Raw genomic sequence first — 70,047 nt, 5'->3', positions numbered from 1 at the left:
ATTTTAAAGCAAGATCTCAAAGTGACCTTAAACCAAGTGATCCCTCAAAAAGGGAAAAGGACCCACAATTGTCCAGAGACTACTGTGGGCCATGTGTGCCATGCTAGGAGCTTCGTGTTCACCTTATCGATGCTTCTCACAGCAACTCCAAAAACAAACATAATCCCAATTTTACTGGGGAGAAACTGAGGCCTAGGTGGTGGCTCAAGGTCACACTGGCACAGTATGTGAGCAAATCTGGATTTGAACCCAAGACTCTCTGGCTCTAAAGTGTATGCTCTTTCCATGGCTGTGGCTGTTCCCTGAGCACCTTAGCCAGGAGTGGCCTCCACCTGGCCCCACAGCAAACCTGGGGGAAACTCTACCACCTCCACAGGGAGACCAGCCTTCAACTTCATCCAGGCTTTCCCATACCAAGAGAGGATCCCCGAGGACCGTGAGAGGGGCTGGGGTGGGAAGGAGAAAGAAGCCAAGAGTCAGTACATGTGGGGTTTGGAGTAGGCAACAGGATATGCCAGATCCCGGGGCTGGGGAAGGACCCTGCAGCTTGACCCACACACACTTTGTAGGACACACACACACACACACACACACGCACAATGGCTGCTGGACACACTCAGTGCACAGATCCAACTGTGGGGGTCATTGCAAAGATGCCCAGGCACACACACATGCATGTTTCATGTGGTGCACACTTGATATATAGAACTGTTACCAACAGACATGAAGGAATCAGTGGAGGAGTCATTACATGCAGATTCACAATGGTGTGCAGGTCATTACTGACACACACACACACCCACACACACAGTCAGAACCACCAAAAAGAGGATTATGAGGGTGTTGTAGGAACAAATCAGCTCAGGGGCCTGACCAAACCCACTCAAGCCTCAACCCAGAAAACCTAGGCCTCTTCCTCTGCTCCCCACAGGCACTCACACTGGACAGCCCACCAGTGTCCCTCTGCCCTCTGGGCTTAAGACCCGGACTACTGATGTACACACAGAGGAACAGGCATGCATACACACACGCCTTTGAGAAAACACCTATATGAACACGAACTCACGACAGATATGTTCCCCAAACAATATACAAAAGCCACACAGGCCTTTCCAACAAGCACGTACACACAACAGTCACTCGGGCGCACAACCATCCCACAAACATATATCCATGCAAGACTCTCACACAAGCACGTCCAGTGCCAGTCACGCAAATACACAACCACCCATGCACTCACACAGACCCGTGGATCCATGTACACAACGTAGGAAGGAGGAATACAAATGCACACACAAATCAAATGCACACGCAAATCAAATGCACACATGAGTTAAATGCCCTCACGATGGGGTATGTGTGCACAGACCATAAGCATGACACACCTCCCCCCCACAGCACACACCACTGCCCCTCAACCCTCCATCTTGGCACAAACAAGGCCTGGGCTTGCTCCATCAGCTCCATCTCCTCCTTGCCTGAGACAGGCCCTGCCCAACCTGCCCCAGCCTGCTTGAGTGGGGCCCCGCCTGCTCCCAGCACCAGCTGCCAGCCCAGCTCAGCACAGGGCAAGCTGCCCACTGCTCGGGCACGTCGCTGCCCCACCGCCTCCTCCTTAGGCCTGCCATCTCAGCATCTGGGCCTCAGCCTAGGCCGCACCTAGCCCATTTCTGCAGGTGAGTGGATAGGCAGGGTGCTTGATCCCCACAGCTGGAGGTCAGGAAAGGGGCCAGGCAATCAAGACCCCACGGGGAACGGGCAGCCTGGCTCAGAGCCTCTCACCTCCAACCCTGTGCCTTCTTTTTCATTTTTATTTTATTTATTATTTATCTATTCTGAGACAGGGTCTCACTCTGTTGACCAGGCTGAAGTGCAGTTGTGCGATAGCCGCCTGCAGCCCTGAACTCCTGGGCTGCAGCAATCCTCCTGCCTTAGCCTCTCAAGTAAGCTAGGACTATAGGCACGTGCCATCATGCCCGGCTAATTTTTTAATTTTTAATTTTTCATAGAGACGGGGTCTCACTGTGTTGCCCAGGCTGATCTCAAACTCCTGGCCTCAAGCAATTCTCCCATCTCTCAAAGTATTGGGATTATAGGCATGAGCCATCGCACCCAGCTCTTCTCCTTTTCAGATGGACCCCTCCTCACCAATATTGGGTCCCCATAGGTAACTTCCTGGTTGCAGTCAGCAAACACACCTAGAACTACAGTTCCACTGTAAACAAGGTATTCTGTCCACACTGCCCCTAACCAACAAACATGTCTACACACACGCACACACACACACAGGCTTTCAAGCACACACACCACCACTGGAACAGATACCTAACCAGCACTCCCTGTCACAGGCCCACAGCACACAGCCCTGCATGTGCAACTCAATCATATATACTCCCAGCACAGCACACGGTGTCCCAAACCCCCATCTCACACAGTTTCATGCACAGTCCCCGTAAAATATGCACAGCTGGACACAGCGTCTCTATGCATGTCTCATCACGCAGACTTGCACAGTGTCATGAGGCTCTTATCATTGTCCAAACACAGTCATGCCAGCTCTGTATTGGGATAGCTGGTTCTGGGGGACAGGTCTTTGCACACTGCCCACCCATTGGCTTTGCAGTTCCAGGACATTGGAGTAGCCTTTGTTTTATCCCTGCTCTGCCCCTACCCAAGAGCCATGATAAGCCTGGCTGGGGCAAGGAGCTGCAAAATGTCACTGCCAAAGCCATGCCTTCTCACAGACCAGCCCCTCAGGCATGGGGAGAAAAGCAGAAATAAGCCAACGGCTGGTTTGAGCTCAAAACCGTAGGAGCCCTATGGCACCTGAGGTGGACCTGGGAAGAGAACACATAAACCCTTGAGCCTGCTGGCCCAGGAGGGAGCTGTTCAAGGGCCGGGCAGATCCAGGAGGGAGCTGTGCAAGGGTCCGGCAGACCCAGGTGCTGGAGTAGTAGGGGCAATGACAGTGGCAGGAAAGGCATCAGAGATAGGTCCTGAGGTCACAAAGTAGTAACACCCCTAGAGGAACTCAGGGCAGGCCAGGCCCTTGGAGGGCACCAGACTCTCCTCCCTGTGCCCTTCCCCCTCCGCCTTTCAGCTTAGGAGTCAGGCAGCAGGTGTTCAAAACCTTCCCACTAGCCTGGGCGACGTGGTCAGAACTTGTCTGTACAAAAAAATAAAATAAATAAAAATTAGCCAGGCATGGTGGCACACATCTGTGGTCCCAGCTACTCAGGAGGCTGAAGTGGGAGGATCACTTGAGCTTGGGAAGTTGAAGCTGCAGCTGCAGTGAGCCTTGGTCACACCACTGCACTCCAGCCTGGACAACAGAACGAGACCCTGTCTGGAAAAAAAAATGCAGCTCTCACTGGGACTCCTGGGGGCTAACTCTGCTCTGCTTCCTGATATGAGTGCTGACAGCGTGATCTGTTCAGTGTGTGAAACTTCATCACACTGTAGACTTCTGACCAGTACTTCTCTCTATGTATGTTTTTGTTTTAAATTTGTTTTAAAGTTGTTTTTGTTTTAAATAAATCTCCCCGTGTGTATGAAGCTCCACATCTTTCTGGGTTGGCGTGCACATGTCTGTCTGTGCCTGTCTGTACCTGTCTGCGCCTATGCACATACAACCTCCCATAGGAATTATTCCTGCCGGGCGAGGTGGCTCAAGCCTGTAATCCCAGCACTTTGGGAGGCTGAGGCGGGCAGATCACGAGGTCAGGAGATCGAGACCATCCTGGCCAACACGGTGAAACCCCGTCTCCACTAAAAATACAAAAAATTAGCCGGGCGTGTGGGCGGGCGCCTGTAGTCCCAGCTACTCGGGAGGCTGAGGCAGGAGAATGGCGTGAACCCGGGAGGCAGAGCTTGCAGTGAGCCCAGATCGGGCCACTGCACTCCAGCCTGGGGGACAGAGCGAGACTCCGTCTCAAAAAAAAAAAAAAAAAAGGAATTATTCCTTGTCTCTGGTGCCTGAGGCCCTCCATATGTGCACCTGACAGTACACACGCGCACACGCGTGCACACACACATAGCCCCCTGCCTGCCTGTCTTCCCTCCATGATGGCAAGGCTGCCGCTGCAGAGGGTGGGGAGGGAATGTAGTAAGGCCTTTCTTTCATTTAACAGCAGATATTTGGCCGGGCGCGGTGGCTCACGCTTGTAATCCCAGCACTTTGGGAGGCCGAGGCGGGCGGATCACAAGGTCACGAGATCGAGACCACGGTGAAACCCCGTCTCTACTAAAAAATACAAAAAATTAGCCGGGCGTGGTGGCGGGCGCCTGTAGTCCCAGCTACTCGGAGAGGCTGAGGCAGGAGAATGGCGTGAACCCGGGAGGCGGAGCTTGCAGTGAGCCGAGATTGCGCCACTGCACTCCAGCCTGGGTGAAAGAGCAAGACTCTGTCTAAAAAAAAAAAAAAAAAAAAAAAAAAAAAAAAAAAAAAAAAAAAAAAAAAAACAGCAGATATTTACAACCATCTGCTCTGTGCCATGCACGGGGATACAGATGCATTCCAGGCAGACTGGGCCCTGGCCAAGCTCACTGTCTGCTGGGGAGGCTGTGGTGTGGTGAGAAGAGCCCTGTGGGGTAGCACGGGGTAGGGGGAGCCCAGCCTCGGAGGGGCAGGGAGGGCTTCCAGAGGAGGAAATCCTAACTAAATTGGGAAGATGAAAGGCTCACAGGTGGATGGGTCAGCCATAGGAGGTGCATTCCAGGCAGGGGGACAGCATGCACAGGGGCTAAGGGTGTGAGGGGGTGCGACTTCCTCAGGGAACCCCCAGGGGATTCAGCTGCCTGAGTGGAGGGCCACGGCAGAGGCGACTTCAGCGGGGTCAGGCGGGCCTGGAGTGCCAAGCTCAGGGGCTTGGGTGTCTCCAAGGAAGGGTTTGGGCCAGGCTGGGACATGATTGGTATCAACGGGAAGGAGTGCTGTGGAGGAAGGCGCACTGGACTGAGAGTGAAGACACGGAAGTTCTCACCCTGGCTCTGCCCGGTGCTGCCCAACTCCCCTCTCTGAGCCTCCAAAGCGACAGCGTGCTGCACCTCGGAGCCGCTGGCTCACAGGCCGCTGCGTTCTCCTGGGGCCGCTCTGCTGCCGACTTGCCTGTCCTCCTGGGTCCTGCCCACGCCCTTCTGCCCCCAGCCCCGTGCAGGCGTGGACCTCCCGCGAGGGCCTCAGCAGTCTCCAGGACGGAGGGTGGAACCCGCCACCTGCTGGAAAGGCCGGAGCCGGCGCAGAGCTAGCGTGGGGCAATGTGGCGCCCTCTGCGGGGAGCCCCTGCTGCCTCGCGCCGGCACTCAAACCTCCAGTGCACAGTGCAGCGGAGGGCACACCAGCAGCAGCACGCCTGTCTCACCCTGCTCTTCAGTGCCCTCCGCCCTCAGCTCCCCCTACCCACCCGCCACCATGGCTCCTGGGTTGCCAAGGGCACAGGGCATAGGAGGACGTGGACTGATCCACCCCAAGCTCCGCTCACCAAGTCATGCCCTAGCGTACATTTCCCATGAGGATGGGAGCTTCCTCTGATTTGCACAAAGCCACCCTGTGGGTTAGTGGTGGCCTGCAACCCAACAACCTCCCAAGTCAGCCTCCTGGGATAGGGAGGATGTAGTGAGAGGGTGGGAGGGTGTGCAGGGTCGGCTTCCAGAAGCCGGAAGAGCAGTTTCTTTCCCTGCTCCTCTGCTGCCTCCTAGTGGATGTCTGATGTCTCTCCGGTTTGCACAAATCCATCCCGCTTCGGTCAACCCTAGCCGTCTTGGTGCCTATTCTTCAGAAGTTCAGGACAGCAGGCTGCAGGGAAAGAGGATAATCTACGGCTGCCCACGCTTCTCTGTGTCCCTTGGGTCCCCAGCACAGCACTGTCCCCCAGTGCCAATACTGGATTCTCAAAGTCTAAAAATGAAGGCAGAAGGTAGTGTTGGAGATTTTGCCCCTTTAATCAGCTCCACCTCAATCCGCTCTGTGCTGGCTCAGGTTCTTATGCTGCAGGAATCAAGGCGAGCCTTGCCTCTCTGGCCTCGGTCTCTCTGCTATGTTTCCTGTGGCTTGTTTGATTTTGTCCAGGACAGGTTGTTTTGTTTTGTTTTGTTTTGTGTGTTTTGGGTTTGTTTGTTTTTGTTTGTTTTGTTTTGCTTTGTTTTTTGGCTTTTTGTCTATTTTGAGCCAAGGTCTAGCTCTGTCACCCAGAATGGAGTGCACTGGCACGATCTCTGCTCAATGCAACCTCCGGCATACCCTCCCAACCCCTGCCCCCAGTCAAGTGATCCCAAGTAGCTGGGACCACAGGTATGCACCACCTCCCCCCGGGTGTGTGTGTGTGTGTGTGTGTGTCTCAGGGTCCCACTCTGTCACCCAGGCTGGAGTGCTATGGCGTGATCTCGGCTCACTGCAACCTCCGCCTCCCCGTTTCAAGCAATTCTTCTGCCTCAGCCTCCTATCTGGGATTACAGGTGTGTACCACCACACCCAGCTAATTTTTTGTGTTTCTGGTAAAGACAGGGTTTCACCATGTCAGCCGAGCTGATCTCAAACTCCTGACCTCAAGTGATCTGCCCGCCTCGGCCTCCCAAAGTGCTAGGATTACAGGCATGAGCCACTGCACCTGGCCCCAGCAATTTTTTTTTTCCTTTGGTAGAGATGGGGTCTAGCCATGTTGCCCAGGCTGGTCTCAAATGCCTGAGCTCAAGCAATCTGCCTGCCTCTGCCTCCCAAAGTGCTGGGATTACAGGCATGAGCCACTGCACCCCCGGCCATTTTTTCTTTTGTTTTTTGTTTGTTTGTTTGTTTGTTGTTTTTGAGACAGAGTCTCTCTCTGTCACCCAGGCTAGAGTGCAGTGGCATGATCTCAGCTCACTGCAACCCTCCGTCTCCTGGGTTCAAGCTGGGTAGCTGGGATTACAGGTGTGCACCACCACACCCAGCTAATTTTTTGTATTTTTGGTAGAGATGGGGTTTTCACCACGTTGGCCAAGCTGATCTCAAATTCCTGACCTCAGGTGATCCGCCTGCCTCAGCCTCCCAAAGTGCTGGGATTACAGACATGAGCCACTGTGCCAGCCCTCTGCTCCTATCTTGTTTGGATTTTGTGAGATTCCATCTTGAGCCTGGGGAACTGTACATGTATGTGCTTCCTGCACTGAGTAAAAGAGAACCATTCAAAGGAGGGGAAATTGAAGAGGAAAACTAGTAGACAGTATTGGGATTACAAACGTGAGCCACCCCATCCCTGGCCGTTTTTTCTAAACGTTTGAATTAGTTGCCAACATTTAAAAATCAGAGGCTGATGCAGGAGGATCACTTGAGCCCAGAAGGTCGAGGCTGCAGTGAGCTATGATGGCACCACTGCACTCCAGCCTAGCAACAGAGCAAGACTCTGTCTCTAAAAAAAAAAAAGAAATAAAACAAAATAAAAATAAAGAGATTTCATGTAAAAATCCAAATTTCTAATTTATTTTGCAAAGTTGAAAATTCTGGCCACTCTGGAACCACATTCCCCGGTGGCTACATTGGCAGAGGGTGAGTAAAGAGGCTGCCTCAGACCTGATCCCAACATTTGAGGAACGAGGAAAAGGTGCAAAAGGAGAGCCATAGTTCCCAGCTCTTCTCACCTCAGCTCCTTCCTGCAGGCCAGGGGCCTGGCACACAAGCCTGTGGATGCCCCAGCTGCTCTTCCAAGTGCTATCTGTACCAGGCCAATAGAAATATTTAAGTAACCATCCTGGCTAACACAGTGAAACCCCATCTCTACTAAAAACACAGAAAATTAGCTGGCTGGCAGTGGTGGCTCACGCCTATGATCCCAGCACTTCGGGAGGCCAAGGCGGGCGGATCACGAGGTCAGGAGTTGGAGACCAGCCTGGCCAACATGGTGAAACCCCGTCTCTACTAAGACTACAAAAATTAGCTGCGCGTGGTGGTGGGCACCTTTAATCCCAGCTACTCCGGAGGCTGAGGCAGGAGAATCGTTTGAACCCAAGAGGCAGAAGTTGCAGTGAGCTGAGCTCATGTCATTGCACTCCAGCCTAGGCGGGGCGAGACTCTGTCTCAAAAAAAATTAGCCAGGTGTGGTGGCATGCGCCTATAGTCCTAGCTACTCGGGAGACTGAGGCAGGAGAACCTCTTGAACCCACAAGGCGGAGGTTGCAGTGAGCCGAGATTGTGCCACTGCACTCCAGCCTGGAAGACAGGGCGAGACTCCGTCTCAAAAAATATATATATATATATATGTAAATTAAATATAAATGGAAGCCACTTATGGAACTTTCTAGTACACACATTGTAAAAAGTAGGTGAAATTAATTTTAATAATATATTCGATTTAACCCAATATACTCCAAATATTTCAATATGTAATTAATATAAAAAATTATTAATATGATATTTTACATTCTTTTTCCCTTATATTAAGCCTTCAAGATTGAGTGTACAATTTATATTCTCAAAACATCTCAATTCAGATTAGCTGCATTTCAAGTCACGTAGCCATATGTGACTAGTGGTGACCTTACTGGACGGTGCAGATCTAGACACCCCTAATTCTCACCCCAGCTGTCCCAGGACTAATAGTATGCAGGAAGTGGGGCATGGGGAAGAAGTCCAAGCAGCTCCTGGAAGAATGCTTAGGCCATTTGGACAGGACTTCAGGACACAGCCCCTTTCTGGGCATGTGCACTCCCTGGGCCCCTTGGATTTCTCACCCGTGTGGAAGAGCGAAGCCAGAGGAGAAACAGAAAATTAAACCACACTTGTGCCCACATTTCAATCTATGTGAGAGAATAAGAGCCCCATGTGCTTCAAAAAAAGTAAGGCAGGCTGGGCGCGGTGGCTCACGCCTATAATCCCAGCACTTTGGGAGGCCAAGGCGGGTGGATTCCCTGAGGTCAGGAGTTCGAGACCAGCCTGACAAATATGGTGAAACCCCGTCTCTACTAAAATGACAAAAATTAGCCAGGTATGGTGGCATGCGCCTGTAGTCCCAGCTACTTCGGAGGCTAAGGCAGGAGAATCACTTGAACCTCAGAGGCGGAGCTTGCAGTGAGCCAAGATCAGACCACCGCACTCTAGCCTGGGTGACAGAGTGACAGTCTGTCAAAAAAAAAAAAAAAAAGTAAGGCAAAGCATAATTCTTTGTGAACACAAGGAATATGCCGAAGTTTCTAATGAGCAAACAAACAGCATTATGTGTCTATCTACATTTTCTTTTTTTTTCTTTTTTTTTTTTTGAGATGGAGTCTCACTCTGTCACCCAGGCTGGAGTGCAGTGGTGTGATCTCAGCTCACTGCAACCTCCACCTCCTGGGTTCAAGCGATTCTCCTGCCTCAGCCTCCCTAGTAGCTGGGATTACAGGTGTGTGCCACCATGCCTGGCTAATTTTTTGTATTTTTAGTAGAGATGGGGTTTTACCATGTTGGCCAGGCTGGTCTCGAACTCCTGACTTCTTGATCCTCCTGCCTTGGCCTCCCAAAGTGGTGGGATTACAGGCGTGAGCCACCATGCCCAGCCTAATGTCTGTCTGCATTTTCTTATAGACCTGCTTTGCTCTTTTACCTTAGCTGCCTGCCCCCATTGGCATTTAAGATTTTTATTGCCTTGGCCAAAAAATAAATAAATAAATAAATAATAATAAACCAAGGTCTTATATTCTGTCAACTTTTAACAATGAGAGTCAGAAATATGCCTAAGTATTGAGGTTATTTGAGCATAAAGTTTGAGGATAGGCCAGGGCATGGTGGCTCATACCTGTAATCCCATACATCGGGAGGCCGAGATGGGCAGATCACTTGAGCTCAAGAGTTCGAGACCAACCTGGGCAACATGGTGAAACCCTGTCTCTACCAAAACTACAAAAAATTAACTTGTTGGCCGGGCGCAGTGGCTCACGCTTGTAATCCCAGCACTTTGGGAGGCCGAGGCAGGCAGATCACGAGGTCAGGAGATCGAGACCACGGTGAAACCCCGTCTCTACTAAAAATACAAAAAATTAGCCGGGCGTGGTGGCGGGCGCCTGTAGTCCCAGCTACTCGGAGAGGCTGAGGCAGGAGAATGGCGTGAACCCGGGAGGCGGAGCTTGCAGTGAGCCGAGATCGTGCCACTACTGCACTCCAGCCTGAGGGACAGAGCGAAACTCCGTCTCAAAAAAAAAAAAAAAAAATTAACTTGTTGTGGTGGCATGCACCTGTAATGCCAGCTACTTGGGAGGCTGAGATGGGAGGATTGCTTGAGCCCAGGAGGCAGAGGCTGCAGTGAGCTGAGACTGAGCCACTGCACTCCAGCCTGGATGACAAAGTGAGACCCTGTTTCTAAAACAAAAAAAAACAAAAGTTAGAGGCTAGCCACCCAGATGGGCTCCCAGAAAAGACAGACTTCAAAGGAATGGAGTCAGTGTTCCCAGGGTTTTACTTCTATAGGCGGAAACAGGGAAGTCTAACAGAGTTCCACATTTTCCATACAAAGCCAGTACATAGGTCACAGCGATTTGATTGATCACAGCTTGCTACATTCCAAAGAAGATTGAGTTAACATTCCGTGAGGAGGGGTAATGATCTCAGGGAGTCTTATCTCAGACACTATTTGGTTATTTCTAATCATTTACAGGAAAAGGAGGAAGTCACAGCTGCATGTGTGTGGCACGGGCCACATAGTGATCCTCCACTCAAGGCTCAAAATAATTTAAAGTTCCAACACCTTTAAGTTTGAATTATTTAATTTCACAAGTCTTACTGTTTTAGTAAATACCCAAAAGTAGACAGAGCTGGAAGGAAAGGTAGTGTCGGGGGACCACCTGGAAGCCCGGAGAGGGTGGCACTGCAGGGTGTTTGGCTGGACACTCCCCACGATGTCCTCCAGAGGGCGCCAGGAGCCTGGATAAAGAGGCCCGCAGGAGCAAAGGTGGTGTGTCCCTCTCTCCACCACAAGGCAGGCCCATCCAGCATGGTCCCACTTGGGTCCTCTCCTCCAAGCCTGCAAGTTTCTCCTAAGTTAGAAGAGTCTGGGCAGGAAAAATCATCTGGAGAAAGCTCAGGTTTAGAGCCCTTTGTTCTGATCCACGCGGCCACCAAATAGCTAGGCAACCCTGAGAGTCTGCCCCTCTGGGGCCTATAAAATGGGGTTTTGATCAGCCTCACAGGGCACGTGTGTGGATCAAACAAGGCAGAGCCTTCCGGAGCGCTTTGGAAACTGAAACCCAATACAGACATGAGGAGGAAAACCTGAACGGAGCTCTTTCCTGGCTGGAACCATAGAGGTGTCCTGGAAAAACCTGAGCTTTTTTCCATATTATTTTGCCTGCCTGAGCAAGAAGTTTGCCCAAACGATGCTTCAAAAGGCAAGGAGAGCCAAGCTCAGAGGCTCACACCTGTAATCCCAGCACTTTGGGAAGCTGAGGCGAGCCAATCACCTGAGGTCAGGAGTTCGAGACCAGCCTGGCCAACATGAAGAAACCTCGTCTCTACTAAAAATACAAAAATTAGCCGGGCGTGGTAGCAGGCACCTGTGATCCCAGCTACTCGGGAGGCTGAGGCATGAGAATCGCCTGAACTCGGGAGGCGGAAGTTGCAGTAAGCCAAGAGCACACATTGCACTCCAGCCTGGGAAACAAGAGCGAAACTCTGTCTCGAAAAATTAAAAAAAAAAAAAAAAAGGAGAGGAGGAAGCTTATCTATGGAAAAGTGAGGCAGTATCACAAGGAATGTAAGCAGATAGATAGAACTGTGAGATTCAAATGGCTCAGATGGCAAGCAAAGCTGGTAACCTCTATGTACCTGCAGAACCCAACCAAGCTGGCGATCATCAGAATCAGAGGTATCAATGTGTGAGCCCACAGGACCAAAAGGTATTGCAACTTCACCTTTGTCAAATCTTCAGTGGAAGCTCTGTGAAGCTCAACATGCTGAGGATTTGTAGAACCATATATTGCATGGGGGTACCCAAATCTGAAGTCAGTAAATGAACTAATCTATAAGTGTGGTTATGACAAAATTAATAAGAAGTGAGCTGCCTTGATGGAGAACACTTTGATTGCTTGATCTCTTGGTAAATACGGCATCATCTGCATGAAGGATCTGATTCATGGGATCTATACTGTTGGAAAACTCTTCAAAAAAGCAATTAACTTCCTGTGGCCCTTCAAATTATCCTCTCCATGAGGTGGAATGAAGAAAAAGACCACCCATTCTGTAGAAAATGAATGTTGGCAACAGGGAAGACTACATCAATAGGCTTATTAGAAGGATGAACTAAGGGTCTACCATAATTTTTTTTTTTTTGAGGTAGAGTCTCGCTCTTTTGCCCAGGCTACAGTGTAATGGCATGATCTCGGCTCACTGCAACCTCTGCCTCCCAGGTTCAAGCAATTCTCCTACCTCAGCCTCCTGAGTAGCTGAGATTACAGGCACCTGCCACTACACCTGACTAATTTTTTGTATTTTTAGTAGAGACGAGGTTTCACCCTGTTTGGCCAGGCTGGTCTCAAACTCCTGACCTTGTAATCCACCCCCCTCGGCCTCCCAAAGTGCTAGAATTACAGGCATGAGCCACTGAGCCCAGCTACCTTGATTATTTTTCTAATCTGGTCAATGAATAAACAGTTCCTGCTTTCAAAATGCAAAAAAGAAAAAGAAAACCTGATAGAGGTTATGGAAAGTGAATGTGCTGCCCTGGGGTGGGTGAGGGACACAAAAGGGGACAGAGAGATAGTTCATCTCGAAGGGAATCCTAAGGGAAAGAGCATGCATCTTTATTTATAGTTTGCAAAACATCTTCATGTGCATCACCTTAATAAACATTACTGCATTTAATCCTCATGAACACACTGCAATCTGATTGTCCCCATTTCACTGACAGCAAACTGAAGTTCAGAGCAGGGAGGCAACATCCCCAGGGTCATAGATCCTGTGTGAGTGGCAGAGCCAGGGTGCCCACCCAGGTCTTCTGCCCCCTCACCCAGGGCTTATCCCACTGGGCTGACTTTAATCATGTGTTCCTTGCAGAGGATGCCAGGGCCCATCTTCCTGAAACTGCTTCCATCAATTCCCTTCCTTGCTCCCCACGCCCCAAGAAAAACAAAAAAAGAAAAACAGGCCAGGCGAGGTGGCTCACACCTATAGTCCCAGCACTTTGGGAGGCTGAGGCGGGTGGAGTACCTGAGGTCAGGAGTTCAAGACCAGCCTGGCCAACATGGTGAAACCCCATCTCTACTAAAAATACAAAAATTAGCCAGGTGTTGTGGCGCACACCTGTAATCCTAGATACTGGGGAGGCTGAGGCACAAGAATTGCTTGAACCTGGGATGCAGAGGTTGCAGTGAGCTCAAATCGTGCCACTGCACTCTAGCCTGGGCAACAGAATGAGACTCCATCTCAAAAGAAAATAAAAAAAAAAAGGAGAGGAGGGGAGAGGAGAGGAGAGGAGAGCGGAGGGGAGGGGAGGGGAGGGGAGGGGAGAAGAAAAAGAAAATAAAAGGGCCGGGCACGGTGGCTCATGCCTATAATCCCAGCACTTTGGGAGGCCAAAGTGGGCAGCTCATGAGGTCAGGAGATCGAGACCATCCTGGCTAATGCAGTAAAACCCCATCTCTACGAAAAACACAAAAAATTAGCTGGGCGTAGTGGTGAGTGCCTGTGGTCCCAGCTACTCGGGAGGCTGAGGCAGGAGAACAGAGTGAACCCGGGAGGCGGAGCTTGCAGTGAGCCGAGATCGTGCCACTGCACTCCAGCCTGGGCGACAGAGCGAGACTCCATCTCAAAAAAAAAAAAAAGAAAAAAAAAAAGAAACCAAGCTTAAAAAAAAAAAGTCTACTAAAATTTAAATGTGCACACATTTTGCTTCAGCAATTCCACTTGTAGAAATTATTAAGATATCCTCACCATTGTCATAGCAAATACTCACCAATAGAGGACTGGTTAAGTAAATTGTGGCACATCCCAAAGTGGAATATTATGCAGCTGTGAAAAAGAGTGGAGAAGCAACTTTTATACTGATATGGAAGGAACAGGTATTGAGTGAATGTTAAAGCAAGGCATGTGACAACACATATAGTACAATACCCTTCATGAAGGATAAATAGAAATGTATGCATGTATGTCCCTATGTAACTGTATAGAATAAATTCTACTTGGAATGAATCACAGGAAACTGGTAGCATTAGTTGCCCTCTGGAAGAGAAACTGGGTGACTGGTGTGGGTCCTCTTGCACTTTTGAATTTTGTATAAAGGCCGGATGCGGTGGCTCACACCTGTAATCCCAGCACTTTGGGAGGCGGAGGCGGGCGGATCACGAGGTCAGGAGATCGAGACCATCCTGGCTAACATGGTGAAACCACGTCTCTACTAAAAAATACAAAAAAATTAGCCAGACTTGGTGGCGGGCACCTGCAGTCCCAGCTAGTCGGTAGGCTGAGGCAGGAGAATGGCGTGAACCCATGAGGTGGAGCTGGCAGTGAGCCGAGATCGTGCCACTGCACTCCAGCCTGGGTGACAGAGCGAAGACTCCGTCTCAAAAAAAAAAAAAGAATTATATATAAAATGTATTTGTTACCTATTCAAAAAAAATTGTTGGCCGGGTGCAGTGGCTCACACCTGTAATCCCAGCACTTTGAGAGGCTGAGGCAGATGGATCACTTGAGGTCAGGAGTTCAAGACCAGCCTGGCCAACATGGTAAAACCCTGTCTCTACTAAAAATACAAAAATTAGCCAGGTATGGTGGTGCACACCTGTAATCCCAGCTACTTGGAAGGCTGAGGCAGGAGAATCGCTTGAACCCCGGAGGTGGAGGTTGCAGTGAGCTGAGATCGAGCCACTGCACTCCAACCTGAGTGACAGAGCAAAACTCTGTCTCAAAAAAAAATTGTTTTCACTTATACGCGTTAAAAATCTGGTATTACTGGCCAGGCGCAGTGGCTCATGCCTGTAATCCCAGCGCCTTGGGAGGTCGACACGGGTGGATTCCTTGAGGCCAGGAGTTCAAGACCAGCCTGGCCAACATAGTGAAACCTCATCCCTACTAAAAATACAAAAATTAGCTGGGCGTGGTGGTGGGCGCCTATAATCCCAGCTACTCAGGAGGCTGAGGCAGGAGAATCATTTGAACCCAGGAGGCGAAGGTTGTAGTGAGCTGAGATTGTGTCACTGCACTCCATCCTGGGTGACAGAATGAGACTCTGTCTCTAAAAAAAGGCTGGGCGCAGTGGCTCACGCCTGTAATTCCAACATTTTGGGAGGCCAAGGTGGGCAGATCACCTGAGGTCAGGAGTTCGAGACCACCCTACCCAACATGGTGAAACCCTGTCTCTACTAAAAATACAAAAAAGTAGCTGGACGTGGTGGTGGGCACGTGTAATCCCAGCTACTTCGGAGTTTGAGGGAGGAGAATCTCTTGAACCTGGGAGGCAGAGGTTGCAGTGAGCCGAGATCATGCCACTGCACTCCAGCCTGGGTAACAAGAGAGAAACTCCGTCACTCAAAAAAAAAAAAAAAAAAAAAAAGCTAGGCTCAGTGGCTCACGCCTGTAATTCCAGCACTTTGTGAGGTCAGGAGATGGAGACTATCCGGGCTAACACAGTGAAACCCCATCTCTACTAAAAATACAAAATATTAGCCGGGCATGGTGACGGGCGCCTGTAGTCCCAGCTACTCAAGAGGCTGAGGCAGGAGAATCCCTGGAACCCGGGAGGCAGAGGTTGCAGTGAGCCGAGATTCCACCACTGCACTCCAGCCTGGGTGACAGAGCAAGACTCTGTCGAAAGAAAGAAAGAAAGAGAGAGAGGGAGAGGAAGGAAGGAAGGAAGGAAGGAAGGAAGGAAGGAAGGAAGGAAGGAAGGAAGGAAGGAAGGAAGGAAGGACGGACGGAAGGAAAGAGAGAGAAAAAGAAAAAAGAAAACAAAATCTAGTATTGTCAAGAGTCAGGACACCACTTACACAAGCTTAGACTGATTCTACCTCCATGAATGGGGTTTTAAGCCCTGCCTCACAGGATCGTTGGAGAGTTGAAATGAGATGACACACAAGCAGGTGAAGTGGGTATTTAAGAAATGTCAGCTCCTGTCCTTCCTGAGTTTCCTCATCTAAATGACCGTTGGATTTCCAGCTCTTCTGTCTGTGTAGTTTCTGAAAGATAAATGGGAGGGATGGTGTCCCCTTAATGCTGGGTGACCTTGATCCCATGGTAGATGCACCAGAACCTGGAAGGAGCAAGCAGGGCGGGAAAGGGAATTCTCCCTGGAGCCATCCTGCCTTTCCCTGAGCAAACACCCAGGGCGTGGAAACTCCCAGGAGACTATCTGGTGGGGCCCCTGGCTGTCCCCAGCATGCCTGCTTCTGGGAACAGGGCCAGATAAGACAGGTGACTGGCTTCAGGGAGGATTGGGTGGGGCACAATTGAAAATATTGACTTAGGGCACCCATGGTAAGAGATCCTTCTCACTGGGTGCTATGACTGCGCTGGGCTCTAACACCACTCACCTGATTCTTGCTGAGGGCCAGGCTACATGTGAGCAGAAGACAGAAGGTTGGTATTGTTTCATGAAATTTTTGTTTCAGTTATATATGTGTGTGTGTATATATATATATATATATATATATTTGCAGGTGGTGATAAAATGAATTTCTTACTGTGGGCCACTGCCAAAATAGAGCCCCTGCTCTGGATAATGGTGCTGTTAATGTGTACTACCAAAGAGTGAAATCCTCTAAGGTGACAATGTGCAAATCCCTGGGCCTGGCCCTGGGGCTGGATGGGAGGGGTTGGCGGTGGAGGGTTCCTGGGCTCAGTCTGGAAGCCCAGCTCCATCGATGTGGGTAGCTAGGGAGGCGCTGTGTGGTAGCTAGGGAGGTGCAGAGATGGGGCCCTCAGAGGGGAGCCCAGGAGCTGGGAAGCTGAGGACCCAGAGACAGGAGCCCTGGAGAGAGACCCCACAGCAGAGCCTGACAGGAGCTTCCTGCACCAGCCTGTCCCCACTCACAGTACCCTCTGCCTGTCTCTGTCTAATCTCCATTGGTGTTTCGGAAAGTCTGGAAATGCCCCCATCTCAGTCGTGCTAAGGGCTTGTGCACTTAGCCCAATGCTGAATGGACAGGGTGGCTGCCTGGAACTCTGTGCTGGTGGCAGTGGAGCAGGACTGTGGGGATGCACTGCCCCACCCAGCTGTGTCCTAACCCCTCCCGCCCTGAACCTTGGAGGTTGTCTCAAGAGTCAGGCAAACCCCTTCACACACTGTGCACACCCATGCACACACAGTACACCCTCCACATGCAAACACAGAATGCACACACACCCTTTATATCACACACACAGCTTGTAAAAAGGATAGGAAGGGGGTGGTGGCTGTGACTGACTGGAGTGGGGAAGGGCCAAGTCCTGTACAATCTTAGCTTCTAGAAATTGTGGGTATGACACACCCAATGGCTGAGAATAGACTCTGAACCTCTGAAGGGATGGAAAAACCAGGATGCCTTAGTCCCTGACTGCAAAGATTGAAGGTGATAAAAAGACATGTCTGGCCACAAGGAAAAGCCATGTGCCTGGCCAAGGAGGAGTACAAGCCTGAGAGCTGGACAGCTCTGGGTGCCAATGCCAAATCTGCTAGTTTCTAGATGAGCCAACTACTTGGCTTCTCTGAGCCTGGCTTTCCTTATATGCAGATAGTCCTGATGCCAAGGGGTATGGGAAGCACACTAAGCTCTCTGCTGATAATGCCCTTAAAAACTTGCTCTGCCTGCCTCTTGGGCCTTGCTGCACAGATCAAATGAACCTTGGTATTTGAAAGCACACTGTAAACCAGAAAGCACTGTGCACAGGTCAATGACTATTATACAGGTGTAGACATCTATGGCAACAAGCAAGGTTTCAACCAGGTTTCAACAAAGGAGCTGAGGGGGTCAGACTTTCCCGCTGTGCACCCCCTGTTTCCTGGACCCCTCTCAGCTTCTCAGTCCCAGGAAGAGGCCTCCTGACCACCTCCCTCCCACCCGGGTGGACATCAGATGCACACACAGCAAGGACAGTTGGCAGAGCTAGCTGAGGTTTTATTTTGGACCAAAAAAATAAGCAATTGAATTGTTTTGTAGCTGGAGGCATGGGCAAGGGAGGTCCCCAGGTAGTAAACTCCCCAGGTGGGCTGAGGGCTAGCACTGAGCCTCAGGTGGGTCTCCTGCTCCCAGTGCTACCCTGCATAGCAGCCTCCCTCCCAGGCTCTGGGGCAGCGCAGGAGGGGTAGGCTGGGAGGGGCTGCCGCAGCTGTTCACTTGGGCAGGACATCAGAGGACTCGGACACCAGCTTCCCATCACGTGTCTCGATCTTCTTCACAACCACGGCCCTGGAGGAGCTGGTGCGGCTGAAGGAGCTGGAGCCCGCACCAGAGCCAAAGCTGGAGCCCAGGCCGTAGCTGAGGCCGGGGCTTGTGAGGCCCCCATAGGCCGAGCTCAGACCACCTGGTGAGGGACAGAGGTAGCCACATGAGTACAGAAGCCCACCCCACGGCAGGCCCCATGCCCCTCCTCCCTGCTCACTCCCAACACAGCCCCAGGGATGGGAGGTTAGCCCAGCTCTGCCTGATCAGTGATTGCATGGTCCACTACTCCAGAACTGTAAGGGAAAACCAGGAGCAGGGTGGGAAACAGTTGCCATATATATAGCTGTGTGACCTTGGACATTTAACTGGACCTCAGCTTCCTCAACTGAAGACGTTTACAGGTGTCATATAAAAAATAAATTACAGCCAGGCCCAGTGTCTCATGCCTGTAATCCCAGCACCGATCACAAGGTCAGGAGTTCGAGACCAGCCTGCCCAACATAGTGAAACCCCATCTCTACTAAAAATACAAAAATTAGCTGGGCATGGTGGTATGCACCTGTAGTCCCAGCTACTTGAGAGGCCTGAGGAAGGAGAATCTCTTGAGCCCAGGAGGTGGAGGTTACAGTGAGCTGAGATCACGCCACTGCACTCCAGCTTGGGTGACAGAACGAGACTTCGTCTCAAAAAAATTAAATTAAATTAATAAATAAAATAAATCACATAAAGCCTGTAGTATACTTAGCACAGTGCCTGGCACACAGCTATGGTTTATTTGGGTGCTTTCTAATAGTAACTCTATTACTGAGGTCCTGAGTATGTGCCTCCCCACCCTAGGATTCTCCCAAGAACATGAGTGCTCAGGCTGAGGTCATTGTGAGCGACTGAGCACAGCCCCCTCCCTGGAGCTGAGGCCTCCCTGGGCCCTGCCTCCCGCCCTCATCCCAGGGCCCTGGACACCCACCTGCATAGCCGCTGGTGGTCTTCGTATGAATACTCATGTTCTGCATCCCAGACTCCAGCCTGTACCCAGACAAATGGGGTGTCAGGACCAATTCCTAGCCCTTCTTGGCCCAGAACAACAGGACCCCAAGTCCCAAAGGGCTTCAGGGGGCTCCCACCGTCCCCACCCCAGGTCCCAGGGATAGGGAAGTGGGTCCGGTCAGAGGTCCCCACACCCACCGGCTCTCCTCGCCCTCCAGCAGCTTCCTGTAGGTGGCGATCTCGATGTCCAGGGCCAGCTTGACGTTCATCAGCTCCTGGTACTCACGCAGCTGCCGCGCCATGTCCTGCTTGGCCCGCTGCAGGGCGGCCTCCAGCTCGGACAACTTGGCATTGGCATCCTTAATGGCCAGCTCTCCACGCTGCTCGGCATCTGCAATGGCGGCCTCCAGGGAAGCCCTCTGTGGGGTAGGGGACAGGTAAGTAGGTCAGGCTGGGTATGCCTTCTCTTCTCCCCTGCTCCCACCCCCCCTTAGGGTCCTCCCTACCACCACTTAGGCTGACTCCCCCCAGCTCAAATTAAATGAGACTAAGGGCCGGGCACGGTGGCTCATGCCTGTAATCCCAGCACGTTGGGAGGCCGAGACGGGCAGATCATGAGGTCAGGATATCGAGACCATCCTGGCTAACACGGTGAAACCCCGTCTCTAGTAAAAATACAAAAAAAATTAGCCGGCCTGGTGGCGGGCGCCTGTAGTCCCTGCTACTCCGAAGGCTGAGGCAGGAGAATAGCGTGAACCCAGGAGGCGGAGCTTGCAGTGAGCTGAGATCGTGCCACTGCACTCCAGCCTGGGCAACAGAGCGAGACTCCATCTCAAAAATAAATAAATAAATGAGACTAAGGAAGCAGATCAGGGAGACATGAGCAGCTTCCAGGTGCTTCCCCTCCACACCCTTCTCACCTGCGACACTGTAAGGTCCCCCCACCCTAACTGGACTAGATTCCTGGGTTCCAGACTTTCCTTAAAGCAGCAGAGCTCAACCTTACCCTGATGCATATGACTGATTAAAGCAGGCTTGGGAGCATGTATCACGAGCCCCAACATACCTGCCCCAGCCCCCTTTCACCTCTGTCCTGGCCCAAGGGACCTTCCCTGCATCCCTTAGCTTGTCAGAAACAGACTAGGAAGCTGAACTGTGGCTACCCCTCCAACTCCTGAACCCTGGTCTAGGATTCCTTCCCCGACTCCCAGAACCCTCACTTTTCCTACATTATCTCCTCTCACCAGGATGTGTCCAAGGATCCCCTCCCACCCCCAGCCCGGCCCATACCTGGCCTTTGAGGCCCTCAATCTCAGCCTGGAGCCGGCTGATGTTCCGGTTCATCTCGGAGATCTCAGTCTTTGTGCGCCGCAGGTCATCCCCGTGCTTCCCAGCCAGGCTCTGCAGCTCCTCATACTTGATCTGGTACATGCTCTCAGCCTCAGCCCGGCTGCGGTTGGCAATATCCTCGTACTGTGCCTTGACCTCAGCAATGATGCTGTCCATGTCCAGGGAGCGGCTGTTGTCCATGGACAGCACCACAGATGTGTCCGAGATCTGGGACTGCAGCTCCCGGATCTCCTGTGGGGGAAGAGGGCAAGTGGTGAGGCCCTGTCTCAGCACACAGGGAGCCCCCTTTTCCACAACAGCCTTTCTTAGGGGATAAGAGAGGGGCAGCAAAGGAGAGGAGCAGGTGGGAGTCAGGGTTAGGGAGAGGGCAAAGTTCCTGAAAAAAGAACTAGGTGCACCAATACTAGGTGCACAGAGGGATCCAATGCAGCTCAAAGATTAGGAACAAGGGCTTTGGGGACAGAGTTGCTGCTGAATCACCACACCCTATGATGACCTTGGATACATTATTTCACTTCTCTGAGCCCACTTTCTCCTCTGTGAAATGGGGTAATGACTCATCCCTCATGCGGGGGACAGAACGTATAGACCCAATACTAGCTGAGCAAATATTGGTGGCTGTAATTAGTCAGCAGTGGGCCTTTGTCTTATTAGTGTGCTGGGGGCTGGGAGGAGCCTCTGGTTGAGTCTCAGGGTGGAGGCGCTGACAAGGCTGGGGGACCCTCACTCTCCTGCGACCAAGAACATACCTCTTCATACAGCTGCCTGAGGAAGTTGATCTCGTCAGTCAGCCCTTCCAGGCGAGACTCCAGCTCTACCTTGTTCATGTAAGCTTCATCCACATCCTGGGGGATGAGGAGAGGGGAGCCTGAGCTGGGTTTCCACACCCAACCCCAACCAAGGGGCTCCCAAGGTCCACCCAATGGCCTGGTCACAGGACTTTCTAGTGCCCACTTTGTGGTTTGATCTTCCAGCCCAGCCTCTGCCCATCACATGTGCATTCTCAGCCCACACACCTTCACCTCTGCTTCCTGCAACACACCCTCTTCCACCTCCTTCTCTAGGGAGCCTTCTAGAGCCAGATGTCCAGTTCTACTGCTCTGTTTTCTGAACCATGTCCCAACATCGATGTCAAGAGTTCTGTCCAAATGCACCTACCACTCCATCCTTGTCTACCTTTCTGTGCACCCAAATGTTGACATAAATGAGTTTGTCCCACTACTTAGGAATATTTAGGGACACAACCCAGAAAGCCTCTTGGTCTGAGTCTCTGAGCCCCAGCCTCCAGTGTCCAGATAGGAGAAGGGAGACTCCCTCACCTTCTTGATGAGGACAAATTCATTCTCCATCTCTGTACGCTTATTGATCTCATCCTCATACCTGTGAGGAAAAGACTTAGAATTAGAGGACGAAGGCAAAAGGGAGGTTGCCCTTGGTCTTTTGGGAGACGGGGGCGTTGTGAAAATCAGGAAAATTCAGTTCACGGAGATGCAGGATATGAGAAGGCTGGTCCTTCTGCCTTCCCCAGCTACCCTACCCACTCTCACCCCTCCCTCAGCCCGTGGGAAGCAGGAAATCTCTCTCCAAATCCATGAATACACATTGGATTGGACACCTTGAGAGTGTTAGCAGCAGGGCCTGACATGAGACCTCAAACAGAACTTTCTAGAGTTTGCTAGAGGTCAAGGGTCAAGACTAAAGAGGGGCCAGAATGTTAAGTACAAAAGTGAGGCCCGTAGGCTGCCTATCTCTCCCGTCTCAGGTTTACCACATAAACATTGACACATAATTTGTTCTCCAAATCCAGACAGTTGAGATTGAAAGAGGGCGGGTACTAACAACAATTGTGCTAGGACCCTGGGCATAGACACAGACTGTTCCGAGCAAACCTCATCGTGTGGTCACCCTAATTAGATAGGACTGCACTGCCCACAACAGAGGGCCATGGGGACTTAGTCCCAAGGTCCCAAGGGGTGGAGGAGAGCACGGTGACTTCAGTTGGGTGGAGGGTGGGAGTTGCTCACTTGTTCTTGAAGTCCTCCACCAGCCCCTGCATGTTGCCAAGCTCCGCCTCCAGCTTCAGCTTCTCCTGGCCCAGAGTCTCCAGCTGCCGCCTAAGGTTGTTGATGTAGCTCTCAAACATGTTGTCCATGTTGCTCCGAGCCGTCTTCTGCTGCTGCAGGAGGCTCCACTTGGTCTCCAGCATCTTGTTCTGCTGCTCCAGGAACCGTACCTATACGAAGGAGGACAGAGCAAAAAGGTCTACATCAGGCCAGGGTTCAAAGTCTGGAGGGAAGCAAGCAGTCTTTTCTCTTAATTCACTTTCCAAGCAGTAAGGTCTCCAGACCCCAGGCACCCGGTTAGCTGTTCTGGAATGATCACCTATGACCAGCGGGAGAAAGTATGGCATGATGGTGAGGTGGGGAGCAATGCCCCTCTAGCATTGGGTGGGGGAAGGAGACAGATAAGGGAGTTATGTTAAAGCTGCATTTGCAAACCAATAGGCCTAATTTCATTTACATAGATTGTATATTACAGATCAATAAAAATAGCCAAGCTTTCTTTGGGAGTCTTGCTCTGTCGCCCAGGCTGGAGTGCAGTGGCGAGATCTCAGCTCACTGCAAGCTCCACCTCCCGGGTTCACGCCATTCTCCTGCCCCTGCCTCAGCCTCCCGAGTAGCTGGGGCTACAGGCACCTGCCACCACACCCGACTGAATTTTTTGTATTTTTAGTAGAGACAGGGTTTCACTGTCTTAGGCAGGATGGTCTTGAACTCTTGACCTTGTGATTGGCCCGCCTTGGCCTCCCAAAGTGCTGGGATTATAGGCGTAAGCCACCGCGCCCGCCAAAAATAGCCAACTTTTCTAAAGATGTTAAGATTGAAAAAGAGGCCGGACATGGAGGCTCACGCTTGTAATCCCAGCACTTTGGGTGGCCAAGGCAGGCGGATTTCTTGAAGTTAAGAGTTCGAGACCAGCCCGGCCAACATATTGAAACCCTGTCCCTACTAATAATACAAAAATTAACCGGGCGTGGTGGCATGCACCTGTAGTCCCAGCTACTCCAGAGGCTGAGGCAGGAGAATCGCCTGAACCCAGGAAGCGGAGGTTGCAGTGAGCTGAGATCACGCCACTGCACTCCAGCCTGGGCGACAGTGAGACTCTGTCTTAAACAAACAAAAAAACCTGTAACTCCTTCTAAACTGGAGGGTCTTCTTGGAAGACAGAAATCTTTTAAGGGTACAGGCTAGTTCCCTCCACCACTCTCTGCAAATCGCTTTCTTCCCCAGGTCATTCTGTCTCAAAATTATTTAAAAAAAAAAAAAAAAAAAAAGTGATTATAACATCTTATCCTAACGGAATGTGGGCCAAGCACTGCTGAACTCTTTACATATGTAAGTTTGAATAGGCAAAAACTCTTGGATTTAGGGGCTCTCATATTCACTTTATAGATGAGGAAATAAGACTTGGCAAGGGAGTCCATAACCAGGAACCGGCTGAGCAGTGCCAACCAAGAATTCAGATTCCAAAGCCTTTGCTTAGCTGCTCTCTATAAGGACCCTAGGGCTAGCAAAACGCAGTCAACAAGTCAAGTCCAGGCGCTTGGAGCGCCAAGGGCCCCCGACCATAGGGTTCCTGGGGCTCCGGTTCCTCCCGGCTCATTCTGCCCCAGGATTTCCCTCCTCCCGTTCCCACAATGCCTCCCAGGAGCCAGTCAGCGTGAAGGGCCCAATCCTTGGGGCCGCCAGGGGCCCGGGGCCCCTCAGGCAGCGGAGTCCCAGGGTTGCAAAACCCGGCCTGGCTCCTGCTGTGTGAACGTGGAGCCAGGCCGCTGGGGCGGAGCAGGGACAGGACGTGAGAAAGGGACACGGGCTGAATGGGCGAGGGGCGTTGGTGGGCGACCGCGTTATCTGAAGCCATAAACTTAACAGGACGTAAACCCCGGGCGGGGCGTCCCACGCCCACAGACTTTGAATCCTGGATGGGCTTTCCGAGGCCAGGCCCTGGCGCCTCCTCCACCCCACCCCACCCCACCCCACCCCCGACGCCGAGCTCCGCCAGGTGGAGGAGCGCGTCCCGAGACGGCTGCCCGCAGCCCCTCACCCCGCCCTCGGCCCCGCCCACGCTGCCGGCGCAGGGGCCGGGGTATGACTCATTCTGTGACCCCCCGCACTCGGGCCTCCGGGCGCCAAGGGCCTCAATCAATATTTGCCCGTTTGAACCGAGACACCCACTTCCTTCTCCTAGAATGCTAGAATCACACCAAACCCCTATGTAAAAAAAAGAAAAGAAAAAAAAAATCACAAGGCACCACTGGGGAGCCCTTGGGGTAGTGCCGGGAAAGAGGCGAACCTGGAGGAGGGTAGTCCCCGAACAGCTGGGACTGCCGCAGGGTGATAGCTTAAAAGACGGTCAGAACTCGGGCTGCGGTGAGAACAATAACCGCTATTATTTTTTATAATTTGGGGACAGAATGACCTGGGGAAGAACGGGATTTGTAGAGCGGGGTGGTGGGAACTAGGCTGTACCCTTAAGTTGTCTCTCTCTTCCAAGCCCCTCCAGTTTAAAAGGGAAGGAGGAAGCCCCAGGATTCATCCCGGCCGTCCAGACCCTCTCCCCACCCTCACCCAGCCCAAACCAAGGTGCACGGGAGGGGTGAGTCGGAGGTTGGAAGGGAGAGTGTCGCCAGGGCGGGTGAGGCCCAGCAGGACGCCAGGTGGGGGCTGGAGATGTGCATAGGGACCGGGACTACCAGGAGAAAGGGGCTGCGGGCACAGTCAGCCACGCAGGGGGGACCCTCACCTTGTCTATGAAGGAGGCAAACTTGTTGTTGAGGGTCTTGATCTGCTCCTTCTCCTGGGTGCGCACGGCCTGGATGTTGGGGTCCACCTCCAGGACAAGGGGGCTCAGCAGGCTCTGGTTGACCGTGACTGCGGTGATGCCTCCCATGCCGCTGGCCCCACCATAGCCGCCGCCCAGGCCACCCCGAAAGCTGCTGCTGCCCACTCGGGAGAAGCTCGAGGAGCTGATGCGGGCACCGGGCCCACTCGTGTAGGAGCGGCTGCTGAAGGCCCGGGGGCCAGAGGTGGACACCTTGTAGGACTTCTGGGTCACCCTGATGGACATGGTGGAGGCAGGAGTGGAGGCAGGCGGGCCAAACCAGGCGGAGATCCTAGAAGGAGCGGAGAAGCTGCTTCTTGGTGAGGAGAGCTCTCAGGAATGGCCTTTTATAAAAGAGAGCCCAGCCCCGGGGGATGGGGGGGAAAGGCCTCATACCTGAGTGGCTAGGCCCAGAGGGGGCTGGGCCTAACCCGTCACCTGCCACCTCCGGGCAGGACTCAGGTGGGGGCAGCAGAGAGCTGCCGCCACCCAAGGGCCCGTTCCAACCCTGGAGCCCACTCCAGCACCACCCCCAGAAACCCAGGAAAAGGCAATTCAGTGAATATGAAACTGGAAGAAATCCTGTCTTGGCACAAGCGCCTGTAACAAGCAGACTTGCCTGGGCTGCCCAGCCACTACAACCCTGACTCCCGGGTCTTGTCTCCCTCCCTCCTGGGGGAAATAAACTGGAGGACTGGGAAGCATGGGAAAAAGGGGTCTCCTAGCATTTGGGTCTCCTCTGAGCTGCTGACACCCCAAAGAAACTCTCCTGTGTTCTCCCTGATTGAAGCGATTATGAGGGCCTGCCTGGGCTGGATGACAGAACAGCTGGAGTCCAAAGCCTTGAATCTGAAATCAACCATTTGCCTCATCTCTCCAGGTTATTGTTCCACCCCTAGCACCTGGTGCAGTGCCAAGAGGGTCTGGGTAGATATTTGTGGAATGAATGAATGAATGAATGAATGAACATCACACACACACACACACACACAAACAGAGTGGCTGTCGTCCCTCTACGTCTGAAGGTGCAAGATAAAAAGAGATCCAAGGCCAGGCACGGTGGCTCATGCCCGTAATCCCAGCACTTTGGGAGGCTGAGGTGGGGGGATCAGGAGGTCAGGAGTTCAAGACAAGCCTGACCAACATGGTGAAACCCCATCTCTACTAAAAATACAAAAATTAGCTGAGCATGGTGTAATCCCAGCTACTCAGGAGGCTGAGGCAGGAGAATCACTTGAACCCGGGAGGCAGAGGTTGCAGTGAGCTGAGATCGTGCCACTGCACTCCAGCCTGGGCGACACAGCGAGATTCCATCTCAAAGAAAAAAAGAGAGAGCTCCAACACAGCACTTTTCCTGAACATAACTCAGGGGCTTCCTCTCCTTCCAAGATCCTAGGATCCCCTGGGCCAGGTGAACACTGTAGGCCTCACTGAAGGGCCTAGAGAATGACGAACAGGGCTAGAAGGCAGAGAACGCAGGGGTGGGGGTGCGAGAGGAGGTGGGAGCTATGTCAGGGACTTCATAGTTCTTGCTCTTTGCAGGAGTCACTCCCATTGCTCCCAGTGAGTGAATCATGGGAAGTGAGACAGGACAGCAGGGGGTACAGTAGAGTGGCATGGCACTGGTGGTGCTACCTGGACCCTCCTGCTTTTCCCAGGCTCCCAACGGGCCAGAGGAAATAGAGGAAGAGTCCCTGCACCTGTCTCCAATTATCAAAGTGAGTCAGGAGGGCAGGTTGGGACGTAGCATGCACCTGTGGGAGGTTGGAGATTGGGGAGCTGAGCAGGGCACCCCAGGCCTGGGTGGGGCCAGGCGGGGCATGCTGTGGGTGGAAGGCAGGAGGTTTAGGTCCCCAAGGCAGAGATTCCACCTGCAATTACCCGATGGCTGGGGCTGGGTTCTCTGGAAGATACTGCAGGGTGTGATGTGGGGACTGGATGAAACTGAACTGGGAGGACCAACAGATATCAGCCAGATCCCCTTGAGGAGAGGGACAGGTGACCCAGCCCTGACCCAGGGAAGGGGGTGACCACCTGCTGGGAGGACAGATGTACATACAGTTTCTTCCCCATCCTTCTCTAGGAGAGACACCCAGGCTCACAGAAAGACAGGCACATAGGACCCCTACCCAGAAGGACAGAGAGACCCAGAAGCCCCCTCCTTGGAGGACAGACATAAACCTAAAAAGACAGACACACAGACAAGCTCTCTTCACAATGCACGCGTGCATACACACACACACACACACACACACACACACACACACACACACCACACATTGAAGTCCCTTCCAGAAAAATGCACAGATCCCCAGAGCGGGCACCGTGAGTGGCTCCTTCTCCTCCCCTCCCCTCCCCTCCCCAGGCCCTGCCTCCTGCTATGCTGAATGGAGCAAGGGAAATTCAGTTAGCACCTGTTTACATCAGGCCTTCTCCCAGCTCCTTTAAACAATGCCTAATTTTCCCAAGAGTGATTGGAATGCATGCTACCCCCTCCCCAACAAACACCCGCACCCACCAGGGCTGAGAAGCTTTTTCCAGAAGACCAAAGGGAGAAGGGCTGGGCCCAGTGCCAAACCTGGGACAGGGAAGGCGGAAGGAGGGAGGGAGGGGCTGGTCAGACGGGTATGGCAGCCCTGGAAAGGGAGGACAGGTGCTCTCCCTATCTTCCCTCCCCCACACTGCTGCTAGAGGGAGCAGGGGGCACTCAGGTCCTGATCTAGGCAGCACAAGGAGCAAAAAAACAGCACCCCAAAGCCCTTCCTGAAATTTCAGTCCCCTCCACCCCACCTTTCTGGTTCCCTGGTTCTAGGAGTGTCCCTTGTTTAAGGTGAGGACAAAGGGGGTTGCCAGGGACCCTGCAGTATGCAGGCTAGAGGGCTGACCCAGACCTTACCCAGCCAGGGGAAGCCCTTTTTTTCTGGGGCAGCCCAGAACCATCCAGGGCCAGAAGTGTTTGTGTCCCATTTGTCAGCTCTCTATTGCCCAGAGACCCCAGCCAAACCCTCCCCGAGATGCCCCAAGCCCAGCCTCAATGCAGGAGAAGAGGCCAGAGTTGGCCTCTCTAACGGACCCTGCCTGAGACTTCAGAGTTAAAGGCAGAAGGGGAAGGCCCCTGGGACTAGGGCCAAGTGGTGAGGGAAGAGAGAACCAGACTGGGGCAGGCCCACAGGTACAACTCCTTGTAAGGCATTGTGGTCTACACACAGCTGCCTGCCGGACAAAAGGGAACAACGTGTTTGCGGTGCCTGCCCTACCCAGACAACTCTGCCTCAAACCGCCTTTCCTGGAGAGTGAACCAGGGAAGGAGGAGACATCACTCCCTGTGGGCCAGGAGTGAGGGCCAGGCCCCCTACTTCTGATGGTGCAGGATAATTCAGAGAAGGCCCTGAGACCCTGAGCAGTGGCATTAAGTCTTGGGGCCAGTGGGGTGGGGAGATAACTGTTATCATCACTCATGATCATGGGAAGAGATGGTCTGAACAAGTTTTTTTTTTTTCTTTTTTGAGACGGAGTCTCGCTCTGTCGCCCAGACTGGAGTGCAGTGGCGCCATCTCGGCTCACTGCAAGCTCTGCCTCCCGGGATCTGAACAAGTTTTGCTTAGTGATCAGGACCGATGATCTCATTCGCTGCAACCTTGTTCATAATAGCCAAAGAGTGGGAACAAAACAAATGTCCACCAAATGATGAATGGATTTTTTTAATGTGGCATATCCATACAATCTAATGTTACAATTAAAAGGAATGAACTACCGATGCATGTTGGATGCAGATGAGCCTTGAGACCCGTATGCTCAGTGAGACAGTCATAGAAGATCAGGTACCCTATGATTCCATTTATATGACATGTGCACAATAGCCAAAGCATAGAGACAGGAAGTAGATTAGTGGTTGCCTAGGGTGGGGAGGAATGGAGGTGAATGCTAAAGAGCACAGGGTTTCTTGCTGGGGTGATGAGAATGTTCTAAATTTGATAGTGGTGGGCAGGCACAATGGCTCTACCTATAATCTCAGCACTTTGGGAGGCCGAGGCAGGAGGATTACTTTAGCCCAGGAGTTTGAGACCAGCTGAGCAACATAATGAGGCCCCCGTCTCTACAAAAAATACAAAAATTAGCCAGGTATGGCAGCACATGCCTGTAGTCCCAGCTGCTCTGGAGGCTGAGTTGTGAGGATAACCTGAGCCCCGAAAGTTGAGGCCACATACATTGAGCCAAGATTGCACCACTGCACTCTAGCCTGCCTGGGAGACAGAGTGAAACTCTGTCTCAAAAATAAATAAATAAATAAATAAATAAACAAACAAACAAACAAACAAACAAATTTGATGATAGTGAAGCTGCACAAGTCTGTGAACATACTAAAAACCAGTGAACTGCAAGCTTCAGATTGTTGAATTATATTGTATGTGAATTATAGCTCAACAAAGTTGTAACAAAAAGATAACCACAAAAGCATAAATGAGCTACATATAAAAAGCAGGGGCTGGCCGGGCGTGGTGGCTCACGCCTGTAATCCCAGCACTTTGGGAGGCCGAGGCAGGCGGATCACGAGGTCAGGAGATAGAGACCATCCTGGCTAACACGGTGAAACCCCATCTCTACTAAAAATACAAAAAAATTAGCCGGGTGAGGTGGCGGGCGTCTGTAGTCCCAGCTACTCGGGAGGCTGAGGCAGGAGAATGGCGTGAACCCTGGGGGACGGAGCCTGCAGTGAGCTGAGATCGCGCCACTGCACTCCAACCTGGGCGACTGCGAGACTCCATCTCAAAAAAAAAAAAAAAAAAAAAAAGCAGGGGCTTTGTGCCCAGCATAAGGGATCAGGGGAAAGAAGGAAAGAGTTTGTTTAGATCCCCCAGGTAAAGAGGCTTCTTGCCTCTGGGTTAAGGCAATGCCCGAAAAGTACCCGAAATCCCTTCAAATGTTGGAGCATTTTAAAATGTTATTATTGGTATAGAAATAGCTGCATTTAGCATAGAGACAGCAGAACAATTTGTTTAAATATGAAGCCACAGGTGGTGGGCACACCCCTCAGGAAGCAGCATCATGAATAATAGAGTCAATTCTATTGCTAATTTTGTGTTATGTGCCTCAAGGCTAAAATTTTTCATTGTCAAAGCTTAGCAAATGCTGACTTTTTTGCTCTTGATCAGGGGTGGATCTGATGATTAAAGCCAGCCAGGATGGAAATGGACTGCCTAGAGAGGGAGCAAGCTCCTGTCCCTGGAGACATGGAGGGGAACCTTGCTCACCAGCTGTCCACTGGCTCGGTGGGAGGGGCTTCTCACATCTGCTACGGTTTGAATTAGAATGTCCAAGTCCTGCCAACTCTGAAAGCCTTTGATCCACATCCACCACCACAGAGCTTTACACACTGAAGATGAAAATCTGTGAATGTTCTCTGCTTTGAAATTTTGGTTGTGATAAGAGATATGATTAGAAATTATTAGAACAAGAGTGAGGGAGGACAGCACAGCCTTGTTGTGGAGGAAGGAGACACAAGCCCAGCAGCCTGGAGATGATGAGGTCTCCCACACTTTTTGTCTTTTTTTTAGAGACAGGATCTCGCTCTGTTGCCCAGCCTGACTCGAACTCCTGGATGCAAGCAGTCCTTCTGCCTCAGCCTCCCAAAGTGCTGGGGTTACAGCATGAGCCACTGCACACAACCTGTCTCACATTTTCTTCATTCTCTCACCCTCCTCTCCACTGACGCCAAACCAAGAAGGTCATCCCACTGGTGAGCATGAAGCCTAGGCAGAAGGTCCCAGCCATGGCTCAGTCCACAGAGTCCTTCCCCTTAACTCCGGTTCTCCATCACATCAAGATCGCCTGTGGGAGATTATAAAAGTATACATGCTCAGGTCGCACCCCGTCTGCATTTTCAAAGCTTCCTCGGTGCAGCCAGAGTCAGGCACCATGCTTTAGCTCTGGTCCCAACACCAAGACCCTTAGGAACACACCTTCTTCCTCTTCCCACAGGAAATAGGCCGGAGCTCAAATCCAGAGCACTGCAGGGTTCCTGCTTAGAAAAGGTGATATACTCTGTCCCTCAGGAAGGAAAACAGAGTGGTTCAGTCCCCAGAACCTGACACTCCACCACCGTTGGCCAGGGCCACAGAGACAGAGACAGACACAAATGGGTCCCACTCCTGACAGTGAAGACAGCGGTGCCGGGGACTTGAGTGACGGGAAGTGGAAGTTATTGAGAGGATTTCAGGGATTTCAAGGAAACTTCAGAAGCTGACATTGAGATAGGGGAAGCCCTCATGGTGTTCAGGCAACCGGACAGGAGTGCAGGAGAGGAACAAACAGGAAGGACCTGGGGCTCCGCTATGGGCATCCTGCCCACCCCCACCCCAGCCCTGAGGATTCCCCTGGCCTGAGCTGTTTAGCACTGGAGCTGATATCCAGAGGCCCACTGTTCTGATTTTCCTGCTGGGCAACCTGAGGACAAAGGTGGGAGTTGGGGACAGGGACTAGAGACCTTTATTCCTTCCTGTATTCACCCATTCATTTATCCACATATTTGCTTATCAGGCACTAGTCTAAAACATTTCGGGAGATGAGCTATTTGGGTCCTCTCAAACCAAAGGAGGTAGGAGCCTCCTTTGGCCACGGCAAGGTATTTCCTGAATGTCCCTCTTGAGAAGTGACCATCAGGCCGGACGTGGTGGCTCACACCTGTAATCCCAGCACTTTGGGAGGCCGAGGCGGGCTGATCACCTGAGGTCAGCAGTTCAAGACCAGCCTGGCCAACATGGTGAAACCCCATTTCTACTAAAAATACAGAAATTAGCCAGGTGTGGTGGTGGGCACCTGTAATCCCAGCTACTTGAGAGACTGAGGCAGAAGAATTGCTTGAACCCAGGAGGCGGAGGTTGCAGTGAGCTGAGATTGTGCCATTGCACTCCAGCCTGGGTGACGGAGTGAGACTCTGTCTCAAAAAAAAAAAAAGTGGCCATCAGTAATCCTTCATCATTAAATGAGCATATTGATGGCTGACTATATACTGGGCACATGCTGGGAAGACACTGAGGGAATCAAGTCCCTAATGGCCTTTACTGTACATCAGGGGGAGACAGGCAGACATATAGTCACTTATTCCAATACTATAACAATAACACATATAGTGCAAAAAAAATGCCTTACAAATATTAATTCATTTAATCTTCGTAAGAACACTATAAAGTAGGTGCCATAATCTCTATTTTTGCCAGATGAGGCACAGAGATGTTAAGAAACGTACCCAAGTTCACGCAGCAGCGTGGCTCTTTTTCCATGCTCCTAACCACTATACCACACTTCCAGTATAACAATGGAGAACAAGAAAAGTGGTATGGGCCGGGTGTGGTGGCTCATGCCTGTAATCCCAGCACTTTGGGTGGGTGGATCACTTGAGGTCAGGAGTTCGAGGCCAGCCTGGCCAACATGGTGAAACCCCATCTCTACCAAAAAACAAACAAAAAAATTAGCCAAGTATGGTGGCACATGCCTGTAGTCCCAGGTACTCGGGAGGCTGAGGTAGGAGAATTGCTTGAATCTGGGAGGTGGAGGTTGCAGTGAGCTGAGATCGTGCCACTGCACTCCAGTCTGGGTGACAGAGTGAGACACTGTCTCAAAAAAAAAAAAAAAAAAAGGAAAGAAAAGAAAAGTATTTGTGTTTTAAAAAGTGGTCTGGCAGTTTAATAACCAAGAGACTGTCCTCAGAGCAGCAACCAGGCACCTAGCACAGGGCAGCGTCTGAGGGAAAGGGACTGAGGGCTGGCACATTTTGATGGAAAGAGGAGCAGAGTCACAGCATTGGGCCCAAAGGTCCCCCAAGAAGACAGGAGGACTCCTGCAGTGGGGAAGGCAGCAGAAGGGAGATTCCTTACTGTAGTGTTGCTTGAAATCAGTCTTATCTCTGATGAAAATTTCTGAGTCTCCGTTTTGCAACCCACTCCTCCCAGCCCCAGCCCTCAGTCATCCCTTTAAAAACCCACAACTCTTGGGGTTAGACAGAACTGTTGAATGTCCTGACACCCTGGAACTTGACAAAGCGTCCCAGGTAGAAGCCACAATGGCGTGCCCTAGCACAGATGCGCACCCCAGGCCTGGCCCCTTTCTTGCTTTCCCAATCCACGGGACCAGTGACACTTCCATGCCTGATACAGAAGAGAAAGTTGCATAGCACTGGTGAAAAGATGTGGGCAGCGTATGGTCCTCTGCGGTCCCCTGGCTTCCACGTCTCATCCCACCTGACACGGAGAGGCAGCCACAGTTTAGGCTATTCCCAGCCTTTTCCATGGTCATGGCCTCCATGAAATGATAATTTGTGTGTGGCAGGCTGGGGTAAATGAAAGGGTCTGCTGAAGACCAGATGTGGTCAGGCCAGGGGCTGTGGACACTCAGAGAGCTGATGGCCTAATATATCTCACAGTCACAGCCACTTAGCACAGGCAGCGTGACCAGGCACCCTGGCTGGGAAGCGCTTGCTTGCAGAAAGCAACCTGGTTTTGTGAAATGAGGAGCTAAGGGAGGAGCAGGAAGGAATGGGGAGCCAAAAGATAGCTAAAGACCTGCCTGCCTTGGATTGAGGCTTGGGATCAAGGGCAGTCATCAGAGCTGGAAGCCATAAATACCCAGGTATCAGAGGAGGCTCAGCTGAGGTTAATCACCCACCATAAAAGCAACCACAGCCCACGGAGAGCAGAGTCAGGTGGCAGGGCTCCTCAAAAGTGAGCCGCCCCAAGGCCAGCCCTGCCCACCCCATCCCCACCTGCTGGAGTGGAAGGAAGCAATGACTCCAACCTTGGTGAAATCTGGCCATGCCCCAACACACCTGTCAGTTTCCTCCTCTGATATTGCAGGGTGGCCCTAACCCGATTCTGGTATTCCCCGCTTCACCACCACCATCAACAAAAGTTTTATGATTCTATGTACCTTTCAAGGACTCTAAAGAATTTGGCTTCAGTCTGAAAACAATGAGAATTTTCAGGAGGGCAGAGGTGCATGATGATAAGCAGGTGTTTTTGAGCACATGTCTTTATATGCACATATCCATATAAATACAAAGCACACATGTTGGATGGGTTATCTCCCAGAACAAACAGCCTCACAGGCCCACCCCCCACCCTGTGGGCACACAACCTCAGCCTATAGCACACACGCCCTCTTGTCCCTCACACACTCTCTCAGGTTCACACACACCCCACCTGCCCTCTCACTTGCATGGCCTGACACACACGCCAAGGTGCAGTACCACCTCACATCCTCATCTCAGGCACAAGCATGTGTGTGTACCACCCGTCAGAGTCCCGCGCACACCACCTTCCTACGAATGTCACACACATACCTGTGCACACACAGCCGTATATAACACGCATCCAAACCCAAACACACGGTTAGACATTTGTTTGTTTTTTCTTTTATACAGACAGAGGTTTCAGTATATTGCCCAGGCTGGTCTCAAAATCCTGGCCTCAGGCTGAGAGAGGTGGCTCACGCCTGTAATACTAGCACTTTAGGAGGCCAAGGCCAGCTGACTACCTGAAGTCAGGAGTTCAAGACCAGCCTAACCAACATGGTGAAACCCCGTCTCTACTAATAATATAAAAATTAGCTGCGCATGGTGGCGGGCACCTGTAATCCCAGCTACTCGGGAGGCTGAGGCAGGAGAATCGCTTGAACCCGGGAGGCAAAGATTGCAGTGAGCCAAGATTGCCCCCTTGCACTCCAGCCTGGGCAACAGAGCAAGACTCTGTCTCAAAAATAAAACAAACAAAACAAAAGAAAATCCACCAGGCGCAGTGGCTCACGCCTGTAATCCCAGCACTTTGGGAGGCCGAGGCAGGTGGATCACCTGAGGTCGGGAGTTTGAGACCAGCCTGACCAACATGGAGAAACTGTCTTTACTAAAATACCAAAAAATTAGCCGAGTATGGTGGCGCATGCCTGTAACCCCAGCTACTCAGGAGGCTGAGGCAGGAGAATTGCTTGAAGCCGGGAGGTGGAGGTTGCAGTGAGCTGCGATCATACCATTGCACTCCAGCCTGGGCAACAAGAGTGAAACTCCGTCTCAAAAACAAACAAAAAATCCTTGCCTCAAGCGATCCTCCCACCTTGGCCTCCCAAAGTGCTGTAACTCCCAGAGTTACAGGTGTGAGCCCCAGCTCCCAGCCGAAGGATACACATTCTTGATTGCAAGTGACTGAAACCCAACTCAAACAGACTTAAGCATAAAAAGATCATTTATTTCCTCTTATAATTGAGAAGTTCAAGGGTACATTTGGCTTTCAGCCTAGCCAGATAAGGGGCTCAGTGATATCATCAGGACCAAGACTCTCTCCCCATCTCTTGGCTATTTTCCTCCATGTTAGCTTCGTCCTCGGATAGGCCATCTCCCTGCTGCAGGAAGGGCGACCACTAAGGGAGCACCTCTTTCCCGATGCTTCCTGCTGAAGTTCCAGGGCTGACTCTCCTAGGCTAATGTAGGTCACATGCTCATCTCTGAACCAATCCCTGTGGCCAGGGGAATAGAATACTATCATGTTGACTAGACTAGATCACATAACAAGTCCCTGCGGAGAGGTGATCAGCCCCATCCAACCTATAGAGAAAGGGGGCAAAAAAATATGATTCGCCAAAAGACCAGGAAGAAATGCTGGACAGGGCCGGGCACCATGCCTCACGCCTGTAATCCTAGCACTTCAGGAGGCTGAGGCGGGTGGATCACCTGAGGTCAGGAGGTCGAGACCAGCCCAGTCAACATGGTGAAACCCCGTCTTTACTAAAAATACAAAAAAATCAGCCAGGCATGGTGGTGCACGCCTGTAGTCCCAGCTACTCGGGAGGCTGAGACAGGAGAATCGCTTGAACCCAGGAGACGGAGGCTGCAGTGAGCCAAGATCCCACCACTGAACTCCAGCCCAGCCTGGTTAATAGAGCAAGACTCCATCTCAAAAAAAAAAAGAAAAGGAAAAGAAAAACAAATGCTGGACAGGCAGAAACAACAGATGTTCACTACATACGCTAACCAAAATGTACACCAATAAAGACGTGGAACCAGAGAAGCCAGGTATAAAGATATCCATGTACACACCGAGCCCTTGTATAAATACAAATACTACCTGGCCAAAGTCTACCTTCTGTACCTTATCAACGGAATATTGATTTCAGATAAATAAATGATTCAGATATATGCTATAGGACTTCAGGGGAAGGAGATGGCCCTTAGAAAAGTAAGATATGGATGGAAAGATCTGGAAATGTGATAAGCCATTGGACAGGAACAGGATTCCTATGGAAGAGTAGAAAGGCTAGGTATTGGGGAGGAGGGTGGGACTAGGGGTTTCAGAGGCCAGACAGAGCTTTTTCTGCAGGCTGCAGGAAGGGAAGAGCAGGATGATGAGCTTAAAGCAGTGCTTTAGGAAAATTAAGCTGGCTGGGGTGTTCAGGGTAGACGGAAGGGGCAAAAACTAGGGGCAGGAGACTAGAAAGTGGGCTACTGCAGAAAGCAGTTCTGGAGGCCTGCAGTGTGGTAGGGGCAGGAAGATAGGGATGGACTCAAGCTAGAACCAACAGGATGTGGCAGTTGACTGCATGGGCATGAGTCCAAGGTCACTCAGCTGCACTTCCAGCAGCTCCCTGCTGAACCCTAGCAGCTTCTGTTCCAGCTAGACTGTTCCATGCACTTGCTATGAGCCACTGGGCTTACCATCGTGTCACCCAATCAGTTTGAGACACAGCTCCTTGGAGACAGAGCAGGTTCCTCCAGCATCTGTGTCTGGTTCCTGTCTCAGTGCCAGCATCTGCCCGGCAGGGCACTGGCCCAGAGTAGATGCTTCAGAGTAAATGTGTAGACCCTCCCCTGAACATGCAGTTTATACTTGCCTCCTTAGCTTGGTTCATCCCACACACACCCCTTCACTCTGGTAACAGCACGATGAGACTGTCTCAAAACCCACCACAGTCCTCAGCAGCAGAAACAAGTATGGACAAGCCCACCTTCTCGCATGCTGACCATGCTGGAGCAGGGTTTGGCTCTTGTCTGACTCTTAGGGCTGACCGATGCAAGGAGGTGCCTGGGATAGAGAGGAGAATGGGCACCATATTCCAGTGAGACATAGCGCAGGAGCTGGCAGTGCCAGCCCTGGAGAAGAGGTTCCCAATGTGTATAGAACCTCAGGACTGCCTGGAGGAAGAGGGGACATTCATCGGTGTGGCCCAAGGCATATAACCAGCACCAATAGGAAGCATTCTCCCAGAGAGAGACTTCTGCTCCCTGTAATCAAGGACTTCCCAAAGTTGGAGCTTTGTGAAAAGGGAGTCTGCGGACAGGCACAGTGGCTCATGCCTGTAATCCCAGCACTTTGGGAGTCTGAGGTGGGTGGATCACTTTAGGTCAGGCTTTCAGGAACAGCCTGACCAACATGGTGAAACCCAGTGTCTAGTTAAAAAAAAAAAATACAAAATTAGCTGGGTGTGGTGGTGGTACACACCTGTAATCCCAGCTACTTGGGAGGCTGTGGTAGGAGAATTGCTTGAACCCAGGAGGTGGAGGTTGCAGTGAGCCGAGATCACACCATTGCACTCCAACCTGGGCAACAAGAGTGAAACTCCATCTCAAAAAAAAAAAAAAAAAGAAAGAAAGAAAGAAAAGAAAAGACCTAGTGTGGTGGCTCACACCTGTAATCCTAGCACTCTGGGAGGCCGAGGCGGGGCGGATCACCTGAGGTCAGGAGTTCAAGACCAGCCTAGCCAATATGGCGAAACCCTGTCTCTACTAAAAATATAAAAAAATAGCTGGGCGTTGTGGCAGGCACCTGTAGTCCCAGCTACTCAGGAGGCTGAGGCAGGGAGAATTGCTTGAACCTGGGAGGCATAGATTGCAGTGAGCTGAGATCGCGCCACTGTACTCAGCCTGGATGACAAAGCAAGACTTCATCTCAAAAGAAGAAGAAGGAGAAGGAGGAGAAGGAGGAGAAGGAGAAGAAGGAGAAGGAGAAGGAGGAGAAGGAGAAGGAGGAGAAGGAGAAGGAGAGGAGGAGGAGGAGGAAGGGGAAGGGGAAGGGGAAGGGGAGGGGGAAGGGGAGGAGGAGGGGAGGGGGAGGAGGAGGAAGAGGAGGAGGAGGAGAAGGAGAAGGAGAAGAAGAAGAAGAAAATAGAGTCTGCGTCAACTGGGAAGTTCATGAGGAGGGTTCAGGCAGAAGGTCAGGGGGCCTCTACTGTATCAGCTGGGTTGGTGGAGCCTCAGAAACATGCGGGCCTACTGTATGCGCTGCATGCATTGCCTCATTTAAATTCATAAAGACCCCGCCAGGCCGAGATGGAAAAGTGCCTACATTCACACAGCTGTGAAGGGAAGAACTGGCATCTGAGCCCCGCCAGACGCCGTGCAGGTGGAGCTGCCCCGAGCCTGTCCATGCACGTTCTGCTGCCCCACAGCCATGTGTGACCAAAACCCAAAGGACAGAGGGTGCAACCAAAAGAATTTCACAGCCACTTCCTAATGGTGTAAAGAGTTACTTCACCAGCTGAAAATGCAGACAGTAACAACTATCTCAGAAGACTGATGTGATCATCAGGTAAGGAACAGTGCCTAAAATAGCAGGTTTTCAAGACATGTTAGTTTGACTCTCACCAACCCTCCCTGCTTGTCCCCCAGCCTTCCCCAAAGCCTTTCTCCACACAATTTCCCCCATTCCCTTCAGACCACCCTCCCCCATGGAACTTTTGTTCACATCACTTTGATGCATTTGCCTTGTGAGAGTTTAAGCCTTGTGTTTCCCTGCATGAAATAACCTCCTTGCAGAACAGAACAGTGTCTGATGCTTCTTCCCAGGGTAGGTGGTCAAGTGGGAGAAAGTGCTAGCTCAGCAGGGTGGGGGGTAACTAGGAGGTGGCAATTAGGTCTATAAAGAGGAGCTTATAGGATAGTAATAAAGAAATGGCATGTAAAAATCCGCCATTATGCAAAACAGAAGCTTGCAAATTCAATTCCTAGGGAGCTAGCCATGCAAACAGAGCCCTGCCTACTGATGCCCACTTGCTTTCCCCAACTCTCAACCCAGGGCTCCTTTCCCTGCCAATGATGGTGGCAGTGGTAGTGATTAGGGTTGGGAACCATGGTGATCATGATGGCTTTCTTTTTGGTTTGTTTTTTTTTTGGAGACAGAGTCTCACTCTGTCACCCAGTCTGTAGTGCATGTAGTGGCACTACGTCAGCCCACTGCAACCTTTGCCTCCCGGGTTCAAGCAATTCTCCTGCCTCAGCCTCCCAAGTAGCTGGGCCTACAGGCATGTACCACCACTCTCTGCTAAGTTTTTGTATTTTTAGTACAGACAGGGTTTCACCATGTTGACCAGGCTGGTCTCAAACTGCTGGCCTCAAGTGATCTGCCTGCCTCAGCCTCCCAAAGTGCTGGGATTACAGGCGTGAGCCACCGCGTCCAGCCATGGCTTTCATTTTCAGGGTTCCTACCAAGTGTCAAAGTGTCAGATCTCTTACATATATTATATATTATTTTATTTTACTTTATTTTATTTTATTTTATTTTGAGACAGAGTCTTGCTCTGTTGCCCAGGCTGGAGTGCAGTGGCGCGATCTTGGCTCACTGCAACCTCCACCTCCTGGGTTCTCAAGCTATTCTCCTGCCTCAGCCTCCCAAGTAGCTGGGACTACAGACCTGCACCACCACGCCCGGCTAATTTTAGTATTTTTAGTAGAGACAGGGTTTCACCATGTTGACCAGGCTAGTCTCGAACTCCTGACCTCAGGGGATCTGCCTGCCTTGGCCTCCCAAGGTGCTGGGATTACAGGCGTGAGCCACTGCACCTATTATTTATAATCCTAAACTAATCCATGAGGAAGGTAACATTGTTCCCATTTTACAGACAAGGAAACTAAAGCCCAAGGTCCTTTGGTTAGTGTGACAGAGACAGGAATTGAACCCAAGTCTGGAGTAATTTTAGAGCTTGAACATTCTCTTTTCAATCATGCTGTGTTATAGTCAGGATCCAATTATCTCCATTAAGAGATGCAATAACGGGGGGGAGGGACAGCATTAGGAGATATACCTAATGCTAAATGACGAGTTAATGGGTGCAGCAAACCAACATGGCACATGGATACATATGTAACAAACCTGCACATTGTGCACATGTACCCTAAAACCTAAAGTATAATAATAAAATTAAAATAAAAAAATAAAAATAAATAAATAAAAGAGATGCAATAATGTCAATAACTCAAAAGGGAGGATTCAAAACATGTTTATTATTTTATTTAGCAATCCAAAAGAGCTATATTACATTTATTTATTGAGCATCTGTACTACCTCTGCTACAGTAGGGATTCTGGCAGACTTGGGGGACCTCTCCCCATCAAAATGGACAGCCCCAGCCCAGGCACGGTGGCTCACCCCTGTAATCCCAGCACTTTGGGAGGCCAAGGCGAGCAGATCACCTGAGGTCGAGAGTTCGAGACCAGCCTGACCAACATGGAGAAACCCCGTCTCTACTAAAAATACAAAATTAGCCGGGCGTGGCGGTGCATGCCCATAATCCCATCTACTTAAGAGGCTGAGGCAGGCGAATCGCTTGAACCCAGGGGGCAGAGATTGGGGTGAGCTGAGATCGTGCCATTGCACTCCAGCCTGGGCAACAAGAGCGAAACTCCATGTGAAGAAAAATTAAAAATGGACAGCCCCGTGAGGGCAGAGACCTTGACTATGTTGTCGGCCGTCACATCCACAGCATTAGAAAGACACCTAATGGGCACTCCATCAATATATGATGAACGAATTCACAAATGGCTGAACCAGCCTGCCAGGTCGGCCTGTGCCCAGCCAGGCACAATGGCTCACACCTGTAATCCCAGTACTTTGGAAGGCCAAGGGAGGATCACTTGAGGCCAGGAGTTCAAGACCAGCCTGGACAACCAGCGACATAGCAAGACCCTGCATGTGTGCATATATGTCTGTAAGACAGAAAATGAGACAGAGAGACTCTAGAGAGCACGCAGCTCAGCTAAAGGAAAGACCTGCTACCCACCACTCTATAACCAGCCTGCCCCCACCCCATTCCCTGGTCTCTAAGGACTAAGATAACCCCAACCCATATACAATGACCCATTCATAGGCCTTAAGGAAAATCTGTTGACCTGGATAGTGGGAATGGGCTAAGCCCGGGCCAGCCCAGGCCAGTTTAGCCTCAGGGACCTGTTAGTCAAGCTCCCATGGCAACACAACTAATTGTGTGTTTATGCATTCCCTACGGAACTCCAGGCAGAGGCCATCTATTCCCCAAGGCCACATTCTACCTTCTCTCTCCTTCCTTGCCTCCCCAAGTTTCCTGGGCAACCATCCAGGGAACATTAAGAGAAGCTTAAGTAGCAAAAGCAGCCTCCAGAACATGGAAGGCAGAGGAGGGAAAGCCTCTCTGAGGGAGAGGATCAGTACTTCTTGCTCACAATTGTCCAGCTGCAAAAGTCAAACTCCCTAGTCCTCCTCCTGGACCCACAGTTCTATGGCTTCGATGGCTCCCACATGTCACCACACTAACCCTCCACCCCCAGGCCCCCATGGCCTGACCCTATCCTACTTGACTACCAGCTCCTGCACAAACTCCCTCTTCACTTATGCAGTGCGCAGGCCCAGGGCCCCTCCTTCCTCTCTCTTTGTGTCTCTCTAGCCTGGCTCTACCCCCAAGGACTTCCTTCAGGAAGCCCTCCCAGATAGACTATTCCTCTCAGGCTTCTCCCTCCAGCCTGGAGCCTCTGATTGTGTATCCCCAGCTCTGGCCTGATCTCCCGGAGCTGGGCGTGGGTTCAGCTATTCCCCCATGGCCTAGGAGTTTCCTTAAGGTGGTAAAGCTTTTAATTCTTACAGAAACTATAAAATAAGCATTATCTGCATTTTAGAGTGGAGAACACTGAGCCTCGGGATTCAAAGCAATGTGCGCTGCTTGGCACAGTGGCTCACACCTGTAATCCCAGCACTTTGGAAGGCCGAAGTGGAAGGATGGCTTGAGGCTAGGAGTTCAAGACCAGCCTGGACAACACAGCAAGACCCTGTCTATACCCCCCTTCCCCCACAAAAAAATTGTTCTAATTATCCAGCAGAATGGTGCACACCTGTATTTCCAGCTACTTGGGAGGCTAAGTGGGAGGATAACTGAAGCCTAAGAGTTTGAGGCTGTAGTGTACCATAATTGCACCTGTGAGTAACAATGACACTGGGTGACAGAGACCCTGTCTCTAAAAAAAATTTTTTTTTAAATGTAGCAAATGGGAGAGCCAGAAATGGACCCTGTCTGCCTCCAAAGCCATGTCTCTCTTCCCCACCTTATACCTCCCTCTCTCCCTGAAGACAGTACCATATGCCAGGCACTCCCTCTACCATAGGTTTTTATAACCGCATTTATTCCTCACAATTAAATCTATGAGGAGGCCGGGCACGGTGGCTCACGCCTGTAATCCTAACACTTTAGGAGGCTGAGGTGGGTGGATCACTTGAGCTCAGAAGTTCAAGGCCAGCCTGGCCAACATGGCGAAAACCCGTCTCTACTAAAAATACAAAAATTAGACAGGCGTGGTGGCACATGCCTGTAATTCCAGCTACTCAGGAGGCTGAGGCAGGAGAATCGCTTGAACCCAGGAGGCAGATGTTGCAGTGAGCCAAATTTGTGTCACTGCACTCCAGCCTGGGCGACAGAGCAAGACTCTGTCTCAAAATAAATACATAAACAAACCTATAAGGAAAGTACAAATAGCCTCATTTTACAGATGAGGAGATGAAAGTTCAGAAACTTTCCATCCACTTCCTAAGTCATGTAGCGTCTAAGTGCTAGGGTCAGAATTCAACCCAGCTCTTCTGGCTCCAAAACCCAAAATTTAGTTTCCCAGTCCCCTGGATCTAGGCAGACAGTCTGGGAGATGCAGGAGGCAGGAAGGCAGATTCTGCAGCCAGCATGAGAGCTTGAAATGACTGGCCAGCACCTCCGATAAAGGAAGGTGCCTTCCAGAAGACCTCCAGGAGCTTCCCCGCTGATCTGGGGAGGCTCAGGAAGCCCAGGACAGCTGAGTGAGGGTTCAGTAGCCAGGCTCCCAGCTCTCTGCCCTCCCACTGGTCCTGTGAACTGACCCTCCCTCACATCACTGCACTTCTGCAAATTCCTACCACTACCTCCAAAGTGCTCTAGGATGTGTGATTAAAATCAAAGTGTTCTCAGGTTTATGATGAAAATTAAATGAAATTAAGTTAAATTTTTGTTTTGAGAGTTGTTTTAGAGTATTCCTAGAACAATGTGCAGTAGCAGGAAAACATAAGTTTGGAAATTAAATAGCCTGTGTTCTAGTCTCAACTCGGTCTCTAAATTGCTGTGTGACATTGGACAAGTTACTGCTCCTCTCTGAGCTACAGTTGCCTCATCTATATAATGAAGAGGCAGGGCCATTTATTTCTTTTCTTTTTTTTTTTTTTTTTTTTTGAGATGGAGTCTCGCTCTGTCGCCCAGGCTGGAGTGCAGTGGCGCAATCTCGGCTCACTGCAAGCTCCGCCTCCCGGGTTCACGCCATTCTCCTGCCTCAGCCTCTCCGAGTAGCTGGGACTACAGGCACCCGCCACCACGCCCGGCTAATTTTTTTTTTTGTATTTTTAGTAGAGACAGGGTTTCACCGTGGCCTCAATCTCCTGACCTCGTGATCCGCCTGCCTCGGCCTCCCAAAGTGCTGGGATTACAAGCGTGAGCCACCGCGCCCGGCAGGTCCATTTATTTCTAAATTATTTTGTTTTGTTTTGTTTTGTTTTTGAGATGGAGTCTCGCTCTGTTGCCCAGGTTGGAGTGCAGTGGCGTAATCTCGGCTCACTGCAAGCTCTGCCTCCTGGGTTCACGCCATTCTCGTGCCTCAGCCTCCTGAGTAGCTGGGACTACAGGCGCCTGCCACCATGCCCGGCTAATTTTTGTATTTTTAGTAGAGACAGGATTTCACCTTGTTAGCCAGGATGGTCTCAATCTCCTGACCTCGTGATCTGCCTGCCTCGGCCTCCCAAAGTGCTGGGATTACAGGCGTGAGCAACCACGCCTGACTCTAAATTATTTTTATTATTAATTATTAATTTTTGAAATTATTAAAATTACCTGTATTATTACATTTAAATTAATATGGATTTTAGAGCTTTGAATTGCCTAAAGTGCTTGCAGTGTAGTGAGAAAAGCATTATTTTATTTTTTTTATTTTTATTTTTTTTGAGACAGAGCCTCGCTCTTGCCCAGGCTGGAGTGCAGTGGCATGATCACTGCTCGCTGCACCCTCCGCCTCCTGGGTTCAAGTGATTCTCCTGCCCCAGCCTCCCGAGTAGCTGGGATTACAGGCGCCCGCCACCACGCCTGGCTAATTTTTGTATTTTTTCAGTAGAGACGGGGTTTTACCATGTTGGCCAGGCTGGCCTCAAACTCCTGACCTCAGGTGATCCGCCTGCCTCAGCATGAGCCGGGTTGTGACCCACCCACCACACCTGGCCAAAAGCATTACACTTAAAATCGTACTTTAGGCCGGGCGCGGTGGCTCATGCTTGTAATCCTAGCACTTTGGGAGGCCGAGGCGGACAGATCACAAGGTCAGGAAATCCAGACCATCCTGGCTAACATGGTGAAATCCCATCGCTACTAAAAATACAAAAAAATTAGCCGGGCTTGGTGGTGGGCGCGGTGGCGGGCGCCTGTAGTCCCAGCTACTAGGGAGGCTGAGGCAGGCGAATGGCATGAACCCGGGAGGCGGAGCTTGCAGTGAGCCGAGATCGCGCCACTGCACTCCAGCCTGGGCGACAGAGGGAGACTCCGTCTCAAAAAAAAAAAAATCATACTTGATTTGGGCTCTCAGCTTTTGTTCTCTCATATGTAAAATAAATTAGATTGAGGCTGCAGTGAACTATGACAGGCCACTGCATTCTAGCTTGGGCGACAGAGCCAGACCCTGTCTCAAAAAAATAAATAAAAATTTAAAAATAAAATAAATTATATGACGATAATATTTGTTTTTTTTGTTTTGTTTTTTTTTTGAGACGGAGTCTCGCTCTGTCGCCCAGGCTGGAGTGCAGCGGCGCGATCTCGGCTCACTGCAAGCTCCGCCTCCCGGGTTCACGCCATTCTCCTGCCTCAGCCTCTCTGAGTAGCTGCGACTACAGGCGCCCGCCACCACGCCCGGCTAATTTTTTGTGTTTTTAGTAGAGACAGGGTTTCACCGTGGTCTCGATCTCCTGACCTCGTGATCCGCCCGCCTCGGCCTCCCAAAGTGCTGGGATTACAAGCGTGAGCCACCGTGCCCGGCGACGATAATATTTGTAAAGATAATTGCTTGTATAGGACACTACTGTGATGGGAAAAGACCATGCACTCTTCTCTAAGAATTCACCCTTCCTTCTGTCTTTTGCCTTCCTCCCTTCAGCTAAAGGGCTCCTGGAGTGAAGCGGACCTGCAGCTGTACTCTGTGGTCTGCGGCAACAGCCAACGCACGGAGGAGCATCCTCTCCTTAACTAAGCACCAAAAGGGAGTGAAAGGGTAGACTGAAGGAAGGACTTACTAATTCAAGGAGTCATTGGAGCAGAAATGAGTGACCAGGAATGGGGAGGATGCTTCTATGGAAAAGGAACAGGGCTGGGCCCCCTTCTCACTGGTCCTAGACCGGATCAGGCCTGCCCAGAAGCCAAGAAAAAGATGTTGTATAGACCTCAATGGGGCAAGGCCAGGATGATGGAGGGGATACCTTCTGGGGAGGAGGTGCTAGGCAGGTTTCTGAAAATGGTGCGTTCAGACAGCTCACTATTTCCTGTCATAATTCCTGGAAAAGACTGAGTAAGACAAGGTCAGGCCTGGGAGGAATGCAGCTGGAGGAGGTGTGTATGCACAGTCTCCCCAGAGTGAGCCTGTCCAGAGCCATAAACCTTATCTCCTTCCTCTGAAGAGCTGGGATAGCTATCTCTGGCTCCCAGTGGCTCAGGCTGAGTCAGGGCAGGAGGCTGGGAGAGACTGTGGGCCCCGAAGCATACCTAAAACTGTGGAACCACTCAGCACTTAGGTATGAATGGCGCCATTTAGGGTCTGAAATGGTCACCATTTTCAGCAACCTGCTCAACACCTCTTCCCCTGCAGGTATCCCCCTCCATCATCCTCGCCTTGCCCCATTGATACCTGAAGTGTGATTCATTCAGGAATGAGATTGGAGCAAAAGGGATCTCTTTGGCGGAGGTGGGGTCAAAGAGATAGATTAGGATGATTCATCTCCACAAAGGCTAAGGCCTAAGATTCCTACCAGCCAGCCCCAGGCCAAAAATTTCCCCTTCCAGGAAAGTTGGGCTCCAGGGCTGGGCAATACTATCACCTCAATTAACCCTCTGTTCCTGAGTTCTAGGGTTTATGCACAGTTCTTAATGGGGCCTAATAGTTTCTTTGTCTCTTCCAGCCCTCTATCTTAGAGGACAGGAGGTGGAGCCTACCAACAAAGGGACCCAGGTTCCAGTTCCAGGGCTGCATTTCTCTCCCCCTCCGGGCCCATTACTCTGAGCTGGGCCCCAGGCAGGGGAGGAAGGAGGAGAAAGGTGGCAGTGTTCTCATGTTCTCTGTGTCCCTGAGAAATTCCCCACCTCCCTGCCAAGCTCCCTCCTAGCAGGCCGGTGAGACCTGCCCTGGAGACAGGCTGGTGCGAGAGGCCCCCTCTGCAGAGTGGAAGGGGGGTGACATCATTGCCTGTCCTGAGCCTCCTAGACATGTACACACTCTCCCTCTGCCCAGTGTGTCCCTGCCCCCCACCACCTCTCCTGCTCGCTCAGGTATTCTCTCCAGTGCCCAGCCAGACTGATCTTCTACAAACACTGCTTTGATCCTGTCACTCCCCAGCTCAGAGCTTCCCGTTGCCTTCAGAATAAAGGTCAAATTCCTCATTTGGTGGCTGAGGCTTAGCCTTCTCCACCTGGCACTAGCTGCCCTCCCCACCCCACCCCCAGGACTGTGCCCTCCTCGCCTGAAGCACCTCCTTGTCACCTGCACCTGTTGAAACCTTACCCTTCCTGCAGGCCCTGGCTCCAGCTCACCCCATTCATTCCACAAACATTTGCTGAATGAAAATCATGCATCAGGCACCTCCCCACAAAGCCTGCCCCAGTCACCTCTGCCGGAAGTGGCCACTCCTATAGAGACCCCAAGAATAGGGCTTTGTTACACCCCTGGGCTGGGTTACACTTAATGTGGGCATGTCTGAGCTCCCCTCCCTGATCGTAAACCTGATCCACAGTCATTTAGCATGCATTGAACATCCACTATTAATGAGGCATTTTCCATATTTGTCTCATTTGACCCTCACAAGGACCTTGGGAGCTCAGTCTTCTTATCCTTATTTACAGATGAGGAATCCAAGGCTCCAAGAAGTAATGTGCCCAGCAAGTAGTAATCAGAGCTCAAACCGGAGTCCTGTACCCTAAGTCCAGGGCCCACACGTCAGCACCAAGGCATCTTCCTCAAAAGTAGGGGCATGTCTTATACAGGTTTCTGCTTCCCTCCACACCCAGCACAGGAACTTGTTTGATTCACTGAACGAATGAATGAATGAATGAATGATTCAATTCTATCCCATGAGTGCTCTTCTCTACTCTGACCCTATCTCCTCTCTCCCACATTGCTTTTTTCCTATCTTCTGTCCCTTACCTTGGACCCCAAGGATTCCTCCCAAGGGAGGAAAGAAGCTGTGATTGTTTCATGGATGCCAGAGATGGGAGCTAAGCCTCAGAAGGGTGTCCACAGCCTGGACACAGCCCAGGGAGGAGATTCAGGACAGGAAGACCCCTTCACCTTCACCACCACTCAGTTTGAGAGACCCAGGAGAGTTCCAGTCCTTCTCTCCACCCTTCCCCAACTCCAGCAGGAAATACATGGGCCCAAGGGAGCAGCAGGACAAGCCAGAGAACAGTGAGAGGGTGAAGAGGGGCCCAGATTCAGTGACTCACCACCCTTGGGCCTCCCTGGGGGAAAGGGTGGGGAGCCTGGACACTTGGAATTCCTGCCTGTCCCTAGGGAGACACTTGGGTGCTAGGAGGCTGAACAGGAGGAGGAAAAGCTCTGTTTGTCCCAAACTAAGGGGTGGCCATGGCAACAAGGCCAGAGCCATCAGGGCTGGGAGCAAAGGTCCTGGCCAGGGGTGGAGTCGCAAGGGCCCTGCTGCCTGCCTGCCAACTGGGCCACTGTCCACACCATGCCAGCCAGGCCTTCTCTGACTGAGCACCCCCTTGTGGGCAGAGCCAAGCCTGAAATCTGGGGAGGGGCAGTCCTGAAGGGGAAGCCACCCGCTTTACAGACACACATGTTCTTGTCCTCTCCCAGTCCCTCCATGTGTCTTCTCAACTGCGACCAGAGACAGACAGACTCTAGAACAGGGAGTGCTCAGCCAGGCGCGATGGCTCACTTCCGTAATCCCAGCACTTTGAGAGGCCAAAACGGGTGTATCACCTGAGGTCAGGAGTTCGAAATCAGCCTGGCCAACATGGTGAAAGCCTGTCTCTACTAAAAATACAAAAATTAGCCAGGCTTGGTGGCAGGCACCTGTAATCAAGGAGAATCGCTTGAGAGGCGGGAGGTGCAGGTTGCAATGAGCCAAGATTGTGCCATTGCACTCCAGCCTGGGCAACAAAAGCGAGACTCTGTCTCAAAAACAAAAACAAAAACAGGGAGCGCTCTTGGCCTCTGTGCTAGGGAAAAGAAGGCATAGAGAACTGAGTCTGCTGGGAAGTGGGTAGATTGGAGGTGTCAGTCTGGGAAGGCTTCCTGAAGGAGGATGTCTCAGGCTAAGGAAAAGACAGCAAAGGCTTCCGAGCAGAAGAGTGTCTCCTCTGAGAGACCAAAGCAATGTGGCTGGAGTCACAGATGACACCATCGCTCCTCTTCTGCTAGTCACCAGAACCTTGGTGTCCCAAGGAGCCCCCAGTGCTGCCACCACCATCCTTAACAATGCCCCCTACCATTATGCATGTCCATTCCCACTCTTACATCCCCTTGGAGGTGGAGATGGCACTTCCTCTGCCCAGGGCCAGGCCTCCACCTGTGCTCTGATTCACACACCCATCCCTTCACACACAGAACCTTGTCTCATCAAATAGTATCTCTCCCTTGCCATACCCCTCCCACCCACATCCCAGGCTGAATTTTATTCCCCTCTACTTGTAGCCATGCTCATGTCACTTCCTCCTTTAAAAAAAGAAAGAAAGGGGCTGGGCGCAGTGGCTCATGCCTGTAATCCCAGCACTTTGGGAGTCCGAGGTGTGTGGATCACCTGACATCAGGAGTTCGAGACCAGCCTGGCTAACATAGTGAAACCCCATCTCTACTAAAAATACAAAAAATTAGCTGGGCGTGGTGGCAGGTGCCTGTAATCCTAGCTACTTGGGAGGCTGAAGTGAGAGAATCGCTTGACCCCAGGAGGTGGAGGTTGCAGTGAGACAAGATCATGCCATTGCACTCCAGCCTGGGCAACAAAAGTGAAACTCCATCTCAAAAAACAAAAATAGAAAGGGAATCATCCTTGACCCGTGTCCCACACCCACTACAGCCCTCTCTCCTTGCCTCTACAGCCAAGCTTCCCAACAGGGGAGACCATACTTGTTCTCAATTTTTCACCTCCTCCTACATCCCCAACCCCAGCCAGGCTACATCCATGGAAATGGCTAAACCAATGATCAACTCCTAGCCAAATTTGATGGGCTCTTTTCAAATCTTTTCTTCCCTGCCTCCCTGGAATAGTGGATACCACTGACCACTCCTCTTTCCTTTCTTATTTTTTTTTTTTTTTGATACTCACTCATTCGCCCAGGCTGGAGTGCAGCGGTACAATCTCGATCTCAGCTCACTGCAATCTCCACCTCCCAGGCTGAAGCCATTCTCTTGCCTCAACCTCCCGAGTAGCTGGGATTACAGGTGCCTGCCACCACACCCGGCTGATTTTTTTGTATTTTTAGTAGAGACAGGGTTTCACCATGTTGGCCAGGCTGGTCTTGAACTCCTGACCTCAGGTGATCCGCCCACCTCAGCCTCCCAAAGTTCTGGGATTATAGGCATGAGCCACCGCGTCCGACCCCCTTTCTTAAAAGACAATTCCTTTGGCCTCCTGACATTGCCTTCTGCATTTCTTGCTATCTCTCTGGCCACTCCTTTCCAGTCTTCTTCCTTGAATCCTTTTTATCTACTCACCACTTACACCTGTAATCCTTAATCTTCTTGTTAGGTCGCGCTCCCCTTTGAGACTCTAATGCACGATCACAGATTGCTAGCATCTCCCGTACAGCTGAAGGGGCGCATGCACTTGTGAAAGCCACTCACAGAGGCCAAACTAAGAGCCTTGCTCTTGAGTGTTAGGATTCCCACCTCCCTGCCTCCACCTCTTCAAGCCAATTCCCATCCACTCTCAGGGACGATGACTCCCAGATCAACATCTCCAGACTCTCCTCGGAGCTACAGACCCATGTTTCTTTCTTTTTTTTTTTTTTTTTTGAGACGGAGTCTCGCTCTGTCACCCAGGCTGGAGTGCAGTGGCTCGATCTCGGCTCACTGCAAGCTCCACCTCCCGGGTTCACGCCATTCTCCTGCCTCAGCCTCTCCGAGTAGCTGGGACTACAGGCGCCCACCACCACGCCCGGCTAATTTTTTGTATTTTTAGTAGAGACGGAGTTTCACCGTGGTCTCGATCTCCTGACTTCGTGATCCGCCCGCCTCGGCCTCCCAAAGTGCTGGGATTACAAGCGTGAGCCACCGCGCCCGGCCCTACAGACCCATGTTTCTAATTGCTGCCTGGATGTCCCACCCAAGCCTCAAACTCACAGCTTCCAAACTCAAGTCATTATCCAACGCCATCCTCCAGGTCTCACTTCCTCTCATAATTCCTCTCTGGTGGACATCACTGCCTCCAAAGCAAGAAGCCTGGAGTCAGCAAAAGTGCTGAGGATGGCACTAGAATCTCTCTCACAGGATTGCTATGTTAAATAATGTGATACATGTAAAGCACATAGAATGGTGCCTGATACATCATGCTCAGTAAGTGTTATTGTTGTTACTATTATTGCTGCTTCTTTCCCTTTACATCCAATTAGACACCAAATCCTGCCAATTCTATCATCTTTTTTTTTTTCTTGAGACAGAATTTCGTTCTTGTTGCCCAGGCTGGAGTGCAATAGCACAATCTAGGCTCACCGCAACCTCTGCCTCCCAGGTTCAAGCGATTCTCCTTCCTCAGTCTCCTGAGTAGCTGAGACTACAGGCATGCACAACCACACCTGGCTAATATTTTTATTTTTTGTAGAGACAGGGTCTTGCTCTGTTGCTAGGCTGGTCTTGAGCTCCTGGGCTCAAGCAATCCTCCCACCTTGGCCTCCCAAAGTGCTGGCATTACAGGCATGAACCTCTGTACCCAGCCCCTAAATTTCCTTTGAATCTACTTTCTTCCGTATATTTCCACTGATTCTCTCTTAGTTTGAGCCATCATTACTACTTAACTAGATGATTGCAGTAATCTCCACTCTCGTCTTTTCAAATCTTTCCATGACATCTGGCTAGAATGATCTTGTCAAAATGCAGTTCTGATCATGATGCTTCCCCACTTTTAGCTTCAGTGTCTCCCTAGATTTTTTTTTTTTTTTTTTTTTTTTTTTTTGAGATGGAGTCTTGCTCTGTCACCCAGGCTGGAGTGCAGTGGTGCGATCTCAGCTCACTGCAAGATCCACCTCCCAGGTTCACACTGTTCTCTTATGTCAGCCTCCCGAGGACCTGGGACTACAAGTGCCTGCCACCACTCCCAGTTAATTTTTTGTGTTTTTAGTAGAGATGGGGTTTCACCATGTTAACCAGGATGGTCTTGATCTCTTGACCTCATGATCCTCCTGCCTTGACCTCCCAAAGTGCTGGGATTACAGGCATGAGCCACCGCGCCCGGCCTACAAATGAATTTTTAAAACCAGCCAGGTGTAGTGGTATGAGCCTGTAGTCCTAGCTCCTGAGGAGGATGAGGCAGGAGTATCACTTGGGTGCAGGAGTTCCAGGCTATAGTAAGCTATGACAGAACCACTATATTCCAACCTGGGTGACAGAGCAAGACCCTGTATCTAAAAAAAAGTAAAATAAAAAGTAAAAATAAAAAAAAGGACAGAGAATACAGAGTGTTGGTGAGGATACAGAGCATCATGTTACTGAGGGGGTGCAAAATGGTACAGCTACTTTGGCAGTTTCTTAGAAGAATAAACTTGGCCAAGCATGGTGGTTCACGCCTGTACTCCCAGCACTTTGGGAGACTGAGGCGGGCAGATCACTTGAGGTCAGGAGTTTGAGACCAGCCTGGCCAACACGGTGAAATTGTCTCTACTAAAAATAGAAAAATTAGCCGGGTGTGGTGGCACATGCCTGGAGTCCCAGCTACTTGGGAGGCTGAGACAGGAGAATCACTTGAACCTGGGAGGTGGAGGGTGCAGTGAGCCGAGATCACCCCTATAATCCCAGCACTTTGGGAGGCTGAGGCAGGCAGATGGCTTGAGCCCAGGAGTTTGAGACCGGCCTGGCCAACATGGCAAAACCCCGTCTCTACTAAAAAATACAAAAATTAGCCAGGCATGATGGCGTATACCCGCAATTCCAGCTACTTGGGAGGTTGAAGCATGAGAATCACTTGAACCCTGGAAGCAGAGGTTGCAGTGAGCCAAAATCAGGCCATAGAACTCCAGCCTGAGTGACAGAGGGAGACTCCATCTTGAAAAAAAAAGAAAAAAAGGAAGAAAACATATATCCACACAAAGATAAACAGCTTTATTCATAATTGCTAAAAACTGGAGCTGAGCACTGTGGCTCATGCCTATAATCCCAGCACTTTGGAAGACCAAGGTGGGAGGATCACTTGGGGTCAGGAGCTCAGGCCAGGAATTTAAGACCAGCCTGGGCAACATATTGAGACCCTCATCTCTACCAAAAAAAAAAAAAAAAGTTAGAAAAAGAAAAGAAAAACACTAAGAACAAAATAAATATTCATCTATTGGTGAATGGATAAATAAATTATGGTAACTCTATGCAATGGAATATTATGCTGCCATTAAAAGGAAGGATAAATACTGATACACTGCAACAACATAGATGAATCACAAAAGCATCATGTTAAGTGAAAGATGCCAGAGACAAAAAGCTACACACTGGGCCAGGCGTGGTGGCTCATGCCTGTAATCCCAGCACTTTGGGAGGCCGAGGTGGATGGATTACCAAGCTCAGGTATTTGACACCAGCCTGGCCAACGTGGTGAAACTCTGTCTCTGCTAAAAATACTAAAAATTAGCCGGACGTGGTAGCTCACACTTGTAGTCCCAGCTACTCAGGAGGCTGAGGCAGGAGAATCGCTTGAACCTGGGAGGTGGAGGTTGCAGTGAACCGAGATCATGCCACTGCACTCCAGCCTAGGCAACAGAGCAAGTTTCAAAAAAAAAAAAGAAAGAAAAGAAAAGAAAAAAGCTACATAAAAAAGCTACACACTGTATAGTTTATTTTATACAACATTATGGAAAAGGAAAAGCTATGAGGACAGAGAACAGATCAGTGGTTACCATAGCTGGGGGTGTCGGGGAGGAGGTGTGGGGGTGAGCAATGAACTTGACTATAAAAGAACACAGTGGATCTTTTTTTTTTTTTTTTTTTTTGAGACAAAGTCTCCCTCTGTGGCCCAGGCTGGAGTGCAGTTGCACCATCTCAGCTCACTGCAACCTCCTCCTCCCAGGTTCAAGCAATTCTCTTGCTTCAGCCTCCTGAGTAGCTGGGACTACAGGAGCCCACCCCCATGCCCCGCTAATTTTTTTGCATTTTTAGTAGAGACGGGGTTTCACCATCTTGGCCAGGTTGGTCTTGAACTTCTGAACTCATGATCCACCCACCTCACCCTCCCAAAGTGCTGGGATTACAGGCGTGAGCCACCACGCCCAGCCTGGAGCTTTTTGAAGGGATAAAAATTATGTATTTTGATTATGGTGGCAGTTCCACAGCTGCATCCATTTGTCAAAACCCATCAAACTGTATACCTAAAATGGGTGAATGTTACTGTAGGCAAATTGTGCATCAATAAATCTAATTTTTTTTTCTTTTTTTTTTGAGATGGAGTTTCACTCTTGTTGCCCAGGCTGGAGTGCAATGGCGTGATCTTGGCTCACCACAACCTCCGCCTCCTGGGTTCAAGTGATTCTCCTGCCTCAGCCTCCGGAGTAGCTGGGATTACAGGAATGTGCCACCACGCACATCTATTTTTTTTTTTTTTTTTTTTTGAGACAGAGTCTCGCTCTTTCACCCAGGCTGGAGTGCAGTGGCACAATCTCGGCTCACTGCAGGCTCCACCCCCCGGGGTTCATGCCATTCTCCTGCCTCAGCCTCCAGCATAGCTGGGACTACAGGCGCCCGCCACCTCGCCCGGCTAACTTTTTGTATTTTTAGTAGAGACGGGGTTTCACCGTGTTAGCCAGGATGGTCTCGATCTCCTGACCTCGTGATCCGCCCGCCTCGGCCTCCCAAAGTGCTGGGATTACAGGCGTGAGCCACCGCGCCCGGCACACATCTATAAATCTAAATATTTTAAAACAAGAAAACCCACAGATGCAGGAAGATCATAGACTCAGCTTTATACGTGAAAAGCTTAAGGTTTCCTTGAAACCTCCAATTAGGGATAATATCCAGTGACCAGCAGGAGATATGGTTCTGAGTCTCAGAGGAGGGGATTCTGGTGGATGCTATAAAAAGCCATGGTGCCAAGTGTTCTATTTGGAAAACCCTACCCTTAGCCCCAAGGCTCCCCTAGCAAGTTTTTGCTCATTTTTTTTTTGTTTTTGGTTTTTGTTTTTTTTTTGAGACAGTGTGTTGCTCTTGTTGCCCAGGCTGGAGTGCAATGGCGTGATCTCAGCTCACCGCAACCTCCACCTCCCAGGTTCAAGCGATTCTCCTGCCTCAGCCTCTCAAGTAGCTGGAATTACAGGCATGCGCCACCACGCCCAGCTAATTTTGTATTTTTAGTAGAGACAGGGTTTCTCCATGTTGGTCAGGCTGGTCTCAAACTCCCAACCTCAGGTAATCTGCCCGCCTCAGCCTCCCAAAATGCTGGGATTACAGGTGCGAGCCACCGTGCCCGGCCTTTTACTCACTTTTTGAAGGCCTGTCTGAGCATTCATTTGACCTCCATGAAGTTCTCCACGACCCCAGTCCTTCAGCATGTAAAATGCAAGCTCCATGAAAGCAGCAACCTTGTGGCTTTTCTGTGCTGTATTCTCAGATCCTAGACCATGCTGGCATTAGGTGCCTTACAAAGTGTTAATGAATTAATGAATTCTTCCTTTCTCTGACAGTCCTCTGGAGCCTTTCATAGCACCAATCACATTGTATTTTGTTTGCCCAATGATCTGTTCCCTCTAATAATAATCTCCTTGATTATTATTGTCTAGTTTTATTTATCTTTGTATTCCCAGGTCACTATTGGTGGAAGTGAACTAAACCGACAGCCTTAAAGCTCCATGTTGATGATTGTTCCAGGAGGAGGAGGCACACTTAACAAGCACCTGCTCCGCCCCAGGCCCTATCATACACGCTTAATCTCTACAACAAACTGATAAGGAAGCTGGAGATCAGAGAAGCTCGCTGACTTGGGCACCCACCTTGAGCACCCAACTTGACCAAGGTCACCTAGCAAGGAAACAAGCAGAGCTGGGATTCAAACTGAGATCTGACCAACTCCAAAATCTTGTTTCTCCATCCTCACTTTTCCCAAAGATTCTTAACCCCTTGATTTTCAGTGCCTTCAGCACCCTGAAATGACATCACCAGCTGCTCTGACCCCAGATTCTGATACCCTCTCTCACCTTCCCCATCTCACGCTCCTGTGCTTTCTCTGCAGCTTCCAACTGCCGTGCCACCTCAGTTCTGGGCTTCCTCCTTTTCCACTAAACTCTTCTGTTTGCCTTTGCTTCCCCACCCAAGGCCCAGCCCTTTCAGCCATGTTTTAAGGCTAGACTTCTTTGTCCCTGAGCTTCCACCACTCCTGCCTTCTCATCCCTCAGTGAAGCCCACCATTTTTTCTCTCCCACCCCCAGGATACACAGTGTTTCTTGTGTGGCTGGTCTCATCATGAAGCCATGTTGTGTAACTGCTGTTGGGATCTCAAGACCACTAACTCACCCTCTTATGCCTCATGGTTAGAAGACAGAGTTCACCTAATGTGCCACGGTGTCCTCCTGCCTCTGCCACACGCTTCTGATTGGAAAGGCAGGAGCCTAGAGAGGTTACACACAACACATCCCAGCTCTGCCACCTACTAGGATATCACTTTTCAGGTTGCAGCTTAAATGTCACTCCACTCCCCCAGAATCTCAAGCAGGATTAGTGTTTACTGATTTGGGCTTCCATTGTTCCCTGGACTCACCCAGGCATAGCACCAACCACATTTTAGTGCTATTGCTTGTTTAATTGTTGATCAGCCTTACTAAACTGTCTCATCCTAAGGCAACCGTCCATCAACTCTGCAACCTAACAACCGCTTGGCCTCCCGATTTCTCCTGTCCTTCGCTGATAAACTGCTTGAAAGAAAAGTCTACATTTTGCCTCCACTTAGTCCTCTCACTCCTCCCTCTCAGTCCACACCCCCGGCTCCAGGCTCCATCGCTCTATTGAAAAGTGCTCTTTTTGTCCTCAGCCTCCTTGATCCCTTTGTGCACCTGTGGACCGCCCTTCCTTGAACCTCATTCTTCTTGGCTTTCATGACCTCCTCTCTCCTGGTCTTTTCCTGGGAGCTTAGAGATCTAGGCCTTCTCCTCATCCTCCTCTTCTCCCTCTGTCTCTTCCTCTTCTTCTTGCCTCAAGTCCCTCTGTGCTGACTCTGCTCCTTCTTTTCCCTGATTCTTTTCCTTAGGCCACCTCACCCACAACTGGGTTTCACCCAAATCCTTGAGGGGGATGCTCCAGTTGGGCCCGCTGCACGTGGCCATGCAGGGTGTTCAGTGCACAGGCACACCCTGCCAGGAGACAAGGAGGAGGCTCCCTCTCTGCAATTTGTGTAAAGGCCCCGCAGGTTAGCTGTGACCCTGGCATCCATACCTCCTGCCCCATGCCTCTCCCAAGCTCCAGCCCTGCTCTCCTAGCTGCTCACAGGATAGTTCCCTAAACACTGCTGGCAGAACCTACCCAGCCTAGGCCAGGAAAGAGGCTGACAGAGACAGAGCCGGTTGACTGGATGATCTGGAGATAGGTTCTTGGCCACTCTGCTCTTCCATTTCACCCCCCTTTTCGAAGACTCAGTCTTAGCCACCCTGCCCTGAGCCCAGGTTAGATGGAAAAAAATAGTGGTGAGCAGGGAGCAGAAGGCTGGAGAGTAGTGAGGGCAAAAGAACAAGGGGGCTGGGAAGAAAAGGAGCAAATGGGGCAAAGCAGACAGGAGGGGAGGTCAGCTGGCTTCTCAGCTGCCAAAGCTTTGCCAGGCACGTCATCTCATTTGGTCTTCGTGAAAACTCTCTAAGTGGATGTTACTACTATTCTCATTCTACAGCTGAGGAGAGACCAAGCTAGTAAAGGCTGCTCAAGATCACCAAGCCAGCAGCGGGGAATATTGTGAAATATTGAAATATTTTATTATTTCATAGAGACAGGGTCTTGTTATACTGCCCAGGCTGGTCTCAAATTCCTGGCCATCAGTGATTCTCCCACCTCAACCTCCCAAAGTGCTGGGATTACAGGCATGAGCCACCTGGCCTAATCCGGGTCTTTTGACACCAAGTGCCCTGTTCATCCCTTTGCCCTCCCCTAATCTCTGGGCAGATTTGAGTGAGGCGATAGGCTGGGGGATATGGCATTGGGATACCAGGGTTGCACCTGAGGAGAAGCCAACAGCACCAGGGTCAGAAAGGGCAAAGGACATAAGCACAGGCAAGGCCATTCCTGGTGGGGCTGGGCCAGGGAGCTGAGGGGCTCCTAGAAGGGCTATGTTCCCCGACTTCTCTGAGCTTCAGCGCCTGGAGGCTCCTGGGCAGCCACACGCTTCTCAGCGCTGACCCTTCCTCTTCCTTTATCCTTGGAAAATAACCCCTAGGGCACAAACCCAACCGAAGCAATGATACTAAGTGTCAGAGCATTCTTCGACTCTCCCATCCCTGGGGGAGAGGGCCTGGCCCAAGCCCTGAGAACCCCTCCCCACCTCCACAGGCAGTGCCAGGGGCTCCAAATAGGGTGCTGAAATCCCAGAAGTCTTGATATCAGACTGGGTCCTGCACCCAGCTGCCACCCGCATCCTCCCCCTGCTCCACAGCTGGCTCTGAAGCCTGTACCCTTGCCCCCACCTCCTGTGTCTATGCAGTCTACCTGACTGCACTTTCTGATGACCCCCCACCGACCTCTTCTAGTACCCCATGTTTATTAATTACTTAAACCTAAAGTATTTACAGAGCTCCACCTATGTGCCAGATGCAGGGCTGGGCACGAGGATTCCCATTCCGCCCCAGATTCCTTTTCCTTTGAGTTCCACCCCAGATCTCCCTCTGTCTCAACAGCTCTGCCCCTAAGTCAGCAGCCCTGAGATTTCTCCTGTGGGAGGCCCCCCTGCATGGGTACACCCTCCACTGAGAGTAGCTGAAGGGAACCCAGGGGAGCCTCCCAGGCGATCCCTCCCTCCCTCCAACCCACCCCACCACAGGGCCTTCTCACTGTCTCCAACACACTGGAGTCACCCTCAGTCTTTGAAGAAGAGGATGGGAATCAGTCTCTCCCTGTTTTGTGTATGGACCCCATCCTTACACCTCAGTTGGTGTTCCAAACACCTCCCTCCTCCAGGCTGAGCAAGGAATTTCCAGCCTAAACGTTAAAGCAAAGGCGGAAGGACTGCAGGCCTTCCAATCCTCCCTAATCCTCTCATCTCTCCACCACCTAGTTTCTCCAGAGCCATCAGCTCTAGCCCTCCGTGGGAGAATGTGGAGGGGGCGGGAAGAGCTAACCCACCCCTATCGGGTCATCTCTGAGTTTACTCTGAAGTTAAACCTGCCTCACAGGTTCCCACTCCCCTTCTGCTGGACGCTGGAATGCAGGACTGATGGTGGGTGGAGAACCATTTCCCCTCCTTCCGGATTCCCCCCTGCCGAGGCGCATTACTCTTCGTGTCTGTTCTGGGAGCTTCTCACCAGGGCGCCTCCTGCTCCACCTTCTCCCAGAACTGTCCTCACAATCACTCCATCCCCCTTTCCACCTTGCTTCCCACCCCCACCCCAGAACCCTACTGCTGGGAATCTGGGGGCCGAGACCTTCACCCCAGCTCTCCGAGAGGCTCTCTGACAAAGTGAAAAAGCCCTGAGCCACAGAGGAATCTGGAAGTGGTGGGAAGGGGCAGGCTGGTGCTGGAAGCCCGAGGTCGGTATTTGCCCCATGCTGCAAGAAGTCAGGAATGTGGCCATCGACATCAGTAGGAGAGATAAGGTCTAGCTGGCAGCTCTCCCTCTCCAGCCCCCACGCTGCACCTCCACAGGTCCCAGAAGGTTCCTAGCAGTTGGGGTAGGGCAGGAATCAGATAAGGACCTGGGAATGAGCTTGGAGAAAAATTCCAGAATCTGGTTTGATTGCTGGTAGATTTCAAAGTGCCCCAGGGTTTTTAAGTGACTCAGAGAGACAGACTTCAAACCCCTTGAGCCTGTCTTTCGAATTAAATTGACCCTCTCTATCTGCCCTCCTGGATGTATTGAAGCCTTCCTTACTTTGAAGGAAGGCTCCAATACAAATAATTAGTATTTGTTTGATGAATGAGTGATAATTTACACTCACATTCACTACCACCCGAGGAAATAGACTGGACAGGTCTTACTGTTTTCCCTGTACAAGTGAAGAAACTGAAGTTCAGAGTTAGGTGACTTCCCCAAGGTTACACAGCTAGCAAAGTAGCCAGGCTGGCTGACTTAAAACTTAGCAATAACAGTAAAAGGCAGTACGTTGCTTGTTGAATCCACATACTTTATTATAAAATTCTGCCCAACTTGACAGTTCTGAAATCCAGTGGGGGAATATAAAGGTGAAAGCAGGAGAGACCCCTCTGACTGGAACCTCTTACCTCCCAGAAGCCTTGTGTGCAAAACCAGTGGGCATTCATTTGTATGTTATTTTGCATCCCGTTTGCCTCCCAGCCTTCAGCAGGCTCCGACCCTCCCCTGGCCAGCTTCCACCCTGACCGCCCCCTGGCTGGCTCCCATTGAGCACTGGGGGGCTCTCGCCACCATTAGGTGACAGATCGGGAACAATCCAGGGTCAGGCTCTTTATCTGTGCTGCGCCTCCCACCTGGCAGGTCCACTGGCCAGGCTCTGCTAGGGTCCCTTCTCTCCCAGGCCTACCCTACTGTTTGTCCTCCCCTTCCGCCTCAGCTGGCAGCTCGATAAGAATCAATAGTTCCACTCCAGAGCAAAGAACACAGTCAAATGTGTCATACCAGGCCCTGCCAGAAGAACGAGCTGCTGGAGCTGACAAACTTGAAGGCCCAACACCTAGGGGTTCCCCCCAACACTTCATTCAGCAGGGATGGTCATTCAGCTTCAGGGGGCAGGCAGCATGAAAGCCTCCCTACCTCCATCCTTCTCACACAGAGGCTGGGGAGAGCGTCCTGGAGGATGCAGTCCCCTGGGGACAGGCTTCTAATCCAGACAGCCTTACAAAGGGGGACAGGGAAAGGACTGGCCGGGAGAAAAGTCCTAGTAAAGAGGGGAGGGGCACTGGCCACCAGGGCTGGGTCGCTGCTATGATGGTCCTAGGAGTGCCTGCCTGTCCTCTCAGGCCCTGTGCGATGTAGGACACATTACTTTTATTTATTTATTTGTTTGTTTCTTTGTTTATTTATTTATTTATTTATTTTGAGTCAGAGTTTCGCTCTGGTTGCCCAGGCTGGAGCACAATAGCACGATCTTGGCTCACTGCAACCTCTGCCTCCTGGATTCAAGCGATTCTCCTGCCTCAGCCTCCTGAGTAGCTGGGATTACAGGCACGCGCCACTGTGCCTGGCTAATTTTTGTATTTTTAGTAGAGAAGGGATGTCACCATGTTGGCTAGGCTGTTCTCAAACTTTTTTTGTTGTTTTGTTTTTGAGACAGAGTCTCGCTCTGTTGTCTAGGCTGGAGTGCAGTGGCATCGAACTCTTGACCTCAAGTGATCCACCCGCCTCGGCCTCCCAAAGTGCTTGGATTACAGGCATGAGCCACCATGCCCGGCGATGTGGGACACATTATCATCTCCGTGAGAGATTTTTGGTCTCTTTTGTCACCGCCTTTCTCCTCTCCCAGCTCCTAGAACTGGGCCTGGCTCACAGTAGGTGCTGAATGCATACTGGTTGAATTGTAAATGCTCAGGATTTGTTTAACTAAGGATGCAGGAAAGGTGACATACTGGTGTGCAGAAGTCAGGACGCATTCCCTGTCCAAATCACAGTGTTCCACGGAGGCAAAGCCCTTGGGAGTGAGGTCGGGAGAGGGGAAGGTGGTGGAGGGGGCTCAGAGACTGGGTTTGTTTTGGGGAGTCTGCACCTATTTGCTGAGTGAATGTATGTGTGCGTGCATTTGAGAGCACACCTCTGTATGATTCAGGTGTGAGTGTGTGTGAGGAAACGTGGGCAGGTGGGCAGTGTTTGGGAGCCAGGTGCAGCTGGGGTGTGAGTGTGTAAACCAGCAGCTGTAAGGCTCGGCATTGCTTCTCCTCCTCTTCTCCAGCTCCCAGCCTTTCTTCCTCGGGACTCCTAGGGCTCCAGGATGCCCCCAAGATCCCCTCCACAAGTGAATAATTTGGGCTGCAGGTTGAGGACAGCTAGAGGGACTCACAGGCCATTCCACCCGCACATCACCAGACCCCCAAATTTCTTTTTTCTTTTTTTTTCTTTCTTTCTTTTTTTTTTTTTTTTTTTTTTGAGACGGAGTTTCACTCTGTCGCCAGGCTGCAGTGGCACGATCTCGGCTCACTGCAACCTCCGCCTCCCGGGTTCCAGCGATTCCCCTTCCTCAGCCTCCCAAGTAGCTGAGACTACAGGCGTGCACCATCACGTCCGACTAATTTTTTGTATTTTAGTAGAGAGGGGGTTTCACCATGTCGGCTAGGATGGTCTGGATCTCCTGACCTCGTGATCCGCCCGCCTCGGCCTCCCAAAGTGCTGGGATTACAGGCGTGAGCCACCGCGCCCGGCCAAGACTCCCAAATTTCAAACTCGCCAGCACCTCCTCCACCTGGGGGAGAAGGGCATAATAACGTCATTTCCTGCCCTGAAAGCAGCCTCGAGGGCCAACAACACCTGCTGCCCGTGTCCATGCCCAGTTGGCCACCCCGTTTCTCGGGGGTGAGCGGGGCTTGGCAGGGCTACGCGGAGGGCGCGGGGGTGGGGCCCGGGGCGGGGCGTCCCGGGGCGGAGGGCGCGGGCTCCGAGCCGTCCACCTGTGGCTCCGGCTTCCGAAGCAGCTCCGGGGCGGGGGCGGGGCCTCACTCTGCGATATAACTCGGGTCGCGCGGGTCGCGCGGGCCGCCACCGTCGTCGGCAAAGCCTGAGTCCTGTCCTCTCTCTCTCCTCCCCGGACAGCATGAGCTTCACCACTCGCTCCACCTTCTCCACCAACTACCGGTCCCTGGGCTCTGTCCAGGCGCCCAGCTACGGCGCCCGGCCGGTCAGCAGCGCGGCCAGCGTCTATGCAGGCGCCGGGGGCTCTGGTTCCCGGATCTCCGTGTCCCGCTCCACCAGCTTCCGGGGCGGCATGGGGTCCGGGGGCCTGGCCGCGGGGATAGCCGGGGGTCTGGCAGGAGTGGGAGGCATCCAGAACGAGAAGGAGACTATGCAAAGCCTGAACGACCGCCTGGCCTCTTACCTGGACAGAGTGAGGAGCCTGGAGACCGAGAACCGGAGGCTGGAGAGCAAAATCCGGGAGCACTTGGAGAAGAAGGGACCCCAGGTCAGAGACTGGAGCCATTACTTCAAGATCATCGAGGACCTGAGGGCTCAGGTAAGGGGTGGAAGGGACCTCAACTCCCAGGCTTGTCTGACCCTCCAATGATACACTCCTTCGCCTCTTTCCCTCAGTCCATATCCACCCCAACCCCTACTCCACCGGGAGGGGTTGGGCATACCTGGATTTCCATCCGCGTGCTCCTAGCCACAGGGTCCCTAAGAGCAGCAGCTAGGCATGGGAGGGCTCTTTCCCAGGAGAGAGGGGGAAGGGGACAGGGTTGAGAGCTTTACGGAGGAAGTGGACAGCATGGAGGGAGGTGAGGAAAGGCCTGTAAAGAGGAGGAGACACTGGCCCTGGCGGAGTGGGGACTATTGGAGGGTTAAGCGGATGTGGCTAAGGCTGAGTCATCTAGGAGTAAACAAGAGGCCTTCCTTTGGGAGGAGCCAATCCAGGGTGTAGGGGGCCCAGAGTGACCAGGTGCACTAGGGAAAAAATCCCAGGAGAGGGCCAGGAAGAGGACTTGTTAGTAGCGACTCACTTCTGGGCAGGCAGGCCAGCCAGCTAGCCAGCCTGCTGAGGCTTCCCAAGAGGGGCAGAGTGCTGGGATCTGGGAATCCAGGAAAGGAGGGAATGGGGTGGGGCTAGATGAAAAGGGATAGGTGTCCAGGGAGAGCCTCTGGCTATTCCTGGGACCAGGAAGTTTTCACTAGGGTACTTTTTACACACTCACCCCACCCATCCCTGACTTTCTATTCATGGAGCAACCTCTCTCTACAATACCCCCAGATCTTCGCAAATACTGTGGACAATGCCCGCATCGTTCTGCAGATTGACAATGCCCGTCTTGCTGCTGATGACTTTAGAGTCAAGTAAGTTTGGGGGCTAGAGAGCTGGGGGTCCAGAGGTGGAGCTAAGAAGGATCTGCTCCCCAGGCTGGGTCAGTTAGGGGCTCACAGTGGGATCCTGTTAGGTGTGGGTGGATGAGAGTCCGGGTCCATCAGTGTATTCATTTAACTGTTCATTTGTGTAACCCTGTTTAAGAATACTGTCCTCCAAGTGCCAAGAATGGTGCTCAGGGGATTACCACCTAATTGCTGACTCAAGGTGCTGGTTTGCAATGGGCACAGAACTTCTCTTAGTAGGTGGCATGAGGTGAGAAGGTTCTGGATCAGAGATAGGGGCCCCTCTGATCACCTCCACTCCTACAGGTATGAGACAGAGCTGGCCATGCGCCAGTCTGTGGAGAATGACATCCATGGGCTCCGCAAGGTCATTGATGACACCAATGTCACTCGACTGCAGCTGGAGACAGAGATCGAGGCTCTCAAGGAGGAGCTGCTCTTCATGAAGAAGAACCACGAAGAGGCAAGCAGGGGCCACTGGCCAGGCCAGGGATTGAGGGGCCAAGACAAGTCTGGGTGGGAGAATAGACAAGACAAGCCACCTGCAAGTAGCCTTGCTAAGAAAGTTTAGAAATAGCAGCCTAGGCTCTTCTTAAATAAGACCGTTCTGATGAAGAGCATTCTCAGGGGGGTCAAGTACACCCTGGCTCACCTGAATTACAGGTCAAAATGATATGGGTTAGAAAATGAGATGAGAACAGAAGTAGAAGCAGCTAACACTAGGAGCTGGGGGTGATAGAGGAATGACAGCAGGTAGAGTTGGCAGGGCTTCCTAAAAGATGGTAGAAGGAGCAGGTTTGTGAAGGGGAGGGTGGATGAAGGAACAGGGTGAAGTTAGGAGAGAGAAACCAGTGAGTGGGTGGCATTTCTACCCACTGGAGTAGAAAGGCCAGAACTGGCATTGCCCTGAGTGCAAGCCAAAGGATTCTTCCTGTCTCTTCTCCAACTGTAGGCCTCCTAGAAGAGGCAATCACAGAAGAAAGGCCTTGTTGGAGCTCTGACCCTGAACCCTCCTCACTTCTGCCCCTGTCACCTTTAGGAAGTAAAAGGCCTACAAGCCCAGATTGCCAGCTCTGGGTTGACCGTGGAGGTAGATGCCCCCAAATCTCAGGACCTCGCCAAGATCATGGCAGACATCCGGGCCCAATATGACGAGCTGGCTCGGAAGAACCGAGAGGAGCTAGACAAGTACTGGTCTCAGCAGGTGCGTGAGGGGAGGGGATGGCTGCCAAGGTGTGGGAGGGAGGCAGACAGGGAATGAGGGGCCTGATGGACTGTCCCCACCCTGCAGATTGAGGAGAGCACCACGGTGGTCACCACACAGTCCGCCGAGGTTGGAGCTGCTGAGACGACACTCACAGAGCTGAGACGTACAGTCCAGTCCTTGGAGATTGACCTGGACTCCATGAGAAATCTGGTGAGTGCCTTCACATCACCTGCTCAGCTCCTCCTTCACTTGGCCTCAGGCCCAATCCTGTCTCAACCCAAATCCTATCCCTCGAATCATGAGTTCCTTTAGCTCAGAAAGAGTCAGTTCCTCTTTGCATTTCCCACCACTCGTATCCCTTACTCCAATACTTGGCACACAGCAGGTGCCCAAAAAAGTTTCCAAAAGTGAAGGGATGAGCAGTCCTGGGACTCTGGGCTCACCCTGCCCCTCCTCTCTGTGCCCCTGCAGAAGGCCAGCTTGGAGAACAGCCTGAGGGAGGTGGAGGCCCGCTACGCCCTACAGATGGAGCAGCTCAACGGGATCCTCCTGCACCTTGAGTCAGAGCTGGCACAGACCCGGGCAGAGGGACAGCGCCAGGCCCAGGAGTATGAGGCCCTGCTGAACATCAAGGTCAAGCTGGAGGCTGAGATCGCCACCTACCGCCGCCTGCTGGAAGATGGCGAGGACTTTAAGTGAGTGGGGATTTCCTACCCACACATGCTGGGATCAGGAGATCACTTCTCCCCAAAGCCTGAGCTTTTGGAAGCACCCCATGTGTCTGTTCATTGGTATCCACTGAGCACTAGGCCATTGCTCCATGGGTGCTCCTGTGTCTTCAAGGGAGTAACAGTTACAGAGGTTTCCCCCTTGAAGAAAGCAAATTAAATATTGTCCCTAGCTGTACTTAGTATGCAAATGAAGTTTGGCCTTGGGTTTCCCTTTTCTGGAGGAAGAGGCTGAGGGGGATTTGGAGATAAAGGTAGAGGTCAGGAGGCTTTTTCCCTCTACCTTTCTTGTCTCCCTTCTGCTCCACGGGGCTGTTTATAACTTGGGCTTGGTCTTCTGTTACAGTCTTGGTGATGCCTTGGACAGCAGCAACTCCATGCAAACCATCCAAAAGACCACCACCCGCCGGATAGTGGATGGCAAAGTGGTGTCTGAGACCAATGACACCAAAGTTCTGAGGCATTAAGCCAGCAGAAGCAGGGTACCCTTTGGGGAGCAGGAGGCCAATAAAAAGTTCAGAGTTCTTTGGATGTCACTTTGTCTTCTTTTGGCTGTTTTCATTGTGCGCAAATGTCCTAACCCAACAGTCCCATCCCTGATCCAGCAGAAACCACCTCTGACTCCTGAGGGTTTCATATAGATTGGGGTATAGAAGGAAGAGGGATCTGTATTCTTGGAAACACTTCTCAGAGACAGAGGACGGAGCAGTAGATGTGATGGGTCACAGGCAGTGGGGATCCCTACAAGGGAATTGTGGAATCTTTGCCTTGAAGCGATCTGGTGTTCAAAAGGTCCCTGACTGATCATTAGCAGAAATCTGAACCAGAGGAGGAAATTAGGCCGAGGACAGAGGAGACAGGGAGACACATCTGGCCCTCCCCTACCCTGCTGCTTTACGCCCTTGGCCCACTGCCCAGGGCTTCACACCCACAGTTTTTTCTTCAAACCCCAGGCCATACTCATGCTCCAAACCTATGGTGCCCTAAACTCTGTTCATTCACTCAACAGAGATATGATTTTTAGGGTGCTAGAGGTCTGGTTAGAAGTTGAGTAAATGATCACGGAAGTTCCCATCTAGGAAAGAGGTGCCCCTGAGTAAGCATCCATATAGGTAAGGATAGGCATCTTAAAGCTAACCAAGGCTGGGCACGGTGGCTCACACCCATAATCCCAGCAGCACCACCACACCCGGCTAATTTTTGAATTTTTCATAGACTTGGGATTTCACTATGTTGCCCAGGCTGCTCTGGAACTCCTGGCCTCAAGTGATCCTCCCGCTTGTACCCTTTGGAGTGATTGGATGTCACTTTGTGTCTTCCTTGGCTGTTTTCATACTTGTGTGCAAATGCCCTAACCCAACATGATTACATGTAGATAATCATTGCAGCAGTTTTGCCAAAACAGAACTACTAAAGATCAAGGCATCCATCACTCAAAGACCTAGGTTAGGGTAATTTTTTTTTTTCTTTGAGGCAGAGTCTTGCTCTGTCACCCAGGCTGGAGTGCAGTGGCATGATCTGGGCTCACTGCAACTGCCTCCTGGGTTCAAGGGATTCTCCTGCCTCAGCCTCCCGAGTAGCTGGGATTTCAGGGACCCGCCACCATGCCTGGCTAATTTTTGTATTTTTAGTAGAGACGGGGTGTCACCTTGTTGGCCAGGCTGGTCTCGAACCCCTGACCTCGTGATCCGCCCTCCTCGGCCTCCCAAAATGCTGGATTACAGGCGTGAGTCACTGCGCCCAGCCTAGGTTAATTTTTAAAATGTTGGATTAAGGCAAAAAAATTTTTTTAATTTAAAAATTAGCCAGGCATGGTGGCATGTACCTGTAGTCCCAATTACTCAGGAGGCTGAGGTGGAAGGATTGCTTGAGTCCAGGAAGTCAAGGTTGCAGTGAGCTGTGATCATGCCACTGCATTTCAGCCTAGGTAACAGAGTATGACTCTGTTTCAAAAAAAAAAAACTGGCCAGGCACGGTGGCTCACGCCTGTAATCCCAGCACTTTGGGAGGCCAACGCGGGCAGATCACAATGTCAGGAGATTGAGGCCATCCTGGCTAACACGGTGAAACTCTGTCTCTATTAAAAGTACAAAAAATTAGCCAGGCGTCTGGGTGCAGTGTCTCATGCCTGTGATCCCAGCACTTTGGGAGGCCAAGGTGGGCAGATCACTTGAGGTCAGGAGTTCAAGACCATCCTGGCCAACATGGTGAAACCCTGTCTCTACTAAAAATACAAAATTAGCTGGGTGTGGTGGCACATGCCTATAATCTCAGCTACTTGGGAAGCTGAGGCAGGAGAATCACTTGAACCCAGGAGGTGGAGGTTGCAATAAGCCGAGATCACGCCATTGCACTCCAGCCTGGGCAACAAGAGCGAAACTCTGTCTCAAAAATATATATATATAATATATATATGTGTGTGTGTATATATGTATATATGTGTGTATATATGTATACATGTGTATATATGTATATATGTGCATATATATTATATATGTGTGTATATATGTGTATATATATGTGTGTGTGTGAGTATATATATATATGAAATAAAATTTAAAATCTTGCTGGGCACGGTGGCTCACCCCTGTAATCTCAGCACTTTGGGAGGCCAAGGTGGGCAGATCACCTGAGGTCGGGAGTGGAGAAACCCTGTCTCTACTAAAAATACAAAATTAGCCAGGCGTGGTGGCATATGATTGTAATCCCATCTACTTGGGAGCCGGAGGCAGGAGAATCTCTTGAACCAGGGAGTTGGAGGTTGCAGTGAGACGAGATCGCGCCACTGCACTCCAGCCTGGCAACAGAGCAAGACTCTGTCTCAAAAAAAAAAAAAAGAGCCAGGCGTAGTGGCATACCCCTGTAGTCCCAGCTACTTGGGAGGCTGAGGCAGGAGATTTGCTTGAACCCAGCAGGCAGAGGTTGCAGTGAGTCAAGATCGCGCCACTGTACTCCAGACTGGGTGACAGAACAAGACTCCATCTCAAATAGATAAATAAATAAAATAAAATCTCGCCTCTCCACTCCCTAGAGGTAACCACTGTTAAATACCTTTTAAAATTAGACATATACAAGCATATTTCATTATGTTTTATATATGTAAAATTATCCAGCTCTGTATCTTGATTTCTTTTTTTTTTTTTTTTAATTGAGACAGAGTTTCACTCTGTCGCCCAGGCTGGAGTGCAGTGGCAGGATCACGGCTCGCTGCAACCTCTGCTTCCCGGGTTCAAGCAATTCTCCTGCCTCAACCTACTGAGTAGCTGGGATTACAGGCGCCCACCACCACGCCTGGCTAATTTTTGTATTTTTAGTACAGACAGGGTTTCACCATGTTGATCAGGCTGGTCTCGAACTCCTGACCTCATGATCCACTCGCCTCAGCCTCCCAAAGTGCTGGGATTATAGGCGTGAGCCACCATGCTTGGCTTTGATTTCTTAAATTCTACTTTCTTCATTTAACAATACGTCTTGGGGCCGGGCGCAGTGGCTCACACCTGTAATACCAGCACTTTGGGAGGCCGAGGCGGACGGATCACAAGATTAGGAGATCGAGACTATCCTGGCTAACACAGTGGAACCCCATCTCTACTAAAAATGCAAAAAAATTAGCTGGGCGTGGTGGCGGGCACCTGTAGTCCCAGCTACTCTGGAGGCTGAGGCAGGAGAATGGAGTGAACCCGGGAGGTGGAGCTTGCAGTGAGCCGAGATCGTGCCACTGCACTCCAGCCTGGGCAACAGAGCAAGACTCTG

The 70,047-nt window shown here is 51.2% G+C and overlaps 2 protein-coding genes across 4 annotated transcripts; one reads left to right on the top strand and one right to left on the bottom strand.

Moving 5' to 3' along the window:
* Window positions 1-17,998: 17,998 nt before the first annotated feature.
* On the bottom strand, window positions 17,999-63,783 carry KRT8 (keratin 8). Of its 3 annotated transcripts, none has more exons than XM_030822603.1 (9): window positions 63,377-63,783; window positions 25,429-25,798; window positions 22,650-22,858; window positions 21,945-22,005; window positions 21,375-21,470; window positions 20,566-20,856; window positions 19,474-19,694; window positions 19,256-19,314; window positions 17,999-18,430 (listed from the first exon to the last, which is right to left on the bottom strand). In XM_030822603.1, the coding sequence occupies exons 2-9, from the start codon at window positions 25,750-25,752 to the stop codon at window positions 18,240-18,242; spliced, it is 1,452 nt and encodes a 483-aa protein (XP_030678463.1). In that variant the 5' UTR covers window positions 25,753-25,798; window positions 63,377-63,783; the 3' UTR covers window positions 17,999-18,239. The 3 variants fall into 3 exon arrangements, with proteins under 3 accessions (XP_030678463.1, XP_030678464.1, XP_030678462.1); XM_030822604.1 differs by having other exon boundaries at window positions 63,636-63,783; XM_030822602.1 differs by lacking the exon at window positions 63,377-63,783 and adding an exon at window positions 47,546-47,597.
* Window positions 62,795-66,825, top strand: KRT18 (keratin 18). The gene is made up of 8 exons (XM_003252087.4): window positions 62,795-62,856; window positions 63,094-63,511; window positions 64,244-64,326; window positions 64,666-64,822; window positions 65,399-65,563; window positions 65,651-65,776; window positions 66,038-66,261; window positions 66,641-66,825. The coding sequence occupies exons 2-8, from the start codon at window positions 63,095-63,097 to the stop codon at window positions 66,759-66,761; spliced, it is 1,293 nt and encodes a 430-aa protein (XP_003252135.1). The 5' UTR covers window positions 62,795-62,856; window position 63,094; the 3' UTR covers window positions 66,762-66,825.
* The last annotated feature ends 3,222 nt before the right edge of the window (window positions 66,826-70,047 follow it).

This window comes from Nomascus leucogenys, chromosome 11 (assembly GCF_006542625.1).
Source record: "Nomascus leucogenys isolate Asia chromosome 11, Asia_NLE_v1, whole genome shotgun sequence".
NCBI lineage: Eukaryota > Metazoa > Chordata > Mammalia > Primates > Hylobatidae > Nomascus > Nomascus leucogenys.
Note: the sequence above shows the minus strand (reverse complement) of the source record. Positions and strands in the feature narration are given on the sequence as shown.

What these genes read in the sequence shown, in the direction of transcription:
- KRT18 (XM_003252087.4), top strand. Translation starts at nt 63,095, where the DNA reads ATGAGCTTCACCACTCGCTCCACCTTCTCCACCAACTACCGGTCCCTG. An exon ending in TGGACTCCATGAGAAATCTG is followed by an intron (nt 65,777 to 66,037) that starts GTGAGTGCCTTC and finishes GTGCCCCTGCAG; the next exon opens with AAGGCCAGCTTGGAGAACAG. An exon ending in GAAGATGGCGAGGACTTTAA is followed by an intron (nt 66,262 to 66,640) that starts GTGAGTGGGGAT and finishes CTTCTGTTACAG; the next exon opens with TCTTGGTGATGCCTTGGACA.
- KRT8 (XM_030822602.1), bottom strand. Translation starts at nt 47,583, where the DNA reads ATGAATGGGGTGAGCTGGAGCCAGGGCCTGCAGGAAGG. An exon ending in AGCCAGGGCCTGCAGGAAGG is followed by an intron (nt 25,799 to 47,545) that starts GTAAGGTTTCAA and finishes CGCTCCTTCTAG; the next exon opens with GATCTCCGCCTGGTTTGGCC. An exon ending in TTGCCTCCTTCATAGACAAG is followed by an intron (nt 22,859 to 25,428) that starts GTGAGGGTCCCC and finishes TCCTTCGTATAG; the next exon opens with GTACGGTTCCTGGAGCAGCA.